Source organism: Marmota flaviventris, chromosome 3, assembly GCF_047511675.1.
Source record: "Marmota flaviventris isolate mMarFla1 chromosome 3, mMarFla1.hap1, whole genome shotgun sequence".
NCBI classification, from domain to species: Eukaryota; Metazoa; Chordata; class Mammalia; order Rodentia; family Sciuridae; genus Marmota; species Marmota flaviventris.
The window spans coordinates 101,250,888-101,322,976 of NC_092500.1; the positions used below are offsets into that span (position 1 = coordinate 101,250,888).

Below are 72,089 nucleotides of genomic sequence, written 5' to 3' on the forward strand. Positions count from 1 at the left end.
AACTAATCATGACTTTGCTAACATAGCAACATCTCAATTGTTGGTTCAGACTAGAAGCTAGTATTTAGGTCACTTTTTCCCAAACCATTTTGCTTTTCTGCTCATCAGAATTACCTCTAGATTAGTTCACAAAGTATGTTACTTGAATACTGCTGCTTTCTGCTTCTCTTAGACTACTTTCTTATCACTCTTGAGATGAGACCCATGTTCCTAGCTGCTGCCTCAGTTTTTATCATTGACACTCTAGTTTCAAGAATATATCCAATGAAGCTTACTTTTGGGCATATGCTGACAGTTTCTTAAGGGAAGAGAAAGGTCTTTATCTCTTGAGGGGTTGTCCAAATTACCCAGTTTGAGGTTCTTGGAAGAAAAGTAGTTTACACTCACAAAAGAAATTATCTGCAGTCCAAGAATTTGATTGGTTGGATGGGGGAGGGAGGTCAGGAGGAGGGACAGAGATGGGGGTCTCCCCTGAAACGCTAATGTCCCTGGGCCAGTTAAATCAATGCAAACCATGGACACTTAGGTTGCAGATTTGGTGACTTCACACAACTTGTTTATAAGTTCTAAGATTTTAGACAGATGTTCATCTGTTTGTGAACTGCAATGAGCAAGAATCCCTGGCTTCTGCATCTCTGGCTGAAACACAGCAGTTCCAACCCCTCCCCCTTGCATGACAAGCTTTTCTTTAGAGAGTGGGGTTAATGAAATGAAATGAAGCAGTACGGCCTCCTGGGATGGAAATACAAAGTCAAAAGGCTCCAGCATTCCTCTGAGTGGAGTCTTGGAAACCGCAGACCAAATGAAGACAATTGCTTAGAAGAGGCCACTGAGTTACAGGGTAGAGACCCAACCCAGCAATACAGATTCATTTGAGTTATACTAAAACATCAGAGCAACACATCATTACCCAGGATGGGTTAGGAAATTCAGGATAAAATGGCTGGATCTTGTCAGGTGATGGAAATGAGTACAATAGGAAATTCAATATTATTTCCTCAATATCCCTGGCTGATTAATAAAACAAATAGATGCTAACAGACCCAAATAACAAGAAAGATTCCCAAGTAATTGTGAAGTTAGTTTTAGTGGGTATAAAGACCTAGAGGAATTCAGATGGTTAAAACTATTGTCCTCCTAGAGTTCCATTTGTGCACATCAAAATGTTATCATCAACTTTTGGCTCAACATTTAACTTCAAAATCCAAGCTCATTCAATCCCCAGTACTTAGGATCTTGGAGAAAGTTTGAGTTTCAAATTAAATGCCCTTTAAAAAAAAAAAAAACAACTAACAATTTGTATTGATGGCATTAAGTCACCACCTGCAGGCCATAGAGGAAAGTGCAAGTAAATAACAAAATTTCACATCACATCACAATGCTACCAAAACATCCTGAGGGAAGGGTTGCAGGTGTCCCTGATCCATGGGAGACACATTCTGAAATCCCCAGTGGGTGCTTGAAAGTATAGAACATTATATATCCAGTTTTCCTGTACATAAGTGCCTGTGATAAAGTTTAATTTATAAAATTAGGCGCAGAGATAAACAATAACAATTATTATCAATGTACTATTGTACAAAAGATATGTAAATGTGTTCTCTTTCCCTTTTTTACCCTTTACTTGCAATAAATGGCTTGGTATCACCTGTTACAGGGGCTTCCTTGCTGAAGTCTTCACAAAGGCTCAATGCTTTTTGGTGCAATACACAATCAGCAATTGGAACATGTTTTTTGTTCATGTCTTCTGCCCATGAATTCAATACCTCTTGCATCTTAATTAAGCACTTATAAAATGCACTGTGGCAGTAACTTTGTGTTGCTACAGCAAAATGAGTAAAAATTTCTTTTACAACTTCAGATATAAATCTTAGCAACTCAGTGTAGGATTTTTTTTTTTTTTCCTTTATTAAACAGAGAACTTTCACCTTTTCACTTTAGGCTTTTCTAAACCCTTAATCCAAACTCCAAGTGTTCCTACTCTTGTGCTTTGAGGCCACTAGGTAAAATAAGGGTTACTTGGACCTAACCATTGAAATTCTGGAATGGTCAATCTGATAACCAAGATGGCCAGGCCATTAGGTGACTAACAGATAGTATACACAGTGTAGAAATGCTGGACAAGAAGATGATTCATATCCACGGCAGTATGGTGCAGGACATATCAGTACAAGATAGAGTAGAATAACGCAGGAGAGAAAAAGATTTCATCAAGCTATTCAGAATTGTGCATAATTTAAGACATATGAGCTGTTTTTTTCCTGGAATTTTCCTTAATATTTTCAGCCTGTAGTTTATTCAGACATCTAAAACTTGGAAAAGCAAAACTGCAGATAAGGAACAGGGGGACTACTATACTAAAAAGTGGTGAAGAGAAGAAGCTGAATATTAACAAACCCTAAACACTGTGGCTATTAAATAGAAATTTTCAGAAGAATATGAGTACAGACAGGGAATATCAGCATCCACATTTTCCAGACTCCCAAGGTCTTAACCTTCCATAAAACCTTGACTACAATAAGGATGTCTAGTACCTTGCAGTCCTGCTCTGTGCCTAAATTAATCAACCTGAGAAGCAGGTCAAAAGGGAAAAATTAGGGAAAGAGCTGGACACAGTAGCGCACTGCCTGTAATCCCAGTGGCTTAGGAGGCTGAGACAGGAGGATTGTGAGTTCAAAGGCAGTCTCAGCAATGGTAAGGCGCTAAACAACTCAGTGAGACCTATTTCTAATAAAATATAAAAAAAGACTAGGGATGTGGTCCAGTGGTTGAGTGCCCCCGAGTTAAATCCCCGGTACCAAAAAGAAAAAAGAAAAAGAAAGAAAGGGATAGGGAAAGCACTAGAATAAACACCAGTAGCTTTAATGATTTTGTCTCTTATACCCTGGGGGAAAATAGTTTGATTGATAGGGACCTTAGTTGTCATAACTTAAAAGTGACATTAACACTAACATCCCCTATTTCCCAGCAGTGACCAGAGAATCAAATATGGTTTTATAACATCTGGCTAAAGAGAACAAAAATTAGCAAGATCCTCCTGAAAAGATAAATTGCTTATTGCTTCTACTGACAAATGCATGGCATAGCATTATTATTAGTCCTAATAACAAAACACTTCAGCCACAGAGGACTGGTAAAATTCAACTTTATTAAGATTTAAACAGAGAAGCTACTTCTGCACATGTTAACCACACAAACTGAACAGCTCAACTAAGGCACCCTGAACTATTCATGCCACCTGACACATTGTGGGAAGCTGGCAGTGATGCTTGATTGTACTCCAGTGGTCTGCTACACCCATGTGTGATGGTTATTTCACATGCTTAGGCCCACAGGTCCCATAGTCTAGATTTTAATTCTTCTTAGTTATGTCCCTTGCAATAAGATGAGCTGCCCTAGAAGACATAAAACAGCTGCAAAATCTTCAGGGACCAAGATTAGTTGATTCCTGTGACTTAGGAACCTTTCAGAGCCCTCAGAAGAGGTGATTCTGAACATTCCTGGGATTCACAGGCAGAAAAGTTTCCTCTACCATGGTGGGTGTGTACAGGCTGCAGTGTGGAGTGATGGAGTATGAAGCACATCTGGTTGTATGTAGCAGTTTATCCCAGAGAAAAACCACAAAGCAACATTACTCTGCAGCACAATAAGTCCTGGAAGCAGCAAGATAAAACTAGCAAAAAGAAAAAAAAAAAAGTTGCACAAGTATTTGGAAACAGGACTTTAGAGAACTACAGTTGGAGAGCGCAGGTTTCCTTTTTCTCCATGCACAATGCAGAGCACACTTTTGTTCTCTACCCTATACTTTGAAGATAGCAAAAACAAAAACAAAAACAAAACCTGTCTTTTACTTAGATATTTGAATAAGTAATGGACACATGAAAATAGAATAAAAATTACCCACTTGGAAAACCTTAAATACTTCTTAAGTTGTTTCTTAAACTGGGTTGGTTACATATGACCAAATGGTCCAGCTTCCTACAACATTAATTTTATTCAAAGATTTAAGGGAAATTTTTGCCTATCTATTGTTAATAAATATATTATAGAGTACAAAACAAAAGACTGAAGAAATGACAACTTTACCAAGCAGCTTCAAGGATCTATCATGTCCTCAATGCTAGGCATTATTTTTACCAAGTTCTACCTATGGAAAAGTTTCATAGAGGAAGGCTCAGGATCCAGTACCAGTCTAGCACAGATAAATGTAGACATGGGATCATTCAGTTATAGCTGTGATCCACCTTAATGGGAAATGAGCTGCCATTGCTACTCCAATACTCTGACTCATAAAATCTGGCTGCACTGAAACTCCTGCTATTTAGAAAATCCTGTGGAAGGATCAGGTAACCAGAAAGGCAGTGAATTCTGTAAAAGAGCAGAATTATTTTGGGAAGAAAGTGGGTCACCTTCTCACAGACCAAATGCTAAAGGCAAGCAAAAGAATATGAAAGCTAGCTCAATATCATCGGTCTTCAAGGAAAATTCTGATTCTACTGGGTTTTCTGTGTCAATAGTGGACTTGAATTTAAGAAGTTTCCAGTTCATTTTTAGAAGTATAAACAATATTATATATCAGAGGGATCAGAAAGAAATCAACTCTTTTCTTTACAACCCTCCTTAATGTAAAGGTTGATCACTTTCCTTGCCAATCTTTCACTTTAATATATCTCCTCAAAACTCTTCTTTAGTACCATTTCCTCTTTCTTCTCAAAGATCAGACCTTTTTTCTTTGTTTAAAATTTTTGCAGTGTTGGGGATCAAACCCAGGGCCTCGTGCATGCTAGGCAAGCATTCTACCACTAAGATACATCCCCAGGCTTGGATCAGATCATTTTTCATGTTGTGTGTGGTGCTGGGGCTTGAACCCAGGGCCTTGCACACTGTTAAGCAAGATCGGAGATCTATAATTGGCTTTCTTCAACTAAGATTCATTTTTCTTCTAATTTCCCTTCTTTCTAATCTTTCTACTTTAAAGAAAAAATCTATAAAGTCTTTCAGTGGCTTTAGATAATTAAAGCCAAGCAAGCAACAAATGCTGGTCTTTTTCTGTGGTAATTATGTTAAGAATAGTTAAATAAGATGTCAAGTACTGCTACCCTCCATTACACATCTCTTCTTGAGAACTGTGTTTCAGTTCCATGCCGTTCTCCCTGGTGACTCTTTTCTCCCTTGATTAGTTCCATGGCGCTGAAGGCTAAGGAAAAAGGGAGCAGATGGGCCCTGGAGGGACTTACCTAAGAGACAGGCTGATATTTTTTACTTTTAGACAAGTAAGAAATGAAAAAGTGTTCATGAGTGTTCCAACTACAAAACTTTCCCTTCAGGTTCGAACTTGGAACTTTCCAGCTTTTGTCATGTATTTTATGCCTTTAAAGGGTTTGTACTTTTCTCCATACATATCCAGACGATTCACTTTGAGTCCTGGAAAGGAGGAAGGGAAGGAGGAGAGAAAATAAGATATGAGTATTCAAAAGATGCAGGTAGCACAATTGTTTGCATGAATTTTAGTTCAAAGAGATTAGCAGGATGGAGACTGCAGTGACAATGAATCACTTCTGTGAAGCTGATGGACTCTTCAGACACAGTACATACACTGACAGTAAAAAAAAAAAAAAAAGCTTCATCAAAAAAATTATTCTATAAGAAGACCTCCTCATGTCGGAAAGATAGAAAGTTGCAGACTGCAATGACGGCTAGAGCAAAAAAGATCACTGTACTTTTTGTTCAAGTTATTGGACTGAGCAAATGAACAAATGATAACTAATGAATAATGAAAAATAATGAACTCATCAGTGACTGCTTTGTAAGTATTCCCACTGTAATAAAAATATATTATATACAGCTTGTAATTTATTAAGTGTTTTAAGGTGAAACAGCTTATAGCTTAACTGAATTCTAACCATTTAAATTAAATAAGGTCTTTTAGTAAAGAAAAACAGGAATATACATATAACACTAAAGTCATTTTCTTTCCATCTCATAGGGTTGTTCTAAGGACATATATGAAAAGAGCTTACAAGAGCACCTAGCACATAATAAATACCCAATAGATGATAACTACTTATTACTATCTTCCTATGGTCGGTACAGACTGGACTGGCCTGGATAGGTCTAATGGTTCCAAAGTGACACTAAAAGCAAATATGAGTCTTTCGAAATTGGGAAAAAGGAGAGGAAATTATTCTTTTCCATTACCAGCTAAGAATGCAGAAGTATTCATATAATGAAAATCTTAGGAACCTCAAATTATTATTTCTTAACATTTGTGACTTAAACACTTTTATTAAGGTCAGTTAGGCCAACTTCAAAGTAAGGATTGTAAACTCCCTCCAGAAATGTACTGGAAAAGATGTACCTAAAGATTATAAACCAGGTAACAAAACCAGATCTTATATAAATAGGGAGCCTTGGGAAGGCTTTTTGCTGTGTGTACTTTTTAGAAGAAAGCAACTTATGTTTGTTTCAAAGCTGCCTGAGCTTTGGGTCACTTACCAGAAATGGCCAGCTGCTGGATTTTAAACTGCAGGTTGATTGTGGGGTTTTCATCTGGTTTGGAAGCTCCAGCCTGAAGACTCATGGTCCCCTTCAAACTTGGTAGCTTTTGAGGATTTATCTTTCCTACATCCCAAGACAACATCTTCAAAGAAAATTTAAAAAGAGAAGTGATCTTTACAATAAAGTAATTAAGTATAGTAGAACCCCACATTTGAGATGGTTAGACTCTAACCTCAGGGCATCGGTTCACAATATCACAAGTTGCCTCTGGAGTGTTTTTTCAATAGAGAATCCTATTTGTCACCATAAGTAAACTCAAAAAAGAAAACAAGATCCCTTTGGTTAATCTCATCTTCCAAACAAGGCATAACGTCTGCATGGAGAGCTCTTGAAGTTTACTTCTACTTAACATCAACAATTCAAAACGCCCTGTTTTCCCCTACCTTTGTCACTGGGTCAAATGTGTGTGTCCCTTGGGATGGAGTGAGGCTCATATTCAGCACTCCTTTGGGCATCTGACTGATGACAATCACTCCTTCTATAGTCTTCCCCATAGTCTGCTTGGGTCCCACTGTTATTTCAAAGCGTCCAAGTGAACTACTGTCCCGGAAACTGATATTATGTTTGACATACACTGGAATTGCAACGAGACTGGAAAAGAGAAATAAAGAGCTCATATTATTCATGTACTGGAAAATGGCATTATTTTTCATTTTACATTATGTTTTTTTTTTTTTGCCCCTTTGGCAGCCTTTTCCTCCCTCACTTATATTCCTTATTTTTAAAAATATAGAAAAAAAAACAATCATTATTTTTTTATTTTTGAAAAGCTAAGGTGTTGTCTAGTAAACTGTCTTCTGATGAATTCCTGAATAACATAAATAAAATCAAAGTGCACATTAAGCCTACCATGAGAAAAATATTGAACAATAATGAAGTCCCTATATTTCTGTTTTAATTAGTGACCTGTGACTATTATTTGTACTGGAGAGAGAGGCCTTTCATAATTTCTTGAGGATTTTTTATTTTACCTCATCTGATCCTCAAAAAAACACTCAGAGGTAGAGTAGGCTATAATGATTTGACAGGACAGGAAGTTGACCCAGAGAAGTCACAGAATAATCCTATAGTAATAATGGTTCCTGTCACTGAGTACTTCCTGTGTACCAGTCACTATTCTCAATGCTTACCATTCATTTAATCCTTACCTTATTTCATCCTCCTAATAACAATTAAATATTACTGCCACTATGTGCTACTTCATAAGTGTGAAGTAGTTACTGATTTTAGAGATGAATACTGGTGTCCTTGAACTTAACTGAAATTAAGTAACTTGTAAAGGTCATATACTATAAGCACTGAAGGTGCTGGTTAAATCCAGGCAGTCAGATTCCAAAGCCTTTGACCTTAAGCATTCAGATGTTTCCCTAAACAACTGACTTCAAATCACACCTGAAGGTGTTGGTGGCTCTGGGGTCTCTTGGCTCTTGGGTCTGCACACCTTCTGCCATGCAATACTGCTTGTATCCAAAAGCCTGTAGGCTTCAAACTGAAGTGAACATTCAAGATCAAAAAAATCATTAAATTTTATGCTTTTTCATAGCACAATTTAATCTTTTTTGGCAGTCAAGTGGATTGAATATAGGCTTGCTCAGATTTTAATTTGAGAAAAAAAATGTTCTTGTTTAGACACATAACAAAAATGATAGTGATAAATTTGATGAGCACGTCCTCCACATTAAGCACTATTTAGACTCACTCAATCCTGATAAAAAGGTACTTTTATTATTTTCAAATAAGAAAACACACAGCAGGGAAACAACTAACCTGAGAAGGCACACTTAGTAACTATAGGAGCTGGAACTTGATCCCAGGTAACTTTAGAGCCCAAGTTCTTAATCACTACAGATACTATCTCCACATACACAGACAGACACAGATTCCACTCTCAGTGGGAGGAGCCGCTTACTTCTGTGCACTGACATGATAAGACAGCAGACGGAAGTTTCCATCAGGTGGGATGAAGGATAGAATACGCTCTGACTCCCAGCGCTTGAAACGAACACAAGGATGGAAGCTGACGTCATCCAACAGCCGGGGGTTCTACAGTTACCAGGCAAGGAAAAGCAAGTAGGAATTAAACACCTACTTTTCTTTCAGGAAAGTAATTCAGTTGCTATTTTTACTAAAAGACAGACACACACACACACACACACAAACTCTCTAATTACTTATAGAAAATTCAAGGCTGATATAAGCTTTGTGGCTGCCCTAATCATTTCTAGTTCTATTCTGTTCTTACCACTCTGGTTTTATAGAAACTTTTAATTTCCCACCCCAAGAACAGGAACTCTAGTCCAGGATTTACCATAAAGGAAAGTGTAAGGTCTGGCATTCCAGTGAGTTTTACACAGGCATCAACCACACCCTGGATCTCAGCAGTAACTGTGGAACCTGAGACAGAACAGACAAATAGAGTGTAAAGATTTACTGAACACCTCTCTGTCCTTCCCAGCTAACTTACTTCCTCCCTCTTGCTCCTCTCTCTTCTTTGCCTTCCCTGCCTCCTTTCTTCCCTTCTTCTTTCCTTCTGTCCAGCTGTCCAATTCATTTATCCAACCCATTCACCCATCCTTCCAAACATGTATCAACTACATATCAAGACTGAGACACTATGATGGGGATGAAAAGATTAATGAGATAGTTATTAGCCTAAAGGAGTTTTCAATCTAGTATCACAATCACACAGAGCATCATTATCTTAACCAATGGTTCAGAAAATTTCCTATTAGAAACTGCTCTCCCAAAGGTCACCAATGAGCTTTGCTGCTAAATAAGACACCCATGGTCTCTATCCTACAGGATCTCTGCAGCATTTGCCATTGTTGATCACTTCTTCCTTTTCAAAATGCTTTTCTGTCCTAACTTCTCCTAGTTTTCTCCTTTTATTCCCAGCTCTTCTTCTTCAGTGTCTTCTGTAGATTTCTTTACATGCCCTTAAATATCTAAGCTTTTCCACAGTTCTGAACTTCTTTTACTATATACTCTCTCCTTAGTAGTGTTACCTACTTCCCAAGATTTCCATTTTCATTTACAACCAACTATTTCCTACTGTTTTTAAGTTCAGCCTCACTTCTAATGGACATTCCACTGGAATGTCACTGTGGTGCTTCAAAGAGAATTTATCATCTTGCTCCCTGGACCACTCCTCTTGTTTTCCACATTGCTATGATGATACCACCTATCCTACTGCATAAGTTAGAAACACAGATGCATCTTTGACTATTTCTACCTCCTTAGTCCCCATATCCAATTACCAATTCTTCTCTTTTCTAAGACTTAACAGCTCTCAAATTTATTCATTCCTCTCCATCCTGACTACCATTATAGACAGTGATATTTTGTGTGTGAACTTCAGCAACAACTTCCTGCTTTCAATGCTTACAGTCTTACCCCACTTCAACTCATTATTCCACAACAAGCCTGATGAAATTATTCCCCAACTTAAAACTCTCCAAATGCTCTCAACTATCTTCCTTAAAATGGCATACAAGGTTCTTCATGATCTGGCCATCATTTTTTTTTTTTAAGTTTTCACTGATATTCTATAGTAAAATACAAAAACCATACAGTTCAGTAAATATCGTTACATCTCTGCAAGTACCATGCACATCAAAATGTAGAGCCTTTTCAGCAACCTGGTATGCTCCCTCTTATCCATTCCAGTTAAAGACATCCCCCAAATTCTGACTTCTATTACCTTCGATTGTGCTTATTTTCAAATTTCACATAAATGTAACCACATTATTTATACAATCTTATGCACCTGACTTTTCTGTTCAATGTTGTTAGGATTTACTTATATTGCTGGGTGTATCAGTGGTTCATTGTTTTTCTCTACCACACAGTGTTCTGCTGTATGGCCATATTAAAGTTTATTTATCCTTTCTATTGCTGAATATTTGGGTTATCTCCCATTTAAACTAATACAAAAAGTTGCTTTGGCCTTAGTTTTTTTTTAATTAATTTTTTTGTTTATATAGGATAGCGGAATGTATTACAATTCTTATTACACATATAGAGCACATTTTTTCATATTGTATACAAAGTATATTCACAGCAATTTATATCTTCATACATGTACTTTGGATAATAATGACCATCTCATTCCACCATCATTTCTAACCCCATGCCCCCTCCCTTCCCCTCCAACCCCTCTGCTCTATCTAGAGTTCGTCTATCCCTCCCATGCTCCCCCTCCCTACCCGACTGTGCATCAGTCTCCTTATGTCAGAGAAAACATTTGGCATTTGGTTTTTTGGATTGGTTAACTTCACTTAGCATTATCTTCTCTAACTCCATCCATTTACATGCAAATGCTATGATTTTATTCTCTTTTATTGCTGAGTAATATTCCATTGTGTGTGTGTGTGTGTGTGTGTATGTGTGTGTATGCCACATTGCCTTAGTTTTAAGGCCTCATCATTTCTTTTTTATGCTTCTCAATCCAGTCATACTGAACTACTTTATTTTCCAATAATATTTTGGGAGACACTGTTGGAGTGGTTGCTCCAAAATGAATGCAAATCTTAACAACTTCTATTTATTTTGCTGCTGAAGCAAAAACTATCTTCTCTACATACTTTTCTGGATGGGTATGGTCCCATTCATGCTCCACCTTTTTTACTTTCTCTCACTAGACTTTAATTAAGCCTTCCAGACACAGACTATGTCTTCAGAAATGACCACCAAACACCCACTATACAGCACTGTGCTATAATACAAGTTTTCAATAAACATGTGTTGAATGGATAAGTTCACTAATGTGAAGAGAACTTTCTGTAGACCTCTAAGCTTTAGAACTTTTAGTTATATTTATCTAATTTAGAATAGGTAGACAGGAAGGCTTCCTGAATCAGTAATTACAATTTTAGTTCCACCATCACAAATGGGAATTAAATACTTTTATAAAGGAAATCTAATCAATAAAATATTAGTTTGTTACTTCTTTTTTTATTATTATTGAAGAGGATAACACCTACGAAACAATTAATCCACATCAAAATAAAATCCACTGTGGCTCAGTGGTAGAGAACTTGTCTAGCAGGTGTGAGGCACTGGGTTCAATTCTCACCACCACATATGAATAAATGAATAAAATAAAGATCCATCAACAACCAAAAAAGATATTGAAAAGAAAAAAGTCCATTCCTTAACCAGCACAGTGCCTGACAGAGTGGGTACAAAATTAAAATGAATGTTTCTGAATAAGGAATAATTCTGATACTAACATGTATTATATAAAAGGGGCCTCCTAATTTCAAATCTCAGATGGTTCAAAACATCTTAAGAGCAAGCACCTACCTGATTTGTCAATAATGGCATCAATCTCTTCAATCACATCAAAATAGGCTTCATTGTTGGTATATTTTACCCCAGTCCGTCGCCAAGGCACCACTGACAGCTGCCCAGTTGGAAGTTGGTCACCCACATTGGTACTTCCTAGATAATTAATATTGATACTTTTAGAATCAAACAGGTACTTTAATGTCAATTTGATTCTAACAGTATACATTTCCCCAGAAGTTTCTATGCTCCCACTATTCATGCATTATCAAACAGAAGATGAGTGTTTCCAAACTTCTATATAGGGCAACCCAGTCTATTTTTAAAACTCATTGTCTCCATCTGGTCTGTCTCCTTGACCAGAATAAAGGTTTTTTTAAAAAGTTACCTGAGAGACAGATATCATATTTTGGATTTGAAAGTAACTTGAATTTAGTGTCTCAAATTCCACAATAGCTTGCAGCCTAAATAATGTATTGGGTTTCAGAACGTGTTGGTAATCTACATATTGACATAAAATTTTCATGGGTAAAAAAAGTATTGTAGCATAATGTAGGTTCTTAGGTACATTAGTGGTAGTATTAAAATGTACACATCAACATGGGCTGTTTCATACTAATGTTAAAACTTAAAAACACAAATTAGATTCTTTCCTGTCATTAAGAGCTCTAGATGAATTCTACATTTTTGCCTCAAAAAGTTTTTTAATTCGAAGATTTTTTACTGAAATAACAAAATGCTATAAATATTTTAAATTGTTTCCTACTTCATTTCCTGGATAGTTTTACTCTAAAGAAAGAAACACTATATACACTATATATTCAGCATGTTTATTAAATATTTCAGCTTTTATTCTTTTCTTCAGATTGAAGTGAGATACAGGCTTAAATAACTTCATAATATCCATAAATGATTCAAGCACTAACAAAGCTTTTAAGGCTTAAAATGAACTCAGAATATTGAAAAAAACGCCATACTTATTACCATATTATTAAAGTTGTTAAAACTTCATACTATATTCCATACTTGGTGAGGCAAACTTTCTTTTATTTTTTAAAAATTTATTTGCAAAACTGTCTTGGATCTTCTAGTATTATTACTCGAAGAATTTTGGTCTGCATGACTTAATCCACCTTGACATATTTAACAGGCCAAATTCTTATAATTCTTTTTCAAAATGCCATACCTACTTTTTATATTTACACTTTTTAAAATGCATTTTTTCCACTAGTTTTCAAATTCCATGAAATCCTTGTTTATTCATTAAACAAGTCCCAAAATACAGAACATTAATGAAGCACAATCATTAATCTGACTAAATCAAAACATTTTATTTTATTTATTTAGTTAGTTATGCTGGAGCTGAACCCAGGGTTGCCCTATTACTGAGCTACATCCCCATCCCTTTTTACTTTTTAAGACAGAGTCTCTCTAAGTTGCCTAGGGCCTTGCTGGGTTGCTGAGGTTGGTCTCAAACTTGGGATCCCCCTGCCTCAACCTCCTGAGTCACTGGGATTACAGGCACATATTACTACACCCAGTAAATCAACATTCAATATGTGTCTAAACAAACACCATGAACAATGTTAAATGACAAGCGACAGATTGTGAGAAAATATCTGCAATGCAGTATTCAAAATATATAAAGAACTCCTACAAAGTACCCTTATATTAGAAATATATCCCTAAATAAAAGAAATTCTTTTAAATCAGTATGAGAAAAGAAAAACATTTCAACAACAAAAAATTGGGCAAAGAACATGAAAAGGTAATTCTCAATAGAGGAAAAGCAATCAAGAAACTTGAGCAGGTTTTAATCTCACTAGCAACAAAAAAAATAAACAAAAACTGAGTTCATAACTAACAAGATGCCAATAAACCATCTATCAAATTGCCAAAGTCTCGGAAAAAAATAATACTAGGGTTGACTAGCTTCCACAGAAATTGCTACTGAAAACACAAATTCATGTTTAATTTTCTAGAGGGAAACTTGGCACAGCACAAAAGTCCTGAAAATATACACACCCCTTGACCTAGCGCTTCCATTTCTAGTATTGAAAATAAATCATCCCTGATGTACACAAAGATTTAAGAATATTAATCCCTCATTATTTAAAAGAAATATCAGAAATATCATAAACAGGGATTCAGTAAATAACTTGCATCTATTTAATATGAAAAAATTACAAAATCATTAATAATGATATAGAAACAAGGTGTGTTCATAAAATGTTGATAAAAGTGAAGCTTAAAAAAATATACAAGAATTTTTGCTTTAAAAAGTTTCATTTACCATTTACCTATTTAGAAATATATACCCCAGTATGTTAAGTGTGGTGGTGGGATTAAGAGGAATTTTCATGTTCCTCCTTGTGCTTTTCTATATTTCTGAAGTTTCTATAACCATCATGTTTTTCTTTAGACCTTTTTTTTTTGAGAGGCTAGGGATGGAACCAAGAGCCTTGCACATGCTAGGCAAGTGCTTACCACTGAGCTATATCCCCAGCCCATAAAATACTTCATTTTGTCATTGAAATCAGGGTATTTTCTATATAACAAAAATATTATTTCAGATTAGATTCAAAGACCATAAAGAGCAACATTAAAGTATCTGAACACTCAAGATTCCCAAACATTCAAAAATAATTCACACACCAGACTAAGCTACACCCAGGATGATAGTAACTTTTTGTCAGAACTCCCATACCTGTTATGGTGTTGACAACTGTCCGAAGGATAGTGGGAGGCTTTATCAGTTCTTTGAGAATGTTCGACTCAGTAGCCAAGGGAAACCCATTATCAAGCATCTCTTCCAAAACCTCATAAACCACAACCACATTGTCTTTGATCACTGGCTCTGAACAGACTCCAAAATAATCCTGATGAAGATATAACATGCACATTTATTGTCCAGAGACTGTAAAAATGTAAATAAATAAAAGAAGGTTTTCAAAGAGCAAGAATTTGGTTTATCCACATGTGTTTTACAGTGTTTCTGTGGTACTCTTCTACAATGCTGGAATGGGGCACAGCCACAGTTCTCTTAGGCAGCCTGGTTGGACAGAGGTAATACTAGCATATGGTACTATTGTCATTAGTAGCTGCTTCTAGAAATTAGAAGAAGTCAATTTAACTCTTTGGGTTAGTTTCTTCCACTTAATAAAATATGCAGAATACAAAATTGAATCCAGATTATTTTATGTGCTTAAGAATAAGAATTTGAATTATGCAAAATTATGCTATGACAGAATTATACATGAAAATCTTTTTAACCTTAACTGTGCTATTTCTTTACATTTGTGCATTGAATAAGAGTTGAGAAACAACAACAAAAAAAATTAGAATGAGGTGGATGAGCTAGCACAGTAGAAAATCTCTTAGGCAGCCCTAATGTTAGAATTCTAAGAATTCTTTTTTCCTTTTATTAAAAAGACTAAACATGATGGTGGAATGTGATGGACATTATTATCCAAAGTACATGTATGAAGACATGAATGGGTGTGAATATACTTTGTATACAATCAGGGATATGGGAAAAAAAAAAAAAGGCTAAACTAGTTGGGCAAGGGTGGCATGTGCCCCTAGTCCCCAGTTACCTGGGAGGCTGAGGCAAAACAACTGCTTAAGCCCAGGAGTTTGAGGCAAGTCAGGAAACACTGAAAAATCCTGTCTCAATGACAACAACAAAGTTAAATATTGTATCGTCTGGGGTCTAGAAAAATCACTGGAAGACCTGGATTATAATCTTGTCACTTTTTAGATCAAACTGTTCTCTGTGTTCATCAGCTTTCCAACACTGTGAAAAAAAAAAATACCTGATAAGAACAACTTAGAGGAAGAAAAGTTTATTCTGGCTCACAGTTTCAGAGGTCCTAGTGCACAGAAAGCCAACCCCACTGATTTGGGCCCAAGGTGAGGGAGAACATCATGGTGGAAGGGTGTAGCAGATGAGTACTGCTTAGCTCACAGCAGCCAGGAAGCACAGAGAAAGGGGAAGGATCTTGAAGGGAAGATGAACCCTTCCAGGGAATGAACCCATCCAGGACATGTCCCCAGTGACCCATTTCTTCCAGGTACAACCTACCTGCCTGATGTTACCACCCAATCCATTCAAACTAGGATAGATTTATTAGATTATAGCTCTCATAATTCAATCATTTCACCTCTGAATATCTCTACATTAAAAAAGGAACTTTGGAGGGATACCTCATATCCAAACCATAAACATGTTAATAACTAAGTTAGGTCTTGATTTCTGTTGTGGTAATAATCAGGATAATACCATTTGAATATACAAGAATATTGAAAGTACTAAGAATAAATGATTAAATGATAAGGTCCATGAAAGTACTTTATACATATAAAGTACTATGTGAAATGGAATAAATGTCTATAGTCATTTAGTGTATCCTTCTAAAATTGTCGTCTCATCTTTTACAGGGCCTCTGAGACAGGCATGCAACCCTTCTTGAATTCATCCACCAAAGGGAAATTTACCCCTTCTAAGAATCATACTAGCACCTTTGCACAGTTCTATTCATGGACAGCTCTGGTTATTAAGAATTCTTTCTTTTGCTAAATTCAAATCTGCCTCTTCCTAGCTGCCTTACACAGCAAGCTTACATAATAGCACTGCCATTATCTGAAGACAACAACAAACTTTCACTCATTTTCACAGAACCAAATTTCTAAGATCACTCTACTGTTCATGCTATGATATGATTTCCAGATTGTTTCACCATCTTGCCATATCTTTGACATCCAATATTGAATGCATTACACTAGATGAAGGCTAAATTACAATAGATAATCTCCATTGTCAGATCCCAAGATTTAAGGGGGAAAACTGTCACAAATTTCCTTCCCAAAGTGATTATATTTTTAAAAATTAAATTAAATTTTAAAAAACTACTTCACTTGATTTTATAAACCAAATAATGTGATATGAACACTTGGAAAGGAGACTTGACATGACAAAGTACCATAGCAAAAGTGCAGTACAGCTGGAACTCTATCATCATATTTTAGTACTAGAAAAGTTATGGTGTCAAGAAAGGATAAACATTCAAAAAAAAAAAGGCATTGAGCTGGGTATGATTGTGCACACCTGGAATCCCAGCTATTCCAGAGGCTGAGGCAGGAATATTACAACTACAAAGTCAGCCTTGGCACCACAGCAAGGCCCAAAGCAACTTAGCAAGACCCAGTCTCAAAAAAGAAAAAGGGCCAGGGATGTAGCTCCGTAATTAAATGTTCCTGGGTTAAATCCCTGGTAACAAAACAACAACAACAACAACAACAAATAACCACTGAAATCAGGATATGTATTTACTTTTAACAACTGCTTAAAAAATGACAAACTCACCAGGCACAGTGGTGCATGCCTGTAATCCTAGCGGCTCAAGAGGCTGAGACTGGAAGATCTTGAGTTCAAAGCCAGTCTCAGCAATGGCAAGATGCTAAGCAGCTCAGTGAGACCTCATCTCTAAATAAAATACAAAATAGGGCTGGGATGTGGCTCAGAGGTTAAGTGCCCCTGAGTTCAATCTCCAGTAAATAGCCCCCCTCAAAAAAATTACAAGATCTGAAGTTCTACAAAAAATTAGACAATAAGATAACAAACAACCCAATCAACAAATGGGCCAAGGACCTGAACAGACACTTCTCAGAGGACATACAGTCAATCAACAAGTACATGAAAAAATGCTCACCATCTCTAGCAGTCAGAGAAATGCAAATCAAAACCACCCTAAGATACCATCTCACTCCAGTAAGATTGGCAGCCATTATGAAGTCAAACAACAAGTGCTGGCGAGGATGTGGGGAAAAGGGTACACTTGTACATTGCTGGTGGGACTGCAAATTGGTGCAGCCAATTTGGAAAGCAGTATGGAGATTTCTTGGAAAGCTGGGAATGGAGCCACCATTTGACCCAGCTATTCCCCTTCTCGGTCTATTCCCTAAAGACCTAAAAAGAGCATGCTACAGGGACACTGCTACATCGATGTTCATAGCAGCACAATTCACAATAGCAAGACTGTGGAATCAACCTAGATGCCCTTCAATAGACGAATGGATAAAAAAAAAAAAAAAATGTGGCATTTATACACAATGGAGTATTACTCTGCATTAAAAAATGACAAAATCATAGAATTTGCAGGGAAATGGATGGCATTAGAGCAGATTATGCTAAGTGAAGCTAGCCAATCCCTAAAAAACAAATGCCAAATGTCTTCTTTGATATAAGGAGAGTAACTAAGAACAGAGTAGGGACGAAGAACAGGAGAAGAAGATTAACATTAAACAGGGATGAGAGGTGGGAGGGAAAGGGAGAGAGAAGGGAAATTGCATGGAAATGGAAGGAGACCCTCAGGGTTATACAAAAGTACATACAAGAGGAAGTGAGGGGAAAGGGAAAAATAATACAAGGGGGAGAAATGAATGACAGTAGAGGGGGTAGAGAGAGAAGAGGGGAGGGGAGGGGAGGGGAGGGGAGATAGTAGAGGATAGGAAAGGCAGCAGAACACAACAGACACTAGTATGGCAATATGTAAATCAATGGATGTGTAACTGATGTGATTCTGCAATCTGTATATGGGGTAAAAATGGGAGTTCATAACCCACTTGAATCAAAGTGTGAAATATGATATGTCAAGAACTATGTAATGTTTTGAACAACCAACAATAAAAAATTAAAAAAAAAAAAGATCTGAAGTTCTAGACTTCTAAATCAGCAATTTTACCGTGCTTTCTCAAATTCCTCTGTGATTTCAAAGAGATTACACAACTTTCCCACTACCTGTCTTGCAATGAGTTACATAATAATTGTATATGGCAACAGCAACAACTGTTGAGTTTCACTAATTGGACTGTTAATCTTAGAAAGAGTGAAGTATCATATGTGGAAATCATAGCAAGGCACAGTTAGAAAGGTTTAAGATCATAACTATTGGAATTACTTCTAGTCCTTTCACATACTGGGGCTTATAATTCTTAGGGGTTTGTTGTTGTTTTTGTTTTGCAGTGCTGGGAGCTGAATCTAGAATCTCACACAAACTACACAGTTGCTCTATTACTGAGTTACATCCCCAAACCTATTAATTCTTAGGTTTTCACTGTGCAAAGGAGCTAGTATGCTGAATAATTGGAATCCCAGATTAACAGTACTATCAGAGGGCTTGGATTGTGGCTCAGTGGCAGAGCACTTGCCCCCACATGTGAGATACTGGGTTCAATCCTCAGCACCACATAAAAATAAATAAACAAATAAAGATACTGTGTCCATAAATATTAAAAAAATATTTATAAAAATAGTACTATCAGAGAGTATTTGGAGAAAAAAATCTTATAAAATATATTTTAATTTTCTTGGGAATAAGAACAGCTCTAGATATAGAATATAGATATGAGTGCAAATGAATGGACTTTTTGATTTGCTTTTTAATTTTTATCATAATGTCTGGATTCTCATTCTCTTCTCCAACTCCACAATTCCCATATTCATGAGACTAATTCCAGACCTCACATGACACAAAAGTTAAACCAAAGGACCTTTGCTTCTAATTTATCATCTAAATTATACAAATAACTACAACAGTTAGAAGTTAAGTGATTTTGTTAGGAAGAGGATTCCACTGTATAAATCTAAAGCCTGGATACTCTAAAATCACATGCTATAAATTATGCTCTCATACCCTGGTAAACTTACCTCCCTTACCCTGCATTCCAGGACCCCCAAGATCTTCAAATCAAAATGATAACTGTATCTTGTAAAATGGGTTACAAATTCTTACAGATACAGAAGACTACCCAACCTTATGTTTGTAACAAGAGTTTATCACTCAGCAGTCATATGCTACAAATAACCACCTCAAACCAAAAATGAAGCATGGGTTCACAAGTTACCTCTGCCAGGGACAATTAAGATAAGCATTACTTGGCTTTTTCTGTATTTTCTTTTATAAAAGTTTACACATTTATCACTTTCTGAAGCAACTCAAAGCAACACTGTAACAATGGTTAGCATCAAGTCCACTATAATAAAAAAAAAAAAATCTAAACTCTACTTTGTAAACAAAATGTAGGATGGGAACTAAACACACCACACACAAGTTCAAAAGTATTCAATTTGTCATTTTAAATGCAGCCAATGCAATAATTAGAAAAAAGAATCTTAATTAGATAAGAGAAAAGTGAGTAATAGCAGAGTTTTGATTTCTCAGACTTCTTTTAACTGAAGCTGAATACAATGGAAACAGGACTGTAAAGACACTTTATAACTTATATATATGAATCCTCTCACATTCACTAACCTGAAATGTGTCCACTACTCGGTGAAGGAACTCAATGACAAACAGAGGTGGGACCTCAGTCTGAATCACGGCCACAAAAAAGATCTTGTGGCGGTAAACACTTAAGAGATAATGGTGAGGGGTAGGGATAACTGGAGGCACATTTTCTGCCTCAGTTGCTCTCTCCTGTGCCTCAAAAAAGTAATCGCAAACAGAACGACTGACCACACTTTTCCAATGTTTCTCCAGGAAAATATCTCCAGAGGAGTTGATCAAGAAAAGACTATGAATCATGGTGGGAAATTGTCAGTGAAGAGGAAAGTCTTTTTCAGTGGGAAAGCCTCAGGATTCTGCAAACTTTCAAACCTAAAAACAAAAGAAGCTATATTCAGTGCCATTCTCTCCCCATCTTTTCCAGCAGTCCAAGACTTACCAATTTTTTCAAGATCAGGCTCAAGTCTTCCTTTACTGCATGAGCTTGAAGTATCCTTCTCTTGAATTCCTAAGAATAATTATCAGCCATCTCTTTTGTCAATCATATACTCCTAGTTATCTCTCCCACTTACTCCTTCTCTGGTGCTGAGGACTGAACCTTGAGCCTCTCAAATGCTAAGCACATGCTCTATCATTAAGCTACAGTCCCAGCCCTTACTCCCAGTTACCTTTACTATTGCCTGAAATATACCCACTTAAAATACTACTTAATCTTTGGGTATCTATTTTCTCTTCAACTAAGCTCTTTAAAGGAGTTTTGAGGTTTTTGTTGTTGTTGTTGTTGTCTTATTGCACAGTACCACTTTGCATACAGGAGAAATGGAAGGTTTCAAAGAACATTAGTGACTTTGATAGGAGGTTTTGGTCACAATGCACACATACACGTTGCTCAGTTTAATCTGGTAGCCACCAGGAACTGAGTGAGGGTGTAGCTCAGTATGTGAGACCCTGAGTTCGATCCCCAGGACCTTCCAAAATAAATAAATATGGTAGGGCCAATGAGCACTTGAAATGTGGCTGGTTAGAACTGAGATATGCTGGCCACCTCTGGTGCATACCTGTAATCCCAGTTGCTTGGGAGGCCAAGGCAGGTGGATCACGGTTTAAAGCCAGCCTCTGCAAATTAGGGAGGCCCTTTCGCTAAATAAAATACAAAAAAGAGCTGTGGCTCAGTGTTTAAGTGCCCTTGAGTTCAATCCCTGGTACCAAAAGAAAAAAGAAAAGAACTGAGACATGCTGAAAGATCTAAAACAGATTTGGAAGATTTTGTACAAAAAAAAAAGATTTCAAATGTTACCATTAATTTACTGATTATATGCTATACTGTTTTGTATATATTAGGTAATAGAAAATATATTTAAATTAGTTCAACCTGTTTTATTACTTTAATACAGTTACTAGAAAAATGTAAAAATTACATTTTAATTTGCTCAGATTTCTATTAGAGTTGTGCTGGGAGCTAATCCAGAATGGAAAGCTGCCATTGTGGTCTTTATTCATTCAATGAGACCCATTCTCTGAGCACTTCTTATACACAGGCTCTTCGTTGGGTGCCTTTAAAAATCATCTCTCTGGGGAACAGGTACCTCTGACGGCGGAATCTCCACGGCTCCAGTCGCCAGAATGAGGCAGCCGCGAGGGACCCCAACTGTGGCTATTAGCCCAGGTGATCGCACCGCAAAGGCCTGCTGTACCAAGTACGCCAGGGCAAGCTTAATCCCTCTGCCGGCGGACTCGACTGCAGGAGGGAGGGAGGGAGGGACAGAGGGTGGAGAATGGGGAGACTGCGGAGAAGGAGGCCAAAGTGGGTTATTTCTAGGATGGTCCCAGCCTAGGACCCCGCGAGCCACGGTGAGGAAGGCACGGGGTAGATTTAAGGTAAACGCACATTCCGGGGGTAAACAGGGTTCAGGAGCCAGGGCCTTCCACTTTGCACCCATGTGTTGCCATGGTAACAGGATCCCCTCCTCCCTCCACCATCCGGCCAGAGCGGACCACCTCCTGGAGCCCGCTACTCTGTCTCTCACCTCACCCCATTGCTTGCCGAAGCTCTAAGGGTCAGTCCGATCGGCGCCACCCGGCGCCTCTGCCCGCCCCCCGCGCGCCCCCTCTCTGACCCTCGCGCGCCCCAGCCCCCTCCCCGCCGGTGCCTGAGGCCGCCGACTCTCACCCAGCCTCGCTCTTCGCAGCGCCGACCACTCCACTGTGCCAACAAGCTCCACCCCCACGCGCGCACTGGCCGCCGCTCGCACGCTGATTGGTCGGCCCCCGGGGCTCGCGCCGGCACCGCCCGCTACTGAGGCCTGAAGGCCGCTGATTGGGCGCCAATGCACCGCTCTTCTCTGATTGATCGCTGTCCGCGGCCTTCCCAGTTCTCGGGCTCGAACCCCTAATTGGCCCTCTTTTTAGGGCCGGGTAATCTCTGATTGGTGCAGCTCAGTGGTCCTGAGCCCAGATTGGAAGGCAAGGACAGTCTGAGGGCCGTTTAGTCTGCAGTCGTCCAGTCACAAAGGGCCCAAGAGGCCGCTGCTGCAACCTGCATAATTGCGGATGTGCCTTGAAAGGGATGCTTAAAAAGTATGTGTTGGGCAGGGGAGGAGGTGATTTCCAGGGCACAATTTATCTAATAGTACACCATGGATAAGAAGTCATGAATAGCTATAACTACCCTTCGCTATTAAGTGCATTTAAAAAGAGTCAAACCTTTTCATTTATGTGCTATGTCTTGGGTAAAATAAACGTGATTGGTTGTACAGCTTATTATCCAGAGTTCTGGAAAAGAATTCCAGAAGCCTCTTCCAAGCCCAGCAAGGCCACCACCTGCTTGACTTTGTATGACTTTTGGCACTTCACTTTCCAAAATCTCGATTCCCATATTTGAAAATGAAGGGGTTGGGCAGTTCTCCTTACAAATCGCTTTTGAACACTAATAACTTTGACACTACTTTAGGTGGTTTCAGTCATTGTGATCCATAGAAATGTATAGTAAAAGTCAGAAGACAAGGTTCAACAGCACATTAAAACTAAGAATAAGGCATTAAATAAGATGAGGCATGCAAAGAGTGTGCCTGGGTGCTTGGCACATGGTAAGTGTTTGGCAGATGAAATGGTAAATTATGGTGGTGATGGTAATAACGTCAACCTAAATGATAAGGGTTTCACTCACCCTGGGTTTTAATTTTCATTTGGTAAAATGGAGCATAGGTGGCATCTCCTCCATATAGGTGACCTTTGTTGAAGATGGTATGAATTGCTCTTTGCCACACATGTGAAGTATAGGTGGTTGATTAATTTTGAAGTAAAAGAGAAAACTGAAATGCAAAATGACTGAATAATGTAGTACTGTGTAAGTGTTGGCGTTCTGGTGTCAGAGTGCCTAGGTTTGAACCCTGTTCCAACACATTCCACCGACGTAACCTTGAGAAAGTACCTTCTATTCTCCAAATATCACTTTTTCACTTCTCAAGTATGGTCACTAATCGCACCTACTTCAATAGACTTGAGAAGATTGCATTGGAAAGATGTTAGCAATTGTTATTACCTAAGAGACAAGATACAATAAAGTGGTTACTAAGAAACATGTGCCTAACGCCCAGAAACAAATCACTGCTGTGGGCAGTTCTTGTTCAGGCATAGAATTAACATTAACTGAGGTCCTCCCATGTATCAAGCCTTATATTGGGTGCTGAAGATGCTGCAGTGATTACTATCACAGGCACAACCCTGTGCTCATATAATCTAGCTAGGAAAACATATTTGTTGAATTGAATTAAATAACAGAACTTGGAAATCTAACAGTCTTATGATCTTGAGAACAGGAAATTATTAACAAATATCTATTTATAAAACTCTCTAGAAAAAACATTTTAAAGCTGCCAATGATAAATTATTCTAGTGTTTTATAAATTATCCTAGTGTTTAGCTCTCACAGCTAAGAAATTTTTCTGTCATGGGGCTGGGGTTGTGGCTCAGTGATAAAGTGCTTGCCTAGCACGTGTGAGCCACTGGGTTTGATCCTCAGCACCATATAAAAATAAAATAAAGGCATTGTGTCCATTTACAACTATAAAAATATTTTTTAAAAGATTTTTTTTTCTATCATAAAAAGCCAGTCACTGGGAAAATTTGTTTATAATTTCTTAAATTTAAATTTATCTATGTATTTATTTACTGGAGCTGGAGATTGAAACCAGGACCTTATGCAGTCTAGGCAAACACTACCAGTGAACTACACCCCCAGCCCTTGTTCATATTTAAAAATTTTGTCTGGGACAAGAGAGGCCTCACCCACTGAGAAAGAAATTTTTCAGGACTCTACAGCTGGGTGCCAGTACACTTCTCTGGCTTTGATGCTTCCTGGTTCTCTCCATGTGTGCTATCCCTGGGCAAGGGCTGTGGAGGCAGGGGGTGCTCACTAATCTCACTAATGGGCATCTCCCTTCCTTGACTTTGCTTTCAGAGTTCCTTCTCCCTGGCAGGTATTCCTTTCTTGCATTTTCTTTTTTCTTTTTTTCTTCTTGTGCTGGGGGATTGAACCCAGGGCTTTGTGCATGCTAAGTACGTGCTTTACCACTGAGCTACACTCCTAGGCTACAGTCTTTCCTTATTTGTGGAAATTCTCTTCCAGCTGTAGAGGCCCAGCCTTCTGTTTCCTTCTCCATGAAGTACATCCCAAGCTTGGTGCCTCCATGCTGGAAGTAATTTCTCCTTCCTCAATGATTAAATAACATTTCAAAGCCCTTTCTTGCAACCTCCAGTGCTTCTGACACTCTGCTATGCATTCATGTATGCATCTGATCACTATGTGACTAGATGATAAAGTCTTTGTGGAACACAACAATGTCTAGTACACATTTAGACATCTCCTAAACTAGCAATTATGGAATTCCCACTATCTCCTGGACACTGAGGGCACAAAGACAAAAACCTTATTTCAAGGAGTATACAATCAAATGGGGTGGGGGTGCTGTAAAGAAAAGATCAGTTCCATTTAAAAAATATAACCATGGGCTGGGATTGTGGCTCAGTGGCACAGTGCTTGCCTAGCATGTGTGAGGCACTGGGTTCAATTCGCAGCACCAGATATAAATAAATAAAATAAAGGTCCATGAATAACTAAATATATATATATATATATTTTAAAAATAAATAAATAAAACCACCTTCTTCAGAGCTGGCCACAGAAGGAAATTGTTCATGTAGAAAGTAGAGACTGAATTGATGCTGCAGCTATCTTAGGAGCCTCTTAGCACTGGCTGCTGTTCCCACCATGCTGTACTTGGCAGACTCAGTATTTCTTTAAACTTTCAATGCCAGTGTAGTCATACTTTGCTGTTATTGTCATTGTGTACCATCACAGAGCAGACATAAATGTGCACAATTCTGCAAAAATTATCTAAAAACTTGAAGATATTAAAAGGGAAATGAACAGAGAGAGTAATATGCAACTAATAATGTAGCTCACAAAATATGACATAATCAGAGTAACTTGGATATCTCTAAGGCAAAGGTATTCTGTGACTCCTTTTACCCAGGACCCATATCCTTTCTGAAAGGGAGACAGCAGCATCTCTACTGACAGTCTCCTGAATAAATAGTTGATATATCAAATGGCCCCTTCCCGAGATGATTAACCACAGGAACCTCCAACAGTGAGGCCCGACTCTCACCTCAGTGGCATTGCAACTTATTACCAGATGCTCTTTCATCCATCTCTACCCTCTTGGCCTAGATGATCCTGTGAGTGCAATTACTGTTGACGATGCCTCTTGATTTTATATCTCCACTTAGATGCCTCATAGAATCTTAATACATCCCAAAGAAACTTGAGTTTCCTTCTCAAAACTTCTTCCCACCCCACCTCACCTCTAGTTTTCTGTGTCTTATTGCCAACACCATCATCCATCCAGTTACTCAAACCAGTAACTATCATCCTTAAGTCCTCCATTACTCTCAACACAGAAGCAAACCTGTTGACTCCACTTCTGACACCTGTCATGAATCCAACTTCTCTCCAACTCCATTGTCATCACAAAATGAAGGCCACCATCACCTCTGGCCTAAAAAACTATAACCATCTCTTTTTCCTCCTGTGGTCCTGGGGATCTAACCAATGGTGCTCTACCACTGAGGTACAACTTAGCTACAGCTAAGTTGCTGAGGCTGGCCTCAATTTGCCTCACCTTCCCAAGTTGTGGGGATTACAGGTGTGTGCCGCCACTCCCAGCTTAACACATTTTCTTTTGTTTTGTAATTTTTTATGGTTTATTTATTTTATTATTTTTAAATATATGACAGCAGTGGAATGTGTTACAATTACACATATTACACATATAGAGCACCATTTTTTGTATCTCTGTATATAAAGTATGTTCACGCCTATTTATGCCTTTATACATGTACTTTTTTTGCATTACAATTCTTTTTTAAAAATAAATTCCATGTATTATTTAATCTAGAACGAGTCAGGTTTTTTTTAAATATTTATTTTTTTTAGTTTTAGATGGACACAATATCTTTATTTTTATGTGGTGCTGAGAATCGAACCCAGTGCCTCACACATGCTAGGCGAGTGCGCTACCACTTGAGCCACATCCCCAGCCCCATACAATTCTTAATACACATATATACCACAATTTTTCATCTCTGTTTGTACATAAAGTATGTTGACACCCAATTCAAATCTTCATACATGCACTTTGTATAATGATGTCCAGCACATTCCACCATCCTTGCTAATCCCCTGCCCCCTCCTTTTCCCTCCCACCCATTTTCCCTATCTAGAATTAATCTAATCCTCCCATACTCTCCCTCCCTAGGACACAGCCACAACAATGTTTATAGCAGCACAATTCACAATAGCTAAACTGTGGAGCCAACCTAGATGTCCTTCAGTGGATGAATGGATAAAAAAAAAATGTGGCATATATATACAATGGAATTTTACTCAGCATTAAAAAAGAACAAAATCATGGCATTTGCAGGTAAATGGATGGCGTTGGAGAAGATAATGCTAAGTGAAGTTATCCAATCCCAAAAAAGCAAATGTTGAATGTTTTCTATGATATAAGGAGGTTGACTCATAGTAGGGTAGGGAGGGAGAGCATGGGAGGATTAGATTAATTCAACCCATTTTCTATATGGCAGCAAAAGTGAGCTTTTAAAACTGGAATCAGTTATCTGTGGCTTGGAGCCCTCCCATGTATTTCCATGGCATTATCATCTTCTTTATCTGTCCTTTCCTGTTTGTCCAATCATATCTTCTGCCATCACCCTGAACCTGAACCCCCAGCCTCTGGACCTAGAAAATGTTCTTTCCTCTGTTTGGAAGGTTCTCTCTGCAGTCTCCATACTGCTAGCTCCAGTACTTCTTTTAGGTCTTCTTTATTTTACTGCTATAGTTATAATTGGATTTTTATTGCAAAAGCCCATATGTTAAAAGCCTGGTCCCCAGCTTGGCACTCTTGGGAGGTGGTGGAAACTTTAAGGGTAGTGCCTAGTGACAGATCTTCAACTCAATGGGGCCATTTCCTCAAAGGTGATGGTAGGACCCCAGTCTCTTCCCTTTTCTCTCGATTTTCACTTTCTGTCCAGGAGGTAAATGGTTTTGCTTTGTCTCACACTTTTGTCATGATATGTAGCCTCATCATAGTACCAAAGCAATGGGGACAACTGACCATGGACTAAAAACATAAGGAAAAAAATCCTTCCTCCTTATAAGTTGATTATCTCAGGTGTTTGTTATAGTAATGGAAAGTGACTGTTACCTTCTCAGTGAATCTTATATAAATCTACCCGTATCTCTTCCTCTTCCTCTTCCACCTTAGATATTTTCCTGTTTTTCACAATATTCATTATAGCCTATAATTACTATGCTTACTTCGCTGTTGTCTTTTGATTTCTTGTCAGTTTTCCGCCTACTATGTGTATCTTAGGGCAGATACTGTATCTTCCTTGCTTACCCTTGTAGCTCTTGCATGGCACACATGTAACATTCAAGAGACTCAGTAGATGTATGTTGAATAAATTGACTGTTCTTATCACCTCCTATTCACCTGTTGGTGAAAGAGGGACCCTTACCCTAAAAAGTATGAGATGTTTAAACACATGACACCCAACACTGGACAATGAGTTTATTAGCAACTCCTGGAGGAGGAGGGCACTTCCTGCCACCCAGGGTAACCGGTGGTTTGCATCTGGAGTAGAGAAAACCATCAGGGTTGTGGGAGGCAGGCTGTATAGTGACTGGAGGCTAGATTGGTCCTTGGTGCCCCCTAGAGCATATGATAGGCTTGTTGAAATAATTTCACAGGCTGACAGGAAGGTGAAACCCATTAGGTTGAGAACTGTGTGGAGTGAGCTTGTCCAGCTGATAGGGTTCTGCAGTGAGCCTTCCTGCCGGTGGGGTCATATCTGGTGAAAGTAGGGGAACTCAAGCCTTTGGACCCTGTGATGCTCAAAGATGTCAAAGCAGCACTTGAACTTTTGGGCCTCGTACTACATGAATCTAACATCTGGACAAGAGATATGTACATTAGTAGTCAATGGTAGAGGGCAGGAGAGGAGACTGTTTCATTACATAGTAAGTGAATGAAATAGTATAATATTGTTAAGTCCTCTATAGTCTACGATCAGCTGGTGAGGGTTCAAAAATAATCATTCAATAAAAATCCTAACCTGTTTTGTTCTTATTCTAAATGAGAACAAATGGGGATTATGTTCAGCCGTGCATATCAGAAAAGCCAAATTACATTATTAGAAGTCAGGAGGCAGAAAATCTATAGCTGGAATGGCATTTTCCATCAAGAAGAGAGGTCTCTCTCTCTCTCTCTCTCTCTCTCTCTCTCTCTCTCTCTTCTTAGTTGTAGTTGGACATAATACCTTTATTTTATTTATTTATTTTTATGTGATGCTGAGGATCGAATCCAGCACCTTGCACATACTAGGAGAGGACTCTACTGCTGAGCCCCAGCCCCAGCCCAAGAAGAGAGGTTTCTTTTAGCTAGTTATTCCACCGTTCCTAGGATAGACCTTTCACCCTCATGCTCACAACATAGTTGCTATGGCTCTAGTCATCAAGCTATATTCCAGGCAGAAAGGAAAATAGACAAAAATCAAATGGGTATGAGCCAACGGAGTCAGCTCCCTTTAGTGAATTTCTCCTGAAGTCCCACTCATGATCTGTTGTGCAAAATTGATCTAAAAGGTGCTGGGTATGTTTTTAACTGGGGACATTACTATATCCATCCCCACTCCTCAAATGGGACTCTGTTAAGAAGGAAGATAGGAGAATGAATATTGGATAGCAAGAGGATCCATCAGGTTATCTGCAACCAGTGGGAGTGAACAATCCAACTACAATTAGTGAAAAGATTGGATATTTTAAATAAGATCTAGGAACTGAAAGACTTAGGGAGAGCAGACTGGGAAACAGGAAAGTTCCCCAGAATAGCTTTTATTTCATCTTATTAAAGGAAGAGACAAAAACATGTCCTTAGTAAAAAGAATATCCAGTAAGTAATGGACAGGAAGAGGGTAATGACAAGCAGTCACCAGTACATAGTCACAAACCGACCACATGAGCTTGAGCAGGTTGTGTAGGATCTTAATGGCTTTATTTATAAAATGAGAGGATTGGACTAAATTACCGCTAAGATCTTTTCCAACTCTAAAATTCTGTTATAGCATTGGTCTTAATTTTTTAAAAAAACTAAGTGAAATCTTTTAGACAAATGAAAACTTACATTGAAAATACATGGAGCAGAGGTTAGAATGCTTGAGTTCTGTATACTGGCCTCAGTCTTTGTGTTGGTCCCTGAGTACGATTCTACACAATTCCATGTGTAACTTTAATAAAATAATATGATGTATTCACTGGTAAAAATCAAACTATAGGGGCTGGGGTTGTGGCCCAGCAATGGAGCACTCACCTGGCACACGTGAGGCACTGGGTTCAATCCTCAGCACCACATAAAAAAATGAAGGTTATTGTGTCCACCTACAACTAAAAGAAATATTTTAAAAAAATCAAACTATAGCTATCACCATGAGTATTACTGACAGAAGTGTAAAAGTTTTTACTTGGCAATAACAATCTGAAAGACTTATTCAAACCATCAAATTAAATAACTAGAGAGTTTCAACTGTGACACTGCTTTGTAAACTCCCCTTTGAAATTTCTGGAGAACTGTTCATTATATAAAAGAATTTTGTCTAAAATTTGCTGAGGGAAGAAAAGAGGCTGAATTGTAAAAAAGCTTTCAAAGTAACATAATATTTACTAGATAGTTATGTAGATAAAATTTGTTTTGAGGGGTAAAAAAAAAAAAAAAAAAAAAACAAAAAACTTTTGCTTTATAAATGCTTGTTTCCTGTGTGTCAAACTGAGCTGCTTCCTGTTTATCAAATGCAATTGTTAGTAATTGGAAGCAAAGCCCAGAAAAACTTACCTCTTGTCAGTCAACCTGCTGAACTTCCTTTTCTTTACTTGGCATACTTTTAGCATTTCCAAAGTTTTTAAAACATCCTTCTTATCATTTAATAATTAAGCTTTAAAAATAAAATAGCTATAGAAATATTCAATGAGATCTAAAGCAGTTGTCCTCAAATTTCTTCCTTTAGCATCTCTCCGTAGGAATATTAGATAAAATGTTCTGAATAGCGATTATTTTCCCCACCCATACATCTTATTTACATAACTCAATTTATCTAGCTTTTTTCTCTCCACATTAGTAACACAAGCTTTTACATTTTCCTCCAGCTTCCTTTTTACATGATCCCACTTTTTCTCACCACTATAACCTTTTATTTTTTTTTTCCAGATAAGTCTGAAAACACCATCTGTTCCAATTTTAAGATCCCTGGGGCAGATTATAAGTGTAGGAGTTTCTCTTCTTTGATCCAGAACACCCTCAACACATGGCAAAGATTTTTTTTCTGCTATTTTAAATTTTTTTTTTATAAAGTTTCTCTACAGACAAAAAAAAAAGGTAAATCATATTTAGGAATTCATCCAAAGCAATACACAACTTTAGTATAATACATTTTAAATGAGAAGCATCTGAGAAAAAATACTGGTCATCATCGTTTGCATAACTGTGCTCTTTTCTTAAACCAAAAAGTGTTTAACTGACCGAGTGTGAGAGCCCCTGAAATAAAGTTAGACAATAGTAGCGGGGAAAGAGAACTGGTCCTTATGGTACAAACTTTTCAACTTCCTGGCCAAGAGCTCTGGCGCTACCGGGACAGACTCGGTAATAAGCTCTTGGTTACAGAAGATGGTGCTGTTGGGTCTGAGGGGAGAAGTGGCTTGCACGACAGCTCGAAAGAACAAGAGTTTTAAATAAGAAACTGTGGTTCCTAAAGCCAGTTCCCCTAGTGTGGACACTTTTCTCGAGAGTGAGACTTTTAGTGACACAAAGAGCTCGGGGTAAAGGCAGAAACACTTTGACAAGAGTGACTCGGGGAGAAAATTAATACCGAAATCACGGTGGCCTGCTCTGGGCTGTGCCTTAGCCTCCAGGGGCACCTTCTGGGGACGGGGCGCAGGGCGCGAAGAAGAGTTGTCGGGCGGAGAGAAAGGGTGGCGATGAAAACCAAATGTCTTTCATCCCCTGGAGACAAAGAGGTGCCTTCTTTTGACAACAGCTGCCAGTGCCACACACACCATACGGCGGGCCGGCAGGGGGAGGGGAGCCCGGAGGAGCGCGTCTCCGGCAAGGACCGGCTCTGACTTTCAATAATGGGGTGGTTGCCACGGCGACGAGCCATACATCTAAAGGGGTGGCTGAAAGGACCCATTGTTCTGGAGTCGGGCTGCCCGGGTTGCGCCTGTTTCCAAGAGACACCTTTAAACACCTCCCTTCGTGAAGGGAAGACTGGGGACGGTTGCTGGGAGAGTCTCCTCCGGAGTTTCACACCAGGACCGCATACCACAGACCGCGACGCCACCTCGGTTCAACACACTCTGCGGAGGGACAAGCAGCCACTTGCACTCGGTATTCACCAGGAATCAGTGTCCACGTGCGTTCACCGACGCTCACACTGAAGTACTGTCACACCACGGTCAATAGCCGTCCTTGCTGCCTCCAGGGCCCCAGTAGGCAAAGGAACCCGAGCCTGAGAACAATGCTAGAGGAAAAACCAGTAACTCCACAAATTCTTGCTAAGGTTTGGAGAGAGGGAACTCAGCAAAGTCCTAGAGTCACTTTTTAGGTGGTGCTGAAGAAAAACAGAAAAAAAAAAAAATCACAGTATAAAGGAGGTTAAAAGTTAACAAGGCAGAGTTGCAATTTTGCTTGTAAGAGCAAGCAGCTGGAAGCAGACTAAAAGCCAGTCCCTGGGGGCTGGTTAAATAATGTGGGGGAACATCCCTCTAATGGATACTAAGCTGCCATTAAAGAGCGCAAGGCAGCTCTGTGTGCAGAGAAGGGAAATTTACCCGTATATCTTAAATAATAAGTAAGGTGTAAAAGAGTGTAATGTGTGTGTGAGTATCTAAGAAAGCAGTTGCTTCTTAGGAGGGCAACTGTGAGACTGGAGTAGGGAGTTAAGGAGAGGAAAACTTCTTTCCTTTTCACGCTATAATCTTTTGTACCTTTGAATTTTACTATACATACCATGTATTCGTTGTTTTAAAACGAACTTAAAAAGAGCTTTAAGGTAAAACTGCATTTTTATGAACCCTAATGAAAATTGGAACTTTCCATAAACTATCTGAACTTCTTTAAAATGCTTTAATATTAATTTTTAAACATACATGCACAAACAGATGTAATAACCATAGTTATATATGGTAGTCACAGTAACAAGTCAAACATAAAATATAGCTTCTTTCCTACCTCATGGTGCTGAGATAGGAGGAGGCCACTGTCATTTGAGGAACCCCATTGCATAATCAATCTGGGTTAGCTTTCCATTGCTGTGGCAAAATATATAAGGAAGAAAGGTTTACTTTGGCTCACAGCTTCAGAAATTTCACCATGATTGCTTGGCCCTTTGGCCTTTGGGCTTGTGGCAGCACAGTACATCATGGCAGGAGTGCATGGCAGGAGGAACTGCTCACTTTGTGATAGCTGAGAACCAAAAAAAAAAAAAAAAAAAAAAAAAGGAAGGAGGGGGTCTAGGTCCAAATATATACTTCAAGGGCATGTCCCCAGTGACCTAACTCCCTTCTACTAGGCCCCACCTCATAAAGGTTCCACTACCTCCCAATGATCCTTTAACAAATGGTCCTTTGTGGGGCACTCCACATCAAACTATAGCATCATCTATTAAAAATCAAATTAATTACCAAACCCCTAAATTAAGTAAATATGACCTTACATTAGGGCAGTTTTCCAGGTTACCAAATGGTATATAACTAGTTAAATAATGAACTTTGAATTTTAATGTCATGGATGATCTTTTTGCAAAGATAAAAATAAAGATTATTTACTTAGCAATGACTCACTGAAGAGTGATAATGAGTTAACATCTATTGAATATCATGTGCCTCATTGAACAGTATTGAGTTTGATATCCATTATTTCCTTTAATCTTCAAAATAAAATGTTTTTGTTTTACAAATAAAAAAATGTAGAAATGTTCTTCAATTACCTAATGTCACACAGCTGAGAAAGCTGCAAAATCTGGATTTAAATTCACATTGACTAACTCTAAAACCTGTTTTTAACTTCTACATATTACTTTTTATTTTATTTATTCACTATAATCCCTTATGGTGAAAATCCAGGCTCCATATGATTCACACTAATCCTATATTTACACAACTTGAATTAAACATATTTAAAGATTGAAAACTAGATAATGTTTGAGAAAACAATTGTAAAGAGTGTGAAGAATCTGCAGACTTTAACACGCCAGCTTGGTGGTACAGAGTAAAAATGAGGTCTTTCTTTTGTGTATAACTAATGTAGTCCATTTCAGTGTCAATAAATAAAGCTTTATTGGAATACAGTTATGCTCATTCATGTATTGTCTGTGGCTGTTTTTATGCTACTATGGCACAAGTATTTGTACAGACCATATAGTCTGCAACATCTCAAATATTTACTGTCTGCATCTGTACTGAAATGTTTGCTGATCCTTGATCTACAAGTAATGATCATGGACTCAGAAAGGCAAAAGAGGAAAGGCTTATAATTTAAAGATGTCATCCTCATTCTAAAAGTGTTATTTTTATATTCACTCAAGTACTCTACTCCTGTTCAAACTCATGCATTTTATGGCATCCCCAAGAGTTTTAGCATTGAGAAAATGGCATCTATTTTTACAGGCTGAGTATGATGTGTGTGTGTGTGTGTGTGTGTGTGTGTGTGTGTGTACCATAAGCTTTCTTCAGTTACAAGTCCTTTTTGTCATTTTTTTCCTTTGAGAAGGAGCTAGCTAGGGCCTGGGGGTGTATGTAGCTCAGTGGTAGAGTGCTTGCCTAGCATGAGTAAGATTCTGAGTTCAATACCTAGTACTACAAGGAAAAAAGAAGCAGAAGGAGAGGAAGAAGAAAAAAGAAGGCCTATTAGTTAGCTCATATCCTTTGCTTTGGATGTTGTTTAATCAAAAACCTTCCAGGGAAGAAAGGATCCAAGGACAGATGACAGTGTGCCAAAATGAAGCAATTATAATGATTTGAAAAATATAGCTTGAAGTATCATATGTGGTGGTTGGAATCAGCCTAGAAAGATAATTGTTACTATTAGGTTTCAAGGAATTTCATTTCCCCTTTAAGAGCTTTAATGGTTCTGAAAAACATTGAAAAGGTTATGTGAATTTGTAGAAGAGAGCTTATGCTATCTGTATTCATGGTTGCTGTTAATCTCAGTGAAGAAGATTTAGGAAAATTAATGAGGTGATATGAGTCCCAGTTACCCCCCTCCTCTTCATCACTGTGTAGGTCACCTTCTAGCCCAGAGCAGTGGCAGTTGTTTCCTTGTTGCACAACCAGAAGGTACTAAGTTTTTATCTGTGGACATCACCTGTCTCTAAGAGCCAAAAGCTGTAGGTGTGTTTAAGCAAGAAGCCAGATGACTTTGAAATTTTTGTTTCTTTAAGCTCAGAAGAACTCTCTAGAAGCTTCTCCACCCAGCAAATAGCTGGCCTGTATTGGTTTGTTTAAAGTCGTCATGAAACTGGCCACAGTACAGAATTCTTAATCAAGCACTGGACTTACCAGTAGGAGCAGAGTATGTAATTATGGTACCAATATCATTCTACTCAGCATTACTCAAAAGTTTAGGAAAGTGCCAATTCTAAACTGATAAAAATTAAATTCTGATTATAGAATCTAGGTAGTGGGTATATGGATGTTAACTGTATGTTTCTTTCACAATTTTCTGTATATTTGACATTTCATCTAATCAGATGTTGGAAAAAATTATATTCTGATCTAAAAGCTCCATTTTCTCCAATTTTCTGAGGAACAAAAGAAGACTGATATTTAAAGAACACAAATCTCCCCCCCAAAAAAACATAAATGCCCCTCAATTAAGATTTTAAAAATAATATAGGATGGGACTCATCTTTTTCTAAGGCTGAAAACACTTTGGGGAAAATATTTGAATGTTTTAAATAAAATAATCCCCACTATTACTCTTGTTCTGTGAGTGAATAGTAACGGCACTGATAGGGTGTGAGAGTAGAAAGTTCTCCCTCTTCATTCAATGTTAAGTTGCCATTACTTGTGTCTCACTCCTAAATTGCCCTCTTTGAACACCTGGTTGTACCAGAAGTTCCTAAAGAGCCCAAACCTAACATTGTGAGTTGATGTCAAAATCTCCTCTTTCTTTCCTTTTTGTGCGGGGGTGGGGGGCTTCCGGGGGTTGGTTGCAGGGACACTCAACCACTGAGCCAGCCCTGTTTTGTATTTTATTTAGAGACAAGGTCTCACTGAGTTGCTTAATGCCTGGCTTTTGCTGAGGTTGGCTTTGAACTCTGGATCCTCCTGCCTCAGCCTCCTGAGCCTTTGGGATTACAGGCCTGTGCCACCCCATCCGCCTACTCCTTCATTTCCTATCATCTTCTTAAACTGCATTAACATCATCTCTTCCCACAGCTGTCAACTACCCAGCAACTTCTACTCAGTCCATCTCTTCACCCTTTCAGCACACATGTAAATAAATAGAATATAGAACTGCTAATCCCAAACCCTACTCCACAAAAATTTCTGTAACTAAATACATAAGGTGCTAAATATTTATTTACTAAATTAGAAAAAGGAAAGAAATTGAAGAAAAAAATGAAGATAACATTAACATTTGGAATTATGAAATTGGAAATTTGATCAAGAAAAAAAGTGTTACAAAAGGAAAAGTTTAAGAAAGTTATAGCTATAGGCATAAGAGATATTTTTTAAATGAAAGTTTTCTTCATGGAATTATGTGGCAGCAAATTTTAAGATCTAGATGAAATAGATAATTTCCAGGTAGAATATTAAATTACAAATAATGACTCAAGAAAAAAGTGGAAAATCTGAATGGTCTATTAACATGAAGAAAATTTATTTTCCTCCTTTCCATTAGGAAAAGGGGAAAAGAAAAAATATTATTAAAACCTTCAGAAAGATAAAAAAGGATTCATGGAATAACAGAATAATATGAAAAAGGAGGGACAGAGAATAAGAAAGAAATCTCAGTAGTTTAAAATATGGGTATCTACGTAAACAGTCAATAAAAGGGAGACTAACTCTAGAAAATCTTCCAGAAATAAAAGGGAGAAAAATACAAAGTATAGAAAACAGAAGAACAATGTTGGAAGTCTGATATTTTACTAATGGGAATGATATTAAGAATAGAGAAAATAAGCAAAAGGATGGTCTTTTAAAAAAAAAAACTAAAATATCTCATTATTGAAGGGAAAGAAATCACTGAATATCTAAATCAAAGAAAATTACCTACTTCCCAGGTCAAAGAATGAAAACCAATACATAGTAAGAAAAAGAAATATCAAAAACCTATATGGACTTTTTTTTTAAGGTGGAAAGGAGGAGGAGGAAGAGAAGAATGGGTAGGTTACCTGGTGCATTTGACTAAGGGCAAAATAATGGAGAGAAGCTAGATATTGAAGAGTGAAAGAAGAATGCTTTGAGTACATAGAAACCTGAGCCAACAAAAATTAATTACTAATTCCAGGAAAAGCAGAAAGTATAACAAGAAAGAAAATGTCATCATAGTAATTATGGCTCATAACTGAACATGTTTTAACTAATCATTATAAACTTCATTAACAGTATAACTTTGTTTTGATTAGTGATGAATCTCCAGCATCTACAATAGTGCCTGGCACACAGAGTATGCTCTCAATAAATATTTGATGAATCAATATAAAGGATACTAGATGATAATTTAGCATTAACTGTGATATAAATAGACTAGGGCAGGGAAGGAGGACTAGAAAGACTAAAAGAGTATTCAGTCTTTACTCTGTATGACTAAAATCTATGGAAAGTAAAAAAAAAATAGATGAGATGGGGGAATATATATATATATATCCCTCTTGTCTGAGGTATCTAGGGCAGTCAAACTCATAGGAACAATAGAATGTATATAGAATTTTAATTTTGCTGGTGGTGATAGTTGTACAAAAATGTGAGTATAATTAACACTAATGAACTGTACACTTAAAAATGATTAGGATGGGCTGGGTGCAGTGGCACATGCCTGTAATCCCAGCTGCTCAGGAGGCTGAGGCAGGAGGATGCTGAGTTCAAAACCAGCCTCAGCAAAAGTGAGGTTCTAAGCAACTCAGTGAGACCCTGTCTCTAAATAAAATACAAAATAGGGCTGGGGATGTGGCTCAGTGATTGAATTCAATCCCTGGTACCTAACCCCCACAAAAAAGGGTTAGGATGTCCGTGTGAAGTGGCACATGCCTGTAGCCCTAGCAGCTCAGGAGGCTGAGGCAGGAGGATTGTGAATTCAAAGCCAACCTCAGCAACTCAGGGAGGCCCTACACAACTTTGTGAGACCCTGCCTCTTAATAAAATATTTTAAAAGGGTTGGGGACGTGGTTCAGAAGTTAAGCACCTCTGGGTTCAATACCAGATCCAAAATAATAATTATATGTATTTTCTAAAATGAAATATTTAAAAAATAAACTCAAAATGGACCAAAGATCTTTATGTAAAATGAAACTATAAAACTTTTACAAGAAAGCGTAGGTGTAAATCTGTATGTCCACAGGTTAGGTAATAATTTCTTAGGCATGACATCAATTACAAGCAACAAAGAAAAAAATAGATTGGACTTCATCCAAATCAAATAAACTCTATCAAGAAAGTGAAAAGACAACCTTAAAATGGGAGAAAATATTTGCAAATCATACATCATGTAAGGGAAGGAAGAAAACAATGAAGGACTATGAAAAATAAATTTAGTATCTAATTTTTTAGCTATATAATTCAACTTTAGATAACATGTATTGTTTTCCTGCTTTAGAAGATGTGGCCATCAATTTTTTTCTCCCAGTTCCCCACACTTCTCATCCTTTATGGGTTTTCATTCATTATATTGTTATTTTCTTATTAAGTTATATCATTCACATGTTTCTTTTTTTTTCACTCACATGTTTCTATGTAACAATAACCCAATAGTTGTTCACTATTAATCTAGATTTTATGGAGTCTGCTTACCACCACTTTTTAAAAAATTGTAGCTTCTACATTTCAAAATTATTTGTGGTAATTTATCTTGAAACTATCTGGATTTCATTGCCAAGCGGCTTTTTTTCCCCCTAAGAAGAACTTGTTGATAAAAGAAAATTTCTGAGATGTCTAAAATGTAATTACAATGGCCAGAAGATAGAAAGAGCAGATAGGGCAGTGGAGGAGGTAAGGGAGGTTAATCAGTTGACAGATACAGGCTGTGTTAGTAAGCTTTCTATTGCTGTGATAAAATACCTGAGATAAACAACTTATAAAGAAGAAAGCTTTATTTTGACTCATAGTTTCAGAGGTTTCAATCCATGGGTTTTGGGCCCTGTTGTTTGGTCCAGTGTTGGCACAGAACATCATCCTACCAATGAATGGCAGAGGAAGACTGCTCACCTCATGGTAGCCAGGAAGCAAAGAGGAACTTGAAGGGACCCTTTGAAGGTATGCCTCCAATGACCAAACTTCCTACCACTAGGCTCCATCTTCTAAAGGTTCTACTACCTCCCAATAGTGTTGTAAGCCAACAACCAAGAACCAAGCCTTTAATACATTGGACTTTGGGGGAGATAGGAGGGATTTATGCTAATGATATAACTCATGGTGGGCTCCCAGGTGGCTTCAGGATGGGGGCTGGTCACCAGAAAGACCAACCATGTGATCATAGGATTAGTTTCACATTAATAGAGAGATTGGTAATTGGACATTGAGTTCAAACATGTGGTCTAGTGATCAATGATCAATTAAAACTATAGACACCAAAGCTTAGAGGGATTTTCTGGTTGTTGAACACATTGATGTGCCAGAAGGTTGCTGTTTTCAGACACCACAAGGAGGAAGGTAGCTCTGAACTCCCTCCAAGACATTGCCTGTGGGCATCTTTTATAGTGAAACTGTAATAGAAAGTATAGCACTTTCAGTGAGTTCTATCAGTCATTTTATTGAATTATTGAACATGGCAGTACCATGAGAATATCCAAATGTATAGCCAAGCAGTCAGAATTGCAGGTGTCCTGGGGTTCCCACATGTGGCTAGTACCCGAAGTAAGGGCCAAACCACTGGGGACAGTTCCCTTTAACATATGGAGTCTAATGGGGAAGAGTGGCCAGAGAGGAAAACCAAAGTGGGTACCTGAAGAATAGAAACTGTTTCTAGTGTTGCTAATAGGTCAAGTAAGACAAGGATTGAGGATTTTTCATTAGATTGAGCAATATGGAGGTTATAGGAGATCAAAGTCAGAGAAGTTTCAATGCAGTAATGGAGTTTAAGGAAGAAGGAGAGATGAGAAACAAGAACAACTCATTCAATAGTTTTGCTATAAGGAGAAAAAGAAGGCAATGGTTGGAGGAGGGCCTTTTTTTTTTTTAATGGAAGAAGCAGCAGAAGGCTTAAATGATGATGGAAATGATCTAGTAGAAAGGGAAAAATTTACCCAGAAAAGGGAACTGGATTAGGGACATCTGGGTGAGTGGCAGGTGAGCTGGAACAGAAACTAACTGATATCTAGTATCAAGGCCAACCCTATTAAGAACAAGACACGGTTCGCCCATAGTAACAGGAGAAAAGGTGAGGTGCAAAGGGCACAGATGCAAGAACTATGTAGTTGTGGCATTAGATTCTTGCAGAAACTCTTTAATTACTGTTGTCACAGGTTGGATTTTTCAGAGGCGGACAGTGAGATAATCATGTTTATGAATAGAAGGTAGAAGAAGTAGGATTAGGCAAAGGGAGAAGGTGAACTAGAAGACTAGAAGACAAACCCAGCATAATCTTGGAGAACCAATTGGGGACAACCTTTTGGAGTTGTCCTGCATTGGACTACTCTCTAGACAACAACTTCCCCTAGTCCACTCTGCAACCTAGGTGGCTGGAATCCTCCTGATTATCCCAGCAAAAAGCTGCCATGCAGGTGGGGCTATTCTTGATGCAGGCTATAAGCTCCCAGGTATGTTCTGAGAACCGCGTTTCTTTCAGTCCACTATCTATTGTAACTTGCCTCACTATCTATTGTATGAGTCCAGGGCAGCTTGTAATGTACATATGGGTCCAGTATCTGATACCCAGAGAGGGATGTGTGATAATGCAGGGTGGGATTCTGACAGGCTATATAGGCACAGAGTGAAAGAAAAATGAGGGGGGAGGGAAGAAGTGAACTGAATAATTCAAATACAGAGAACAGCTTCAATAATCCAAAACTAGATCATTCTAAGTTCTTCATTGAAATGACCTTCTTGGTGTGAATTTGGCTTACTGTTTGTAACCAGTAACTGCTCATCAGATCATATGGGAGGGGGCTTTCTAATGTGGGAAGTCACTCCTCTATGCTGTGCATCTTGTGTGGCCCTTCAAATCTACTCTCCACACTTCAGTTTTTTGCCCCAGGAGTTGACTTGCATAATTTAGCCTATATTCTCCTGTCCTGGTTGGGTTCAGTCAATGCAGAACACCATCAGGAAGTCAGAAGCAGGGAAGAGGCCAGAGCATTTGTTCTCATGGCTATGAGATTGCCTTGGGCTGGCTGTGTCTCTTGACAGTATGTCACTGGTTGTCTCAAGGTGGCTTAATCTACATGACTGTCTTTTAAGCTACAGCTGAACCTTCCCTCCTCTCACCCTTTTGGACTACATGCTCCAGGTTCCTGTTTAGTCTACTGTGTGGTTCATCTTTCTCTACCTACACTTTGGAAATCAATTCCTTCATAAATAAATCCTTCTCTACCCCCTTAAGACATGGTCTGCTGATGGAGCAGCTGGAAGAGGAAGACAAAGAGAACTAGGCACAAAAACTATAGTCAGAAGAGAATTTATTTTTTAATTAAAAATACTTTTATTGCTTAAAAAATGTTAATGATCATCTGAGCCTTCAGAAAACCATTCTTTTTTTCTGATGGAATGTCTTGGCTTGACTTGACGGCAATGGCTGCTGACTGACTTGGGTAGCTGAAGGCTGGGAAGGCTTTGGAAATTTTCTAACATAAGACATGAAGTTTGCTATATCCATTGACTCTTTCTTTCATGAAAGATTCAGAGAGGAAAATTATTAGTGAGGGTGCTTTCAAATGCAGTGGTCAAAATCCATGAAACTAAAGTTAGAAAGGGATACCAGTGGCTTATATAACTAAAAAAACACACAGTTAACCCTTCTCAGGCATAACTGATCTAAGGTCAGAACTATGGCCTCAAAGACTCCTCCTCCTGTTTTATCTATCACCTTTGCCTTACTTGGTGATAGTTTCACTCCTGGGCAAGCTCTTCCTTTGAAAAGACAAAGATGGCTAAAGGCATTACTGTGCAGGCTCATTCCTGAACCAATCATTGTGAACAGAGCATGTATAACAGAATGATCCAGACCTGTTTCTTCTGCCCATATCTGAAGTGGGGGTTGGTGGAAAGCCCACTGCACTTGAAACACATGGAGACGAGAGCTCTATAATCAACAATGGAGGGTAGGAAAATGTTCTGGACAACAGAAGTTAAGACCACCACAGTTTAGTGTAAGTGAAATCATGGTGCAGATATGAATGGCAGCTTTTGAGAATTCTGTTGTGAGGAATTACTGAGTTTGATTTGGAGGTAGGTGATATACCATCACGGTATTCTACATACTTGATGGTCAGCCTGACAGGTGATCAAATTAGGAGGGGCAGAGAGTAGAGGGTTGGGGGTTACTTTGAATTTCATACTTCCTGACATAGGAAATTGCTTGGCATCTGCAAGCCTATTTGGATAGCTCACAAGCAATGCTATGGATACTATGGGATTCTGAAAGCTAGAGAGAGCCAAGTGCTTGCACCTTTAGCTAAGTTAAGACAGAAGCCCAGCCTAACAATTGTGAGACCCAGCAGGCAGTGCCCATGTGGACACAAAGCCACCACCATCCTCCACCAGGCTGGCCTCCTGGGGCCTAATCAGTTTCATCATGCAAGGACACCAGTGAGCCTTCTTGGAGCCCTGTACCTTGATTTTTGGCTCTCCTTCAAGGAATTATCTTGGATCTACCTCAGTGGTTTTATTTTTGCTGTCCTGGTGCAGGTTAAAAAAAATTCTCCAATTAAGAAATCCAAAACTTAATCCTCCAAACCCCCACCAGTTTGGTCTTGCTGGTCCCATTACGGAGAGTGGAACGTCCAGTTCTTGGCTGCTTCTCTTGGGGCAAGGCCAGAATTTCAATCTTTTACAGCCACCTGGTGAAGAAGAGTGGGTGTCTTATGCTACTAAGGTAGTTTGTTCTGCCAGTTCCCCAATTGTCTTGCTAAATATACAGTCTTACAGAGCTGTGAAGGGCATGTTTCTCCCTTTCCCATTGCTCTATTAACTTCTCGGTTTTCCCCTACAGAGTAGCTATGAAGTGAAAATGTATCAGGAGCTATAAGCCAAGAGTTAATGGGCCATCTATCCTCTCCAAGAACCAGAATAGAGTTCAGAGGTCAGGAAAAGTCAAGGCCTGGGCTTACTTGTCCTGTGCATGGGAGCTGTCTGCAGGAAAATGGCCTGGAAAAGTGGAAGATCATCTCTCCTGTTGATCAGGCCTGCTGAGCCAGAGGTGATAAGCAAGAAGACAAAGGATGGCCAAGGGACTAGAGACTTGAGAAAAAATGGCCAAAGCTAGGGTCAGTCACAGAAAAGGCAAACATGTGATGGAGTGGAGGCATGAACTAAGATTAGGCAGTTAGAATTACTATGAACACCAGACTTTTAGAAGAGCAAAATTCTTTTTATATTTAGCCATTGTATTCCCCTTAGGTATAGAGGAGGACTTAAAGGGGCAGGCCCCACCAGACATAAGATTGCCTGTGCATCCCTAAAGTGATTGAACTTGACCAGCTTGGCTACCCTAAAAGGACATACCAATTGCCTTTGAGGCCACAGTGCAAAGTCCAAGGGGACCAGATGTGCAGAGTCTGTCTGCTTCTCTGAGAAAACAATCAACAGGCAATTAAGAGCAGGATTGGGAAGGGAGTAGGCAGGTAACAAGTAGACTTGGACTTCAGAAAATTGATAAAGGGGTGGTCCTCAAATCAAAGGGGTCCTGGAAACAGACAGGAAACTTGGAGGATAAAGAACAGAAAATAATTATCAATAGGTGGCAGAATTTGTAGTTTCTGGACAAGGCACTGGCCTGGATAAGTTTGCATAGATGCTTGGTCTTAGCCATAGCATTTTTTCCCCCTGCATGAGGCCTTTGAGTACTGCAGGGCCAAGAGCAGGATATTAAAGAAGCAGATTTTGGGCTGGGGATGTGACTCAAGCGGTAGCGCGCTTGCCTGGCATACGTGCGGCCCCGGTTCGATCCTCAGCACCACATACAAAAACAAAGATGTTGTGTCCGCCAAAAAATAAAAAATAAATATTAAAAAAAAAATTCCCTTTCTCTCAAAAAAAAAAAAAGATGTAAACATTAAAAAAAAAAAAAAGAAGAAGCAGATTTTGAGACTATAAAGATTACACAGGGCCTTGCCAGAAGAGAACTAAGCCACAAACAGAGAGCTTCAGTGATCTGCAACGCTGTGTACAAGTAGGTGAATTCTTCAAGACTCAGCTTTAAAGGAAGCAGAGGTAGGGAGAAGAGGAATAAGAAGAATAAATGAGGTTAACTAAGGCAATTATTGAAACTAGGGATAAGAATCCCCTCTCTCCCAAGATCAAGTTCATTTCCAGTCCCCCACTTAAATGGCTCCTTCTGGTATACATTTGGTTTGTTATCAACTTCTCCTAGGCCGGCCATAGTCATCTGGGAGCGTTCTGGAGTAACCCAAAAGGCCAGATTTTGGAGAGTAGAGGGGGCTGTACTCTCTATCTTTGTCAAAACTTTTCAGGCCTTGTAGATCTGCCCACTCACTTCTCACCAGTTCAGCTGTGTTTAGGCCTGTGTTATTTTCTAAAGATAGCTGCTATAACAACTCCCATCCCACATGCTTAAAAAAAAGTTTTATTGGATTATAATTCAAATATCTTACAATTTACCTATTTGAAGTGTTCAATTAGCTGGGTGTAGTGGCACACACCCATCATCCCAGCAATTCAGGAGGCTGAGGCATGAGGATTGCAAGTTCATGACCAGTTTCAGCAATTTAACAAAGCTCTAAACAGCTTAGCGAGACCATGTCTCAGAATAAAAAATAAAAAGGGCTGTGGGTGTAGCCCAGTAGTAGAGCACTCCTGGATTCAATCCCCAGTACTAAACAAACAAACAAACAAATAAATAAAGTGTTCTATTCAGTTGATTCAATATATTGAGTTATGCAACCATTACCACTATCAGTTTCAGAATATTTTCATCATTCCACGAAATTACTTACCAGCAATCACCTCTTTTTCTACAAGCCTAAGCAACTCCCAATTACTTTCTGGTTCTATAGATTTGCCTACTGGTGGACATTTGATAAAAATGAAGCCAAAATATGTGGTTTTCTTTGACTGGCTTCTTTCATTGTAGATGTTAATCTGTGTTTTAGCAAATTGAGGGGAGGATGGTGTTTCATTATGTCTGATACTTAATTTCTTATTATGGCTGAAAATTTTTCCATTGTATGGATTCACTACATTTTATTCATCTGTTCATCAGTTGAGGAACATTTGGGTCGTTTCCATATTTTGACTATTATGAATAATGTTGTTAGGATCATTGATATGTAAGTTTTTATGTAAACATTACTTTCAATTTCTCTTGAGTATCTATCTAGGAGTAGATTTGCTGGGCCATATGGTAACTCTATGTTTAACTTTTTGAGGAGCTGCCAGATTGTTTTACAAAGCATCTGTACATTTTATATTCCCATCAATAGTGTATGAGGGTTCCAGTTTCCACATATTATTATTATTATTATGATAACATCCTAATGGGTGTGAAGTGGTATCTAATTGAGGTTTTGATTTGCATTTTGCTGATGACTAGTTGACTATGTTCTTGTACTTATTGGTCACTTGTATATCTTCTTTTGAGAAATGCCTGTTTATATACTTTGTCCATTTTTAAAATATTCTTTTCATTTTATCAGTAAATCTATCAGAAATGGATTGTTTCAATATTTTTTTGCTTTCTACATTTTTATTGGTGCATTATAGTCATACATAATCATTTGTTGTTACATATTTTACATGCATACAATATAACAGTATGATTTGGCTACTTTGTTCTTTTTTGGGGGGTCAGGTACCAAAACACTCAGAGCACTTAACCACTGAGCCACATCCCTAGCCCTATTTTGTATTTTATTTAGAGACAAGGTCTCACTGAGTTGCTTAGTGCCTTGCTGTTGTTAAGGCTGGCTTTGAACTCTCGATTCTCCTGCTTAACCTTCCAAGCTGCTGGGCTATACTGCCTTGATCACTGGCGGTTTATAGTAAGATTTGAAATCAGAAAACATGAGTCTTGGGCTGGGGCTGTAGCTCAGTGGTAGAGCATTTGCCTCGCATGGGTGAGGCATTGGGTTCAAGCCTCAGCACCACATAAAAATAAATACATAAAGCTATTGTGTCCATTTACAACTAAGAATTTTAAAAATGAGTTTTTTTCAAAAAATTTTTAAGATTATTTTGACGATTCTGGGTCCCTTGAAATTCTATGTATTTTAGGACAAGTTTGCTAATCTTTGCAAACAAGTCAGCTGAAATTTTGATAGGGATTGCATTGAATCTGTAGATCAATTTGAAGAATATTGTCATTTAAAAAATATTCAGTGTTCAATCCATAAATATAGGATCTCTTTCCATTTACTTAGTTCTTTAATTTCTTTGAACAATCTTTCATAATTTTCAGAGTATAAAGTTTGCACTTATTATTTTTAGTATTTGTTAAATTAGTATTATTTTTGTTAAATTTATTTTTAAGTATATATCTCAGATTTATGTTCAGATTGCTTATTGCAAGTGTATGGAAAATATTGATTTTAATATATTTATTTTGATTTCTGCAACATTGTTGAATTTGTTTATCAGTTCTAATAGTTTTTAATGGATTCCTTAGGGATTTTTATATTCAAGATCATGTCATCTGCAAATAGGAATGTATCTATAAATAAAAATAATATTACTTCTTTCCTTCCAATATGGATGCCTTTTATTTTATTTTATTACCTAATTTTTAATCTCTAGTACAATGTTAAAAAGAACTAATGAGAAGGGAAGGGAGATCCTTGTTTTGCTCCTCATTTTAGGGCAAAAATATTCATTCTTCCACCCGTAAGTATGAAATAGTATGAAATAAATTAAGTTTTTTTTTTTTTTTGTACGTGTCCTTGGTCAGCTTGGGGATCTGTATGCTTTTCTGTAATATGTGTCACTGTCCTATTAAGAGAGGTAGAGTCAGTGACCTCAGTGAATGCTTATAGCCAATAAATAGAATGAAGTAGAAATGTAGGCTAGCTGACTTGATGGTAAGGTCAGCAAAGAGTATGCAGCTTCTGAGCCTGGTGCTGTGGTGCATGCCTGTAATCCAGCAGCTTGGGAGGCTGAGAGAGGAAGAGTGCAAGTTCAAGGCCAGCCTGTACAACTTAGTGAGACCCTATCTCAAAATAAAAAGGGATGAGGATTTTAACTCAGTGACAGAGTGTCCCTGGATTCAATACCCAGTGTGTGTGTGTGTGTGTGTGTGTGTGTATAAAATGCAGCTTCTGTCTCTCCAGGATCCTTGCTCTCCAGAGCCTTCTCAAGATATTCACTTTTGAAACAGCCTCTATGCTATGATAAGCCCAAGTGACATGGAGAGGCTGTGGTAAATGCTCCATCTGGCAGTTCCATCTGAGCTCAACCTTTGCGTCATTCCAGACAGGTACCAGACATGTAAATTAAGGATCCGCTGAATAATCCCAGTCCTTAACCATTTGAATCTTCTCACTGAGGTCCCAGATTTGCTTTGTCAAATTGCTGACCCATACAATCTATGAACATGATAAAATGGGGGTTATTTTTGTGCCATAAGTTTGGGGTGATTTATTATACAGCCATAGATTTCTAGAATAAGTGTCAAGCCTTCAAAAGCAAGCCTGTTAGATTGTTCTTCATATTAGTGGATGGCGGGGATCCTAAGCCTGCAATACAGTGGACTGGAGATAATGAATGGAGAAGAGGTCAAAGTTGAAAATTTCTCTGAACCTTTTTGTAGGTAGCTCATCTGCAGTGCCTGCCTCATCTTCAATGCAACCTTCAGTCCAAGTGGCCTCCTGGAGTTGGAAACCAATCCTGAAGCTTAGAGAATGGTGTACAGTCTTATAAATCCTTGCCAGTTTCTAGTCTCTAAGACTGTACACCATTCTCTAAGTTTTAATTGATTTCTGAATTATCTTAGACTGTCCTCTGGAGCGCCCAGCTGAATAACTGTTTTTATAGAACTTCTTCCCCAGGAAGCCTCAGCTTTTAATCTTAAAGTCTTCAATTTATTGGACAAATTCTACCCACAGTATCTAAAATAATCTGCCATCATTTAAAGAAATTGATTGTAGATGTTCAGTACTCCTACAAAATACCTTCATAGAAAAACATACACAATTATTTGATTAAAATACTGTAAACTATATCTATGCAAGTTAACACGTCCAGCTATCCATCACAAACCGGACATCTCAGGATGCATTATTCTGTCTACCATAAGTGGGAATGATGAAAATGATAAGAATACCCATCTTCTCTTCCAAGAGTGTGAGACAGGCCCTTAGTAAGCAGAGGGGTGTGTGTGAGCAAAGTGCTGATAATATTTGGCTTAAAGATATATCAAAAAGAGATCATTCCAGAGATTCAAATTTTCCATGGAAGGCAAGACAATATGTATTATTCAATTTGCATCTTTGGGATTGGGGAAGAGGTTCCCAAGACGTAGCCATAGGGACCATGTCAGATGGAGGAAGGTAGTAGGTAGTGAATCCTATTCCTGGGAATAAAAACACTGAGGTAAAACCTTGGACTCCAAAAGTTCTCAGTGCATTAGATCAGGAGCCACAAATGAACAAATTTCCCAACCATAACCATGTTCCCTCAAAATAAACAAACAAACAAAGTAAGCAAAGTAAAAATCAAACTCCAAAGTCCTACATGTTCAGTTGTGGGGAGAAATTCTGAAGATAAGAGTAAGAAACACTCTTCTCCATGTTTCCTCCAAAATAAATAAATAAAACAAAGTAAAAATCAAACCCCAAAGTCCTAAATGTGGGGAGAAATTCTGAAGATAAGAGTAAGAAATACTGTGGTCCTCTGATGGGTATGCTCAAGGCAAGGAGGAGGAATGTGGAGAAAAATACCACAGATCCAGAGTGGAGGTGACAGTTATTGACAAAAGGTACAAAAGACAAAATCTTAGGGCCTGTGTCCAAAAGAAAAGGATGAACGGATTCCTGGTTCTGTAAGAAGATGCCTTTGGGGCTGAGCAGTTAAAAGGCATATGCATAGGGCTGGGGTTGTGGCTCAGTGGTAGAGCGCTTGCTTGCCTAGCATGTGTGAGGCACTGGGTTCAATTCTCAGCACTGCATAAAAATAAATAAAATCCATTACAACTAAAAAAAAATTTAAAAACGCATATGCATAATCACCTAACATTTGTGAACTCTGAGAAGCATGGGATGTCCTCAATTTCCACCTCTAATCTTGGTCAACAGCCTGGATTTCATGCCCAATAAATATGTCCTAATGGCAAAACATATATATTTCAAGTTCTTCAGGGAGAGCAAAGGATGAATCAGATACTGTGAACGGACTGGTTGGGGTTGGAGAAAAGGTTTCTAAGAGATTTCTATAGGGGTTATGTCAGATGAAGGAGAGTAATAGTAGTGAGTCCTACCTTGGAAATAAAAACATTGAGGTAAAACCTTGGATATCCCCCAAAGATCTGAATGTTGGTTGTAGACATGAATTTGGATACTGTTCTCTAATTATGGACTAGGAATACAGATACTATGGTCCATGTTTGAATCCTTTTCACAGTTCTTGGAACTTCATTTCCAATGTAACAGTATTGAGTGGTGGGATCTTTAGAAGGTGATTAGACTCCACTCTCGTGGATGGGATTTGCACCCTCATTAAAGGGCTTGAGGGCCATACGTGGTGGCGCATACCTGTAATCCCAGCAGCAAGGCTGAGGCTGAGGCAGGAGGATTATGAGTTCAAAGCCAGCCACAGCAACTTAGCGAGGCCCTAAGGAACTCAGTGAGACTCTGTTTCTAAATAAAATACAAAAAGGACTGAGGATGTGGCTCAGTGGTCGAGTGCCCCTGAGTTCAATCCCTAATACCCTCCCTGCCAAAAAAGGTGGGGGGAGGCTTGAAGGAGCAGGTTCATCCCTTCCATCCTTTCCTCCATGTGAAGACATAGCAGCAAGGAGCCAACCTTGGAAACAGAACAATCCCTCACCAAACACCAAATCTGCCAGTGTCTTGATCTTGAACATTGCAACCTCCAGAAATGTGAGAAATAAATTTTTATTATTTATAAATTACCCAGTCCATGGCATTTTGTTACAGTAGCAGGAACACATGAAGACACCAGTATCCCATTAATCACTTAAGAGAGCATCATGAGATTTAAGGTCTTCATCATCTAATCTTTGTATGGTTTTGTTCCCTAAAGCAATTCTGTATAATACAATAATCAGAATTCCCAGGCCATTTATCAGTATGATGATAGCCCTGGAAGGTGAGGTAAATAAGCAAACCATGTTGTAGTCTTTTTTCAAGAAGCACTTATAGGATTTGTGCTTTTGACTGTGATAAGGAGAAGAGATCTGTGTCTCAGGAATTAGGGGGATGACAAGGCTCCAAGTGAGCAAACAGAAGTTATCACAGAAAGGTAATTATGCCATCCTGACTCAATAGATATTTGAAAAAAGACTGTAAATTGAGCATGTACTGAAAAAATGGGATGGAAGACTAGAGTAGGAGGGCTTGCAGAGAACACAGACAGGATAGAAAACAACTCTGGGCAAGAAAAGAAAAGCAACTCCCCCACTGAGAGGGAGTTCCTGCAACTCTCCTTTCCTATGACCTGGGGGCTTCTGGTAGAAAAGAGGTCCAAAAGAAATGGGCTAGGCCTAAGCTGCTTTCCTAAAGATAGGAACTGAAGAACTCACTGCCAAACCCATCTAGAAGAGAGACCTATGGGCAAAGAGGGATTTACACTATGTGAAATAAAGAAAATTCCCAGCAGCTTCCAAAAGTTAAAGTGGAAACCTGGAAGGGCTTACAGGTTTCAACACAGACTGGAGAGCTGCGCAATGTTTTATATACCCATTTAGGAAAAGAAATAGAATCAATGAGTGGTTTTTTTTTTTTTTTTCCCCAAACTGTGGTTGTCTGCATCCAAGTCTAGCCACTTAACATCAGATGTATGTATCATAAAGTAATTTCCATTCATTAAAGTTATCTGTGGTTGCTTTGTCCTGTAATCTGTGGAACTAATTACATATGGGATTTCATGAAGATTGCATTGATTAAGGTGCTATGTAAGTGCTGAGATAAAAATGCTTAGTGGAAATTCAGGGTCTTAAAAGAGACTTTCAGTTTACCTTCAACAAATTTCAGCCTTCAAACAAGGTTCAAGGTAAACTGTGGAGGTGGCAGTTTATAAACGCATAGATAGATATGTGGCCACAGTCACCATGCACCACTTAATGGAATTTCAAAATGCATTCCCATCTGCAAATGACAGTTTTCTTTAGCTGAGAAAGAACCACACCCCTTTAAACCTGGTTGCACAGGTTGAGTTGCTCTTGTGGAGTCCCCTGAAGCTTACTGTGGTTCACTCAGAAACATCTTATACAATGCCAACAGAGTAGCTGGCCTTGCATGTACATGCAGATCCACCCATCTTCCTAGGTTTCAGTCAGGAACATGACTTGATTGAGTCTGAAGGAATTCTCCCTTTGTGAAGATTATGAGTTGGATAAGAAAATCTAAAAGTTTCAAGGGCTCCCCAATCATTACAATGGAAACCCAAGAAAGCAGTGTGGAGACATGATTAAGACAGAGAAATCACTTATTAGATTCTTATGTGGCTTAATTTTCTGACCACACAGAGGAATTATTTGCCATTAGGTAGACAGAGTTGCAGAAAATTCACCTATGACCTTGGTCACAAATGGGCACTGTTCAGCAGGTCCAAGTTGTAACTGAGGCCAATGATGGGCTTCAGAGCCCTGTAATTGAGGATCAAGTATATCTGCTCTCCAGGAAGCAGACAGGGAGTAGGCATGGAGGGCCTCCAGGAAGCCAAAGAGAATGTTATGCAGAAGTCTTGTCTACCACCTTCTGACTAAATGAACTAACTCCTGAATGTCTCTTGCATCTATCCTTTTGTATCCATCCCCACTATCAATGCATTAGTTATTTCTCTTTTGCTCTATTACAAACTTAGCTTAGATCACCTTAGCTGATCTCTCCACCGTTATTTCTACCCCATTCTATCTAATCCTTCACACTGCCTCAGCATTGATCAGTACACTCCACTATTAGAAATCTTTTATGAAACCCCATTGTTAATCTATGATGAGGTCCAGACTTTCGGTTTTTACTTAGAAGTTCAATCAAAATTTTTTTTCTGATTAGCTGCGTATTATACAACTGGATAGTATTGATGAGCACAAATAAAAAGCTGAAATTCATGCCTAATTCTGCCATCCTAAAACAATGGCAAGTATTTTGTGATATAAGATAAATATGGGCTGGGGATATAGCTCAGTTGGTAGAATGCTTGCCTCGCATGCATAAAGTCCTGGGTTCAATTCCTAGCACCAAAAAAAAAAAAAAAAAAGATTAATATATTACTGGAACAAATCAGATCACTTAGACAAGAATGCTGAAATGACAGTGGCTTTTAGACCTCATCTCACAGCGGCAGGATGACAATCTCTTCTTTCCTTCAGTACTCCCTCAGTTATTTCTAGGGCTCTAGGATGTGTCCCATGAGTGCTCAGGAACAAGTCAGCCCTTGATCTCCCATGTTCGGCTACTTGTGAAATTCCACTGTACTTGCATTCCTGCCCTCCAGGAAAGTGCCTGGGCTACAGCTGTCTACCATAAGAACACTGCTGGCCCTTCCCTCTAACACACCCAGCACCACTGACTCATCAGGTCCTAAAGAGGCACTGCTTGTTTTCAGACTGTCAAAGTCTGGCAAAACAAGATGGACACCACAGCATTCCCACGTTCCCTTTGTTTTCTAAACCTTTCCCAGGCACTCAGACACCCAAAGCTTATACAAATGGGGGAAAAATCAAAACCATCATAACCACCACAGCAAAATTTTCTTCCTCTTCCAGTGGGGGGGAAAAAAAACTCCCTACAAAACCTCTCGACTATATAGCAGCAATAATAGCAAACATCTGTATTGTGCTGTATGCCAGGCAATATTCTAAGCACTTTCCTTATGTTAGTTCATTTAATCCACAACAATCCTATAAAAGGTGTTAATGTCTTCACTTTACAGATGAGGAAATTGAAGCATAAAATTTTCTCAAGGGAACAAAGCTAGTCAGTCTCAGGGCTGGCACTTGAACCAAGGAGACAGGCTTGAGTGTTCATGATCTTAGGGACTCAAGCCCACTGGTTCTGAAAACAGAAATCTGGTTCAACTTTACTGAGTACTTTGTTACAAGTGTGTATCTTTCTAGTTTTTTTAATATGTATATGTACATATATATGCATAAATATATATTCATAAACTCAAGTTTCCCAACATTGCCCCACAGGCTGAGACGACACAGACTCCCTGACAGCTTCTTTTCTCCTGCTTTCCACCACCCACCCTACAGGGCAGCCACTCTGAACCAAGAAGCTGTCATTAAGTCCTCATGCTCCTACAAATGTCCCTTTTGCCTGTGCTCCTCTCAGCTGAATGTTCCATACCCTCTGATTGCCCAGTGAATTCTGCTTCATCTGGTCCATCTTAGTTTCGGTCCAGATGCTTGGTGCTCCCAAGCTTTGCCTCACTGCTCCAGGCGGTTGGATGCCTTTCCCTTCCCACTCCCATGCCCATAAGCCTGTTAGAGAGTCTACCCATGGTATTACAGTTCTTCACAAGTTCTGACTTCCCTGTGGAACTGTGAGTTCTTCAAGGGTGAGTGCCTTGTTTTATTTGCTGAATCCCTGGAGCCTACCATAGCATTAATTCACATACTTTAAGAAATTCATTAACTTTTTCAAATGAACATATGTTATATTTTTGAATGATTTCTAGGAAAGGTGATTTCATTGCTTTTCTGTCATTCATTCCAGTCTCCTAATACCTTCTACCTAGATCTTTCTTTCTAGTTAAACCTGTATGTTCTCCTTTCTCTCTCCATAATCTCCTTCTTCCCCCTGTACAGAGTTTTGCAAAGTGGAGTAACCAGGCCCAAAATGACAGGACATCATAAAAAACTCTATGTATAAAAATGGCAAGGCACACTGATTGAGAAACAGTGCCCAGTGCTATGCTACTCATGAATGGAGGACTTGTATCTGGCTCTTACAATGAACAATAAAGCCAATTTTAAATTTTCATTGATTTAAGGGTGAAGCCTATGAACCTACAGCACCTTTTAATTTCTACTGCACACATGACATCATGAAAATACTTCTGATTGGAGTCAAAGAAGAAATACAACAAACCTTCAATCTCTTTGAGATTTTGGTTGAGAGCTATACATTCACTCTCTTGACAATATTCTTTGATTGGCTTAGATGTTTGAATAGGGGAAGGTTACTGCCTTAAATCCTTTTATTATTGAATAATTCCAGTTCCTTTAGCCTTTGGGGAATCCTATGTTTTCCCTAACATGTTGGTTCTCCAGAGTCTGCATTCCTCTCACTCCCTTTAGATGTGTAGGTATCAGTTCCATGTAGACACTGCCCATCGAGATCGTCCTGGTTGATAAACCTAGGGAAATGCCCTCTCTCCACCCCGGATGTTTATGTGTATAGATCCTGTATTTGTGTTCACAATAGTTCCTCACCCTTAAATATGCCTCATCAAGCAACGACAAAAAGTAGTTTTCATTTTTGAAGCAGGGCAGCCAGAGTCCTCCTGACTTGGACATGACATGATCTAATGAAGTCAATCTCTCCTAAGAGATATCTAGGAGTAGAGGATGAAGCTTAGTGACAGAGCACATGGTTAGTATGTTCAAGGTCCTGGGTTTGATCCCCAGCAAGGAAAAAAAAATTTAGGCAGAGTTGGTCTAGTGGGCTATAAATCAGGCATAGAAAATTCTGTGCTACAGAAAAGTATCCAACATTCTTTGACTTAGCGTAACTTTGTATTGAAACTCTATACAACCTGGCATGAATAAACTTGGCACTCGCATTTCCCACATACTGCTTGGTACCTTTGGTCCCACCAGACCCAGCTAGTGATATTGTCTGCACATCTCTTGTCCTTGCCCACCTGGGGCTTTTGCTCCTGCCCTCCCTGCTCTGTGCAATATCTTCCTCCCTCTACACATATCTCATTTATAAATAACTTGTTTTCTGAATTAATTGAGATTTCCTGCTTCAATGTCATTGCTTCCCCTTTTTCCTCCTATTTAACTAAAATAGGACTCTCCCCACCTTACACACAGAAGTGCAAGTAACTATGGTTTGGTGAGTGCTCACTTTATAACAGGCTCTGTAGGGATCTACACAATCTGATCAATAACACAAAAACATCTAACAGGAAATTATATTTATTTTAAATTGAAGGAAATTGGGACTCAGAAAGAACAAATGACTCCCCAGGGTCACAAAATTAGCAAAAATTAGAGCTGAAATTAGACCCCAAGATGAAGCCCACACTTTTTTTTTTCTATGTGATAAATAAGCTAATGTCAATAACCTAAATTTTTGAATGTAGAAATGAAGTTTTTATTGACATACTGGTTTTTATATCTTGTAAAGATTAAGAACATTCTTTGAGCCAAGAATGGTGAGGCACACCTATAATCCCAGCAGCTTGGGAGGCTAAAGCAGGAGGATGGAGATATCAAAGCCAGCCTTGGCAATTTAGTGAGGCCCTAAGCAACTCAGTGAGGCCCTGTCTATATATAAAATACAAAAAGGGCTGGGGATGTGGCTCAGTGGTTAAGCACCCTGAGTTCAATCCTTGGTACCAAAAAACAAAACAAAACAAAAACACTCTTTGAGGAAAAGCTGCCCAAACTACCAAAATACCATTATAACTGGATCTGAGATTTGTCTCCTATGGATGCATCTCTTTTTTGGCCCTTAATCAGAAATATATTTATGATGTTAGGACAAGGCTGTTCCCAGACCCTCTTGATAGACAGAGTTAAGGATAGTGTGTATGTACACATGTAGGTATACACACACCCATATATATATATATATATATATATATATATATGATGTTTGTTTTATTATCTACCTATATATACTGAAAACCATGCATTCACACCAATACTCCAAATTCATTTCCATTTTCTCCCATTATATTTTGTAACTCCCTTTTCTGATGATGAGAAAACTGGCCCCTATTTTCCTCAACATACTTGCTTTCTGAATCAACCTCCTGTGTATATTCAACCTGTTTATTTTCACTGACACCTGTTTACCCTGCCAGGATTCTGACACTGTGTACTCAATCTCAGCTAGCCTCCACACCTTGCTTGGCTGCTTTCATAGTTTTTGGACTGAATTATTCAGCAGTAAAGTAAAAACAGAAGGTAAATTAAATGTCTCTACTGAACTTTTTGAACATATGGATTACAGTTATAATAACTTTTAATATCCTTAGCTTCTTTTTTTTTTGTTCTTACCTTCTAATTCTGTCCTCTATATCAATCTGTATTGATTTTTATTTATTGATTAATCTCTTATGATGGATTGTATTTTCCTTCTTTGTATGATTGGTTATTCTTTATTGGATGTCAGACACTATGAATTTTACCTGGTTGGGTGCTGGATAATTTTGTGTTCCTACACATATTCTTGAGCTTTGTTCTGGGATGCAGTTTCAATTGTTGGTGAACAGTTTGATCCCTTTGGGGTTCGCTTCTATGATTTTCTAAGAAGTTCTGTGCTGTACTGCTACTCAGCTGTGCTCAGTTGAGGGCTTGTTATTCCTCACTACTGAGGCCAGACCCTTCTGAACAGTCTCCCCAATGTCTGCCTCATTGGGCATCCCCTCTGGGGTGGAGCAGACATGTAAGAGTGCTGAGCATCCTTATCTTTAGTTCTTTAGGGTGATTCTTTCCCCAGTCTATTTCCTCAGACACATGGATTGTTCAGTACCCACGGAATGCTTGGGGAGGACCCTTTGCAGATCTCAGCATTCTTCCTCCATGCACCTCTCTTTATTTTGGTACTTAGTCCTGAAAACTTTGGCCTCTCTCCACTCTCAGCTCCATTTTCTGGACACAAGAATCCACTAGGCTTTCTCAGCTTCTCACACTTATGGCCTAACCTGGGAATGCTTTCAGGGAAATGGCCAGAGGCCTTTGCATGGTTTGCTTCATTTGCTTCCTATCTCACAGAATCACTGTCCTTTGTTGCCTGATGTGTCTTGAAAGACTATGTTTCATTTGTCTCTCTTTGTTGTTGCTATCATTTCTGGCAAAAGAATGATAAGAGCAACTCTGGTCCCTGTTATTCCTTGAGGAGTGGAAATGGAGTAGCTATACACATATATGATTAAACAATTTTTAAAAAATGCTTAAATCCTTAATCCTCGATATATGTCTCTATTCAGATTCAATGCTATGTTAAAAGTCCAGTAATGTTTCTGAGCTATGAAATTCCACAGGGATACTAAGATGTAGGAAAGGCCTCTCAGATTCTGACTAAGTAGTAGTTAGAAATATTCCTGACTCCATTTCTGAGGGCTAGTATTTTAGTCAGTTTTGCATTGCTGTGACCCACAGAGCTGACAAGAACAATTTAAAGGATAAAAAAGAAATTGCTTCATGGTGTCAGAGCTTCAGTCCATTGTTAGCTGACTCCAAAGCTCTGGGGCTGAGATGAGACAGAACATCCTGTTCTTGTATAAGCAGAATTAATATTGTTGAAATGGCCATACTACCAAAAGCAATTTACATATTCCATGCAATCCCCATCAAAATACCAAAGGCATTCTTCACAAAACTAGAAAAAACAGTCCTTAAGTTTATTGGAAGAACAAGAGACTAAAAATAGCCAAAGTAATTCTGAGCAAGAACAATGATATAGGAGGCTTCACAATACCTGATCTCAAATTATACTTTTGAGCTATAGTATCAAAAACAGCACGGCATTGGCACCAAAACAGGCAAGAAGACCAATGGAACAGAATAGAAGACACAGAGACAAGCCCACCTGCTTATAGCCATCTAATATTTGGCAAAAGTGCCAAAAATGTATCTTGGAGAAAAGATAGCCTTTTTAACAAATGGTGTTGGGAAAACTGGGTATCCATATGTAGAAGAACGAAATTAGATCCATATCTCTCACCTTGCACAAAAGTCAAATCAAAATGAGTCAAAGACTTGGGAATTAAACCAGAAACCTTGCAAATTCTAGAAGAAAACAGGGTCAGCACTCCATCATGTGGGTGCAGACACTGACTTCCTCAAGACCCCTAAAGTTCAAGAAAGAAAACCAAGAATCAAGATTTAGAGTGCCATAAGCTTCTGCATAGCAAAGGAAACAGGAGTGTGAATTGAGAGCCTACAGAATGAAAGAAAATCTTTGCCTGTTGCTCCTCTGATAGGGGATTAATATCCAGATTACATAAAGAACTCAAACAACACACACACACACACACACACACACACACACAAAAGCCAAATGACCCAATCAATAAATGGGCAAAAGAATTAAACAGTTATTTCTCAAAAGAATAAACTCATTGGTCAACAAATATATGAACAGAATCTTCTGAAACGATGATATACAATCAATCAACAAATATATGAAAAAATGTTCATCATCGCTAGCAATTAGAGAAATGTAAATCAAAACTACTCTAAGATTTCATCTCACTCCAGTCAGAATGGCAGCTATTATGAATACAAACAACAATAAGTGTTGGCGAGGATGTGGGGAAAAAGGTACACTCATACGCTGCTGGTGGGGCTGCAAATTAGTGCAGCCAATATGGAAAACAGTATGGAGATTTCTTGGAAAATTGGAAATGGAACCACCATTTGACCCAGCTATCCCACTCCTTGGTCTATACCCAAAGGACTTAAAAACAGCATACTACAGGGACACAGCCACATCAATGTTTACAGCAGTACAATTCACAATAGCTAAACTGTGGAACCAAACTAGATGCCCTTCAATAGATGAATGGATAAAAAAATGTGGCATATAAACACAATGGAATATTATTCAGCAATAAAAGAGAATAAAATCTTCTTTTACCTGCATTTGCAGGTAAATGGATGGAGTTAGAGAAGGTAATGCTAAGTGAAGTTGGCCAATCCCAAAAAACCAAATGCCAAATGTTTTCTCTGACATAAGGAGGCTTATTCACAGTGGGGTAGGGAGGGGGAGCATGGGAGGAATAGACAAACTCTAGATAGGGCAGAGGGGTAGGAGGGGAAGGGAGAGGGCATGGAGCTAGAAATGATGGTGGAATGTGATGGTCATTATTATCCAAAGTACGTGTATGAAGACACGAATTGGTGTGAATATACTTTGTATACAACCAGAGATATGAAAAATTGTGCTCTATATGTGTTATAAGAATTATAATGCATTCCACTGTCATATATAAATACAATTTTTTAAAATGAAAAAAGGGTCAATATCTCTAGCAATCAGGGAAATGCAAATCAAAACTACACTAAGATTTTATCTCACTTCTGTCAGAATGGCAATTATCAAGAGAACAAATAGCAATAAATGCTGGCAAGGATGTGTAGAAAAAGATACACTCATTGTTGGAGGGGCTTCAAATTAGTACAACTGCTCTGGAAAGCAGTGTGGAGACTTCTCAAAAAACTAGGAATGGAAACACCATAGGACCCAGCTATCCTACTTCTCTGTATTTATCCAAAAGAACTAAAATCAGCATACTATAGCAATACAGCCACTTCAATGTTTATAGCAGCACAATTCACCATAGACAAATTATGAAATCAGCCCAGATACCCATCAATAGATGAATGGATCAAGAAAATGTGATATATATACATAATGGAGTTTTACTCAGCCATAAAGAAGAATGAAATTATGGCATTCCCTGTTAAATGGATAGAAACAGAGAACATCATGCTAAGTGAAATAAGCCAGACTCAGAAAATCAAGGGTTGAATATTTCCTCTCATATGTGGAAGGTAGAGCAAAATGAGGGAAAGAAGGTGGTGGGGCGGGGGGATTAGTTATCATAAATATATAGGGAAGATCAGTGGAATAGAAGGAGATTGGGAGGGGAAAAGGACAAGAAAGGGAATAAATATGGAATGAATTTTACAAAACCACTTATATGCATATATAAGTGTACCATAGGGGATTTCATCTTCATATATATAGTACCAGCCTCCCCTCAAAAAAACCATAATGAACAACAACAAAAAAAAGATCAGTAGAATAGAGGAAGAAGAATAGTAGGAAGGAGGAGGGGAGGGAAAGGGGAGAAAGAACAGGGATTGAAATTAAATTCCATGCATCTATGATTTTGTCAAAATGAACCTAACACCCACCTACTATGTATTACTATAATGCTCTAATTAAAAAAAAAAAAAAAAAAAAAAAAACACGGGCTGGGGTTATGGCTCAGTGGTAGAGCGCTCGCCTAGCATGCATGAGGCATGGAGTTCCATCCTCAGCACCACATAAAAATAAAATATAAAAAAATAAAGATATTGTGTCTGCCTAAAACTAAAAAGTAAATATTTTAAAAAAGGAGAATAGGTCCTTCTTTATAAAAACAAAACAAAAAAACACTATGTGCCAAAGTTTATCTTCTTTCTGATAAATTTATCTTCTTTCTCTGGGCACTTTCAGAGTGCTCAAAAATCCTCCCCACTCCATACACTCTATTTTCAAAACACTTCATTCAAATAGATTAACATTCTCATCTTGCCATTTAATTTGAAAAGAACAAGAAGTTTACACACTGTAGCAGATAAGGTAGATTAGTTCTCAATACTATTTCAAGCTCTTTCTAGGGTGGCTTCTTGTATTGCAAAAATAGGAAAGCTAAAAATGACTTTTAATATGATTTAGGTTCCACCAGTTAGAAGCCATCATGCAAGAGGGGAATTTGAAGCTGGGTTAAGTGGAAAAAGAGATGATGGCATTTGTTTTGATGGTATGAATGGCAGCAGGTATAGAATGGCTTTGGAGCTGAATGTTCCAGGGGTGTTACTGAGCCACAGAGTATGGCTATTCAGTAAGCTTTAGATATGTCTTGGATATATGAAAGCAATCTGGCAACAGCTCCTTGAACTCTTTTTTTTTAATTTTTTTTTTTTTTTTTTTGAGAGAGAGAGAGAGAATTTCAATATTTTTTAGTTTTTGGCAGACACAATATCTTCATTTGTATGTGGTGCTGAGGATCGAACCTGGGCCGCACGCATGCCAGGTGAGCGCGCTACCGCTTGAGCCACATCCCCAGCCCCTCCTTGAACTCTTAACAGGCTAAGAATATGATATGCTAGAGCAGTGGTTCTCAACCAGGTGTTATTATGTTACCCAGGGGAGTTTTTAATAAATCTGTAGATATTTCTTATTGCCACAACTGAGGGCATGCTACCAGTATCAAGTGGGTAGACATGGGGACACAGTTAGACACCTGCAATACACAGGATAGTCCTCTCCATAAAGAATTATTCACTCTACAATGTCAACAGGGCCTGCTTATTCTAGAGTCAGAATTTGGGACAGAGATGTTCGGATTCCTTAGGTTCCTGGTCATGGAAAAATGGCCATTCCCTCAGAGAGCACGTTTTTTTTTTTTTTTTTGCTTTTATTTATTGTTTTGCATTTATATTAGGCTGGATTCATTCCTGAGTTGTAAGTTTTTGTTTCTTCAGTTTCTCCTGGGACAGCTTTTTCTTCTGTGCTTCTTCTACCTCCTCTTCCAATTTAGTAACAATTTGTCTTTTTCAGAAAGGATCCTAATGTGGCAGGGGTTGGGTGGGGGGACATTCCTGGGTTAATCTGACCATGATCTAAGTACAATGATGCAACATGGAGCTTTGTTTTCCTGAATGAGCTCAAGGACCAGAGAATCTACGCCTAAACCCCGATGTTTAGCATTGCTCTCTGCCCTTTTAAGTATGTGCAGCAAACATTTAACATTTTTTTCTGGGCCACTGACAGTGTGTCCAGACCCACTGTTTGTCTTAGGCCAACCACACTGCTGAACCAGGGAATGACACACTTTGTTTCTATAATTGACATTTTTCATATATTGGTAGGTTTTTGTATATGCACATTCTCAGTGATCTGGACAATTTCACAGATGTTCTTAAAATAAACGCAAAGATTGGAACCTGTCAATTTGCACAACTTTTTAAAAAGATTATGCTTATTGTTTCAAATATACTTATAGACTGGATTGCTTTGCTCTTATAAATGTTTTATATTTTTTTGACCCTAAGAGCTAGTCATTCTTTTTTTTTTTTTTTTTTTTTTTTTTTTGTCATTGTAGATGGACAGTGTGCCTTTATTTTATTTGTTTATTTTTATGTGGTGTTAAGGATCAAACCCAGCACCTCAAGCGTTCTAGGCAAGCACTCTGCTACAGATCTACAGCTGCAGCCCTGATTTGCACAATTTTGAAGGCCTTCTGGGTCAAGTGAGGAGTAAATTATTTTCAGACAGTTTCAGGCTGCTTGTGGAAAGAGTAGAGGGTTGTGGCTTCAGCAGTGTCACTCTCATACTCATTCCCAAAGGTCCAACCGAAAACTTGCTTTTTCAACCCCTTAAACAACTTTTTAAAAACCTAATACCTTGGATTAAATTCCTTTGCTTCTTTAAATACCCAGAGCAGTGTCTAATCTGCTACTGAACCCAGATACACATGGTACTGCATGAACTGATCCCATATGATCCCTCTGTTGAAAAAAAATGCATAAAATGTAATTTTGTGCTAATGAACCATGAGAAGCTTTAAGCTCTTGTACATTTCTTTGTCTCTCTTCTTTTACTCACAAAAATGTGTGCTGGAATCAGGTAAACATCCTTGCTCCAGAAGTGAAAGCCAAGGACTTTAAGAGACAACAAAGCAAAGATGCACAGACGATAAAAAGGGGATGAAAGGGGACTTTCATGACTTATCAAGAAATGAATGCCAGTAAGCCATTTTAAATAAACAAACCCAGTGATGCACATCTGTAATCCCAGTGACTCAGGAGGCTGAGGCAGGAGGATTACAAATTTGGGGCCAGCCTGGGTGACTTAGAGAGACCCCGTTTCAACCACACACATACACACACACAAAAGAAAGAGAGAGAGAGAGAGAGGAGGAGGAGGAGGAATAGGAGGAGGAGGGGGAGGGGGAGGAGGAGGAGGAGGAGGAGGAGGAGGAGGAGGAGGAGGAGGAGGAGGAGGAGGAGGAGGAGGGGAAGGGGAAGGGGAAGGGGAAGGGGAAGGGGAAGGGGAAGGGGAAGGGGAAGTAGAAGGAGAAGGAGAAGGAGAAGGAGAAAGAAAATAGGGTTGGGCTGGGGATGTGGCTCAAGCGGTAGCACGCTCGCCTGGCATGCGTGTGGCCCTGGTTCGATCCTCAGCACCACATACCAACAAAGATGTTGTGTCTGCCGAAAACTGAAAAATAAATATCAAAAATTCTCTCTCTCTCAAAAAAAAAAAAAAAAAGAAAAGAAAATAGGGGCTGGAAAACTAAGGCCTCAAGTGGTAATATAAGAATTAATTAGTGGGGGCAGCATGGCATAGTGATGGAGAGCAAGGACTCTGTCAAGAGTGGTTTGGAGGGGCTGGGGTTGTGGCTCGGTGGTAGAACGCTCACCTAGCACATGCAGGGTGCTGGGTTTCATCCTCAGCACCACATAAAAATAAAAGGTATATGTCCAACTACAACTAAAAATATATGTATATTTTTAAAAAAGAGTGGTTTGGAGCCAGACAGTGTGCATGCCTGTAATTCCAGTGACTTGGGAAACTTGAGGTAGGAGGATCACAAGTTTACAGTCACCTTCAGCAACTGTGAGATCCTGTCTCAAAATAAAAAGTGAAAAGGACTGGCAATGTAGCTCAGTGGTAAAAGCATTTCTGAGTTTAATCCCCAGTAGTACTGGGGGGAAAAAAAAGGTGGTTTGGGTTCATTATCATACCTGGAGTAGCTGTTTACCTTTATCTCTAAGTTGGCAATGTGTCACAGGTGTTGTGCAGATTGAAGTAGTTAATATATGTAAGGCACTTAAACAATGTTTGATGCATAGTTATACTATTTAAATATTTCTTAAGTAAACTAAAAATAGAGGTAGAATTTCAACTAGATGGCATGAATATTATTAAATGAGTGAAGAGATTTCTGAATTAGATTACACTAGTAGTAACAAATAGCAATTCTGGAAGACGAGAAGGAACTTGGCTTGACTGCTCTGCAAGCTGGTATTGAGGAATAGTGACATAAAATGCTGGCACAGTAAGGCAAGGGCATGGGAGGGGAGTCTTGAATAGCCTCCTAAATAGACAGGGCTTTCACTTCTAAGAAATTGGGACACCACCAGAGGGTGTCCAGCAGACAAGTGCCATAGATAAAGTGATGTTTTAGGAAGAACACTCTGGGTGATTAGCACTCAGGTGTAGGCTGGTATACTATACCTCTATGCCACCTGGCACCCACAAGCACTTGATAACTGGCCTATAAAAGAATGCTTTAAATACCACAAATACTCATTGCAACTATGTGGCTTCCTTTATTCTGACATTTCTGTCCCGCCCTAAATAGCTTCAGTTGACCCTGCAGTTGGGGAAGGAAGTTTGGAATTTACTTGTAATTCGCTATAATAAAGTTGGCCTAGGGCTGGGGATATAAGTCAGTTGTAGAGTACTTACCTAGTATACAGGAGTCCTTATCACTGATGTCATTCCCATAACTCATCATCCCAAAGGACGAACTAGGCATGGGCTATTGTTTAGTTTTTTCCTACAATAGGAGAAAAAAAAAGAGTCTTTGGGTGACTTACTCAAAAACAGGATAATTGCAGATTTCTTTTAGTTTTCTGAACGAAGCCAGGGACACTTGGGAATGAAGATGCCAAAAACATCTAGGAAAAAAACCATAGGTTTCGGCTAAGGTGGAAGAAGAGAGTGAACGTCATTGATAATCCCAGGATTCGGTTGGCAATTGGATTGGTGGTATCATTGACTGAGAGAAGGAAAATGGGACTCAAGGGCAGGGGTGTCACAGCCACCTATATAATTTATGTGGTCAGACCACGTAGAAGAAAAAAAGATACAAATTCAAGAGTTAAAATATAAATTTAAGAGTTAAATTGATAAAATTGTGTTTTTACATATGTGTGAATATGCACACATTTTTTATTCTGTATAATTGAGATGCACCAATAACAAATAAAGAAAATAAAATTTTAAAATAAGATTTGAGTGCCTGTGTTCAAAAAAACTCTTTGTTCTTTTCCCCCACAATCTCTTTCTCCCCCTGTTTGTTATAACGGCCTTTATTTCCTATTTAATATCACTTTCCCTAGGGTACAGAAATATAACTATATTTAGAAATAAAGGTGAGTTCAGACCCTCAGATGCTCCTGAAGCCCTTACTTCATGATGGGGCACAGAGCTGCCAGGTTTCCAGTTTCTGCCAACCAGGGACCAAAACCCTTTAAGACAAGCCAGGATCTGGGCGTTGTGGTACATGCCTGTAATTCCAGCTACTTGGGAGGCTGAGGCAGGAGAATTGCATGTTTGAGGCCAGCCTTGACAATTTAATATGACCCTGTCTCAAAATTAAACAAAAAGTGGTAGAGTGCTTGCCTATCATGCACAAGGTCCTGGGTTCAATCCCCAGTACATCAATAAAAGACAAGCCACCCACCCCCACTTCCAAGGGCACATAGTTCCAACCCACAGCAGATGGTAACTCCCAAGAATAATATTACTTCTGTGTCAAGAAGTAATATTACATAGTAGGAACTATGTAGTATCCCACGGGGATGGGATACAGACTTGCCCTGCCAAGATGCCCCCCTGAATGTGTTGTGGCACTGCCAGTCTGAGGGTGGGATAGCCACTGAGGTGCCCTTAGATACTAGTGTGAGCATAGCCAACGCTACCCCTCCCCATGCCTGTGCCCATGCCCAGGACCTCACCCTGGGGACAGAAGTGGGCAGCAGTCATGGGGGATGGGAGGGGAAGCCTGTGGACTAGGGGGCAGGAGCCAGGGTTGTAAGGGGGTCATGAGAGGCAGGATGGTATGTGAACTGAAGCTCAGAGTATCCAACACATTCTCCATTACCCCGTACGACTTCACTTACAAACATGAATTAAAGATAAAGGTGTTAAGAATTTTCAAAACAGTTATCAAAGAGCATTAAGCTCCAAGCACTAGGTCCTTCTGAAACCAGAGTCCTGTGCACTGTGCTGATTGCACACCAGTGATCATGAACCAAATGTTTGCCTTCCTCCAGAATTCATATGTTGAAACCCTAACCCCAATTTAAATGTATTTGGAAATAAAGGCTTTTAAAGTAATTAAGATTTAATGAGTTTACAAACTTAGGGCTTCTAATCCAATAGGACTGATATCCTCATAAGAAGATACACCAGAGAGAGCAGTTCTCCCTTTCTCCCCCCTCTCTCCCTCTCTCTATGAGTATGCACTAATGAAAAGTCTTGTGACTACACAGTGAGAAAATAGTTGTCTGCAATCCAGGAAGAGGGCCTGCACCCAAGCGTGATCTCAGACTTCCAGCCTCTAGAACTGTAAGAAAATGGATTTCTATTATGTAAGCCACCAATCTATGATATTCTGTTATAGCAGCCCAAGCTGGCTAATACATGTGTAAAACCAAAACTGGGAGCAGGTTGTTGAGAAAATCATAAATTTCATTATGGACCTATTGAGAGTTAAGGGAACTAAGTTATATTCAACTGGCAATTCCTTGTACATGGACTTATAGACCCAGTGGCCAAGAGTGAGTCTAGAAATACCAGTTTGGGAGTAACTAATATATAAACAGTAATTAGTTCCATGGAAGTGGATGAGATCACTCAGGAATAGTGTTTAAAGTAAGAAGAAAATGAGGTTAGAAACCAAGGTGCACAGGTATCAACATTTAAGACGTGGCCAGAGGTAGAGAAAACTCAAAAAAAAAAAAAAAAAAGGAGAAAATCCAAGAGTAGAGTACGGTGTTCTGGAAGGCAAAGAAAGTTAGAAATGAGCTTGTCAATGCTGTGAAAGGTAAAGATTGGAAATGTCTGGTGACTTTGTTATAGGAGCAATTTGGTTTGAGGGGTAAAATCAGAAGCCAAATTGGGATGTGTTGGGGAACACATGAATGAGAAAAAGTGTAGGGAAATCCTATGTCAATCTGGCTGCATCAGATTCACCTAGAGAGCTTTATGTGTATGAATTCCTGGACTCTTTGTCAAGAGATCATGGTTTGAAGCCAGGCACAGAGGTGCATGCCTGTAATCCCAGTGGCTCAGGAGGTGGAGGTAGGAGGATTGAAAGTTTGAGGACCTGGGAAACCTAGTGAGACCCTGGGTTCAATACACACACACACACACACCACACCAAAAACAAGAGAGAGAGAGGTTGAGAAAAATTATGATTTGGTAGAACTTGGGATGGGTCCTGAGATCTCTGTATGACTTTGATGCTCTGGCAGCTTTGGGAAGTATCAACAGAATGCAAATAACAGAAGTTGCATTGAGATACCTGGATTCCCATTCTGACTCTGAACATTTCATCTGTTTCAGCTAGAACAAAATACTTAAATCTCTTTGAGCCTCTTTCACAAAAACGGAAGTAAGAGTCCTCCCTTGTTTCACTGACTTGCAGATTGGAGATAATATATGTAAGTCATTTGGCAAAGAGTTAATGTCTAGTCAATAGTAGCCAATGCTGCTTATGAGTGGATACAGTGAATGTATACTGTGCTCTTCATAAATACTTGGCTGTGAGGGCAGGAGAAAGAAGGATCTCTAACTACATGTATACTAAGTATCAAAGAGGTAATGTTTGTCTTGTCTTGATTTTTTTGTAAAATGGTAGAGCTTTGAGCATGTTTATAAGCTGGGAGGCAAGCAAGGGGGATGAGATAGAATGATCCCAGATCTCTGAGTTGGAGAATTATCAAATCACAGATGGGAGGATTATCTCTGGGTGTAAGAAGAAACCCCTGGGATGAAATTAGTTGACCGAGGGCAAGACGTTCAGGTGGATACTCCTGATGATCCCCCTTTCTCCCTATGAAGTACAAGGTAATATATGCTGAGAGAGGTAGGATTCTTGAGAAGAGGCACAGGTTTAGAAAGATTGTGCTGGGAGTTTAAGGAATGGGAGAGCTAGGTGACCACACAGTGAGAAAATAGTGTCTGCAATCCAGGAAGAGGGCCTGCACCCAAGCGTGATCTCAGACTTCCAGCCTCTAGAACTGTAAGAAAATGGATTTCTATTATATAAAAAATATATATATCTTGAAAGAATAACAAGAAGTACCAAGGCCTTTGCTTAGTTGGAGACTGCTGATTTCTTTCTTTCTCTCTCTCTCTCTCTCTCTTCTTTCTCCATCTCATAAATGGTTTTAGCTAGCCTCTGTATGTTTTTAGGAAATAATAAATATACTACTGAAATTTTCTGAATCATTAATCTCTACCAACTATTGTACTAAGCAAGCTGCTTGTATTATCTCATTTAATGTATCATATAGGTACCATCCATTATTCCTATTTTACAGAGGATTAACTGAGGCTTAGAGAGGTTAATAAACTTGCCCCAGGTTACACAGTTAATTAGCTAAGAGTAAGATCCCAACTTCAGATCTGATTCCAGACCTTCTGTTCTTAACTATAGCATGTGACACATTAATTGCGATTTTGAGCAAACCTGTGGCTCCAGTAAGATAGGGGTTTATTCTTTTTGATGTAATGGAAGTTCAGAGGCAGGCAGCTATGCAATCATCAGGTACCTAAGCTCCTTCTGTCTTTCTTATCCACTATCTTATCGCGTGGCTTTCATCTATAAGGTTGCCTCATGGTCCCAACTGGCTCCTGGAGTTCCAACCCTCATGTCTGCATTCCAGAAAACAAGAAGGTACAAGAAGCAAAAGGAGACATGTCAAGGTCTGTCCTCTTTTTGAAGATCTCTCCTGCAAGTTCTACACAATAACTTCTGCTTACTCTCTACATTCAAAAGAAACTTGAGTATATCATTCTAGAGGCACATTTTGCTATTCAGAATAAATTAGATTCTGTTTTTGAGAAGGAAAGAACAGACACGGGGTTGGCAACTAGCACTGTTTGTCATATAATGATTCCCATATAGAGTTGAAAATTTAGGGGAAGAGTTTCCTATTCTCATTTCATTTTCATGCAATCCAGGGAGTTCTTGCTAAGTTTTCCAGACTCAAAAAGTGGACATGCTCTCTCAGTAGTAGATTTGTAGTGGAATGTTTCAATAATACCACAACATGAATTAAAGCTTACATAATTAGAAAACTTCTGGCTCCTAATTATAGAAAATGGAACTCAAACTGGATTAACTAATTAAGTCCTTGATAAGATTAGCTGGTAAAGTGAAGAGGCAGGCTGGGCCACGGAGGCATATTTAGGCAGGATGGTTCCTGACAAAATTTGAAATTAAATGTTTCTTTGTCATATCCACAGGGAGAGAATGAGTCTGGATTCCCAGTGTTCTCCTTTAAGAACAACAACAACAACAACAAAAACTTTCCCAGAAACTTTATTCCAACTTCTCAGACCCACTAGCTACGAGGGGGTAAAATGCCCCTTCTTAAACTAGGTGATGAACAGAGGATGAGAACACCTTTAGAGTCCTCAGGCTACACCCCTTATGGTGGGTCCAGTTCTGCAGCCACACCACTACTGAAGAGAGGTGGAGTAGATACTGGAACATCAACCACAATTTTATCTATGGTATTTTCCCACAAAACATATTAGAGGCCATTTTCCAGAAGACAGTTTTATATTATAGGGTTATCAAAAAATATAAAGTACTGCAATTTTCTTGATTAATTGTTGAAAATATTTATTTCTTATAGATGGAGCTATCTTGGAAATGGTATTTTAAAAAGGAACTTATGAAATTAGAATGAAGGGCTAAAAATGTAGATCAGTGGTCAGCATTTTCCTAGTATGCATGAGGACCTGGGTTGATGTCCAGCACCGCCCCCCCACACACAGAGAGAAATTAGAATGAGAACATTGAAATAAATTGAAAATGGGAGTAGAGCTACATAGGTTCATATTCTTACTATTGTATTTGGCAAAAGCTTCATTTTTCACTACACAGAAATACTGATATTTTTTCTAAGAAAATTTTGTAAGTATGTAGTTAACATACTTTGCAAAATTAAAACTATGTTTGAATTCACATCTTAAAATTTATAAACTAACATAAATATGGAAAAGAACAATATCTAGAACCTAAGAGTGGTAAAAATCGTGGTAAGAGTGGTAAAAACTGTAGCTTCCTGTTGCCATCACAGAGGTGCTGCTGCGTGTACAAGCATAAATTCCCCCGTCTCTCCCTCTCCTCTATCTCTTCTCTATGGAATCAGAGTGATTTATCTGAATGGTGAGGCAGGGAAAAGAAACTGGACAGGAACCAGACAGATACATCCAGTCGGAAAGTCTATAATTACTAATTGTATTTTTCAGCCTATTTACATTTATTGTTACTAATACATTTAGATTTGTTTTTATCTGCAATAAGAGAATAAATTGAATTTTATTTAAAAAAAAACCCTCAAATTTTCACCCTTATTTAAAAGCCTTTTATATACCTATTAAATTAAGTTGCAGCATTGGTACACACACACCCAATATTTCCATGCAGTTTTTATTTTTAATTTGTATATTTTCCATTTCTAGAATGTCCATTTTCCTTCTTTTTCATGTCTATACAGTGATTTCTGATGGTCTCTTGGTCATTGTTGTCTTTCTAGTTCCTTTGTTTCCTAAATATATTAGCTATATTTACTTTATAATCTGTATCTAAGGTTGTCAGATTTAGTAATTAAAATCAGGCGTTGTTATGCTTGAATTCGGGACCCCCAAAAGACCACCAGAGACCAAGATCCATGTAAGCAGCAAAGAGGTGTTTATTGTGAGCTAGCTCAGTCCTCTGCAGGCACACAACAACTGGTGACGCTGAGAGGCCCCGAGCCCAGGGTTTGCAGCAGTTTTAGACACTCTTTGGGGAAGGCAGGGACTTCACATACATCATAGCATCTCTTAGCAAATCATCACACACCGCGGGAAAATCATAAAATAACTCTAAAACATGATTAGCGTATCAAGTGGTGGGAAAGAATCTGGAAAGGATTATTGGTTAGTTCAAGGGGTTAAACCGTGAGGATGTTGCAAGGGGGGTATGTGCCAAGCTGCAGGGCTTCTAGTTTAGATATTGGTCACCATACCTAGGTGGGGGCCATCTGGAATTTCAGACATTTCGATATCTTAGCCTATCTTAGGCGATCACCATCTGCGGCTTTTCTGAGATCTGTTTCCACAGAGCTTTCTGTGGTATTTTCCTGACTTTAGGACTGCAGTAGGTCAGAGGTTAAGTTTCAGAGCAAAATGAGGTCCCAAGTAGAATGAGGTTGCTTAGGTCTTTCAGTGTAATGGTGCACCCCTGTAGTCCCAGTGACCTGGAAGGCTGAGGTAGGATGATCCTGAGTTCAAGGCCAACCTCATAAACTTAGCAAGACCCTGCCTCAAAATAAAAGTTAAACTTAAAAAGGCTGGGAATGTGGTTCAGTGGAAAGTTGCCCCAGTACAAAAAAAAGGTGATTTAGCAATTATAAATAAAGAATATCAGATTAAATTTGAATTTCATGTAAAAAAAAAAACACACATACTATTTAAAGTATGAAGATGACCCCTTTGGAGGCTGAGACAGGGGGATCCCTAGTTCAAAGCCAGCCTCAGCAAAAGCGAGGTGCTAAGCAATTCAGTGACACATTGTCTCTAAATAAAATACAAAATAGGACTGGGGATGTGGCTCAGTGGTTGAGTGCCCCTGAGTTCAATCCCTGGGACCCCCCAGAAAAGAAAAAAAAAGATTACCCAAATATTGCACAGAACATATTATACTAAAATTTGATTTATTGTTTATCTCAAATTCTAATTTAAATGGGCACCTCATGGGCTGGGGTTGTGGCTCAGTGTTAGAGCGCTTGCCTAGCATGCATGAGGCACTGGGTTCGATCTTCAGCACCACATAAAAATAAAAAATAAAGTTATTGTGTCCACCTAAAACTAAAA

At 38.7% G+C, this 72,089-nt stretch overlaps 1 protein-coding gene across 4 annotated transcripts; it reads right to left on the reverse strand.

Moving 5' to 3' along the window:
- Positions 1-3,128: 3,128 nt before the first annotated feature.
- On the reverse strand, positions 3,129-22,353 carry Ap3m2 (adaptor related protein complex 3 subunit mu 2). 4 transcript variants are annotated; one of them, XR_011707114.1, is made up of 10 exons: positions 22,300-22,353; positions 20,157-20,501; positions 14,552-14,723; positions 11,863-12,000; positions 8,867-8,952; positions 8,468-8,601; positions 6,942-7,149; positions 6,496-6,640; positions 5,238-5,424; positions 3,129-3,673 (listed from the first exon to the last, which is right to left on the reverse strand). XR_011707114.1 is itself a non-coding variant. In XM_071610174.1 (9 exons), the coding sequence occupies exons 2-9, from the start codon at positions 20,427-20,429 to the stop codon at positions 5,324-5,326; spliced, it is 1,257 nt and encodes a 418-aa protein (XP_071466275.1). In that variant the 5' UTR covers positions 20,430-20,501; positions 22,300-22,353; the 3' UTR covers positions 3,129-5,323. The 4 variants fall into 4 exon arrangements, 3 of the variants coding, with proteins under 3 accessions (XP_071466275.1, XP_071466276.1, XP_071466277.1); XM_071610174.1 differs by having other exon boundaries at positions 3,129-5,424; XM_071610175.1 differs by lacking the exon at positions 22,300-22,353 and adding an exon at positions 21,716-21,781 and having other exon boundaries at positions 3,129-5,424.
- Between the last annotated feature and the right edge of the window lie 49,736 nt (positions 22,354-72,089).

Coding starts and splice junctions, on each gene's coding strand:
- Ap3m2 (XM_071610174.1), bottom strand. CDS start 20,429: ATGATTCATAGTCTTTTCTTGATCAACTCCTCTGGAGATATTTTCCTG. Junction 14,724..20,156: donor GAGTAGTGGACACATTTCAG/GTTAGTGAATGT, acceptor TATCTTCATCAG/GATTATTTTGGAGTCTGTTC. Junction 7,150..8,467: donor TATCATGTCAGTGCACAGAA/GTAAGCGGCTCC, acceptor TCTCTTTTCCAG/TCTCGTTGCAATTCCAGTGT.